This window comes from Acanthochromis polyacanthus, chromosome 1 (assembly GCF_021347895.1).
Source record: "Acanthochromis polyacanthus isolate Apoly-LR-REF ecotype Palm Island chromosome 1, KAUST_Apoly_ChrSc, whole genome shotgun sequence".
In the NCBI taxonomy this organism is placed as follows: domain Eukaryota; kingdom Metazoa; phylum Chordata; class Actinopteri; family Pomacentridae; genus Acanthochromis; species Acanthochromis polyacanthus.
Window position 1 is genome coordinate 6,296,745 of NC_067113.1, and position 53,669 is coordinate 6,350,413.

The 53,669-nt window shown below is 40.1% G+C and overlaps 2 protein-coding genes, 3 long non-coding RNA genes and 1 other non-coding gene across 6 annotated transcripts; 2 read left to right on the forward strand and 4 right to left on the reverse strand.

Annotated features, from left to right (window-relative positions):
- Window positions 1-16,101: 16,101 nt before the first annotated feature.
- kcnf1b (potassium voltage-gated channel, subfamily F, member 1b) lies at window positions 16,102-18,803 on the reverse strand. Its single transcript, XM_022216707.2, has one exon. It carries the CDS (start codon window positions 18,649-18,651, stop codon window positions 17,332-17,334), a length of 1,320 nt encoding a protein of 439 aa, XP_022072399.1. The 5' UTR covers window positions 18,652-18,803; the 3' UTR covers window positions 16,102-17,331.
- A 984-nt stretch (window positions 18,804-19,787) lies between these two features.
- LOC110967189 (V-type proton ATPase subunit C 1-B-like) lies at window positions 19,788-41,137 on the reverse strand. The gene is made up of 12 exons (XM_051957235.1): window positions 40,952-41,137; window positions 40,353-40,420; window positions 39,744-39,829; window positions 37,871-37,965; window positions 36,570-36,661; window positions 34,783-34,878; window positions 34,629-34,697; window positions 32,214-32,306; window positions 32,035-32,122; window positions 31,850-31,947; window positions 29,977-30,100; window positions 19,788-20,713 (listed from the first exon to the last, which is right to left on the reverse strand). Exons 1-12 carry the CDS (start codon window positions 41,135-41,137, stop codon window positions 20,624-20,626), a joined length of 1,185 nt encoding a protein of 394 aa, XP_051813195.1. The 3' UTR covers window positions 19,788-20,623.
- LOC127536543 (uncharacterized) lies at window positions 23,856-41,025 on the forward strand. The gene is made up of 3 exons (XR_007945573.1): window positions 23,856-24,303; window positions 32,095-32,148; window positions 40,918-41,025. It is a non-coding gene; the product is annotated as an uncharacterized LOC127536543 (long non-coding RNA).
- trnak-uuu (transfer RNA lysine (anticodon UUU)) lies at window positions 26,163-26,235 on the forward strand. The gene has a single exon. It is a non-coding gene; the product is annotated as a tRNA-Lys (tRNA).
- Window positions 41,138-46,284: 5,147 nt separating the features above from the next.
- Window positions 46,285-48,899, reverse strand: LOC127534891 (uncharacterized). The gene is made up of 7 exons (XR_007943443.1): window positions 48,746-48,899; window positions 48,209-48,397; window positions 47,846-47,932; window positions 47,500-47,753; window positions 47,299-47,424; window positions 46,554-46,694; window positions 46,285-46,399 (listed from the first exon to the last, which is right to left on the reverse strand). It is a non-coding gene; the product is annotated as an uncharacterized LOC127534891 (long non-coding RNA).
- A 142-nt stretch (window positions 48,900-49,041) lies between these two features.
- LOC127536264 (uncharacterized) lies at window positions 49,042-50,082 on the reverse strand. Its single transcript, XR_007945258.1, has 3 exons — window positions 49,690-50,082; window positions 49,234-49,472; window positions 49,042-49,134 (listed from the first exon to the last, which is right to left on the reverse strand). It is a non-coding gene; the product is annotated as an uncharacterized LOC127536264 (long non-coding RNA).
- Between the last annotated feature and the right edge of the window lie 3,587 nt (window positions 50,083-53,669).

A 53,669-nucleotide genomic window follows, 5' to 3' on the forward strand; every position in this document is an offset into this window, starting at 1 on the left:
TGAGTTAATCATGTCACTCTGGTCAAATAGTTTTCAATCTTTTATAGAGGTACCATCATTTTTGTCCAGGCCTGTTTCATTAGTTTGTTTTTTTAAATAATTATGTTAATCAACAATTCAAAAGTAATGGCTGTTTTTGATTATTTAATTTTCAATAAATTTTTATTTATTGTTACTTTTGTGAGTTTCAAGTGATTTCAGTGAGAATTGTGGGTTTTTCCTTCTTTAACTGAGGGGTACCAACAATTTTGTCCACGTGTGTAAGTTTACATGTTTGCATATTCATATACCTCACTGTTAGACTGTATAAAAATCATACTGTCACTATTATTTGGCTGGATCTAGTAATATTCCAATAACATAGAACAAAACTGTTAGTCTCAATTAAGTGTCGCTGGATTGTTAAGGAGACTCTTCAGATATGTTCACTCTCTAAATTTAGTTTGTCACCTTGAAGTGTGACCAAAACAAAATAAGAGAAAACACTCTTGTACAACCACAGTCATAAACACCCCAGCTGCCTCCTTATCTGAAACTTTCATCCATGTCACCTGCATGGATTATTAGTCCCAGCTTGATGTCTTATTACCTCATAATGATAAATGAAAGCAATGAGGACTCATGAGGGAGTGAGTGTCATCACCTTTGCAGTGGTCATTAATTATGGTAACGATGTCAGAATAGGTTTTAATATCCATTTGTGATCGAGCCTGAGAGAAAATGCTCTTCTTCCATCATGCCGTTACTTTTTAAACGTTCTCTCCTGCATCAGGTGTCAGATTTGAGCACAGACCTAACTGTCTTCATTCATTTCCTGTCACGCCTTAATGAAGCTGTTAGAAGCGTTACCTTGATAGACAAAACCACTTTAACAGATCTGTAAAGCCAATAAATTTGTATTCCATGTTTTCAAAGGGATCATAATATATAATAGAGGCATGTTTACATACAAAGCAGAGGAGAACTCCACCACACACCATACCTAAATACCGTGGTCACTTATTGAACAGCTAAGCAATGCACTAAACCTGCAATTAAAATAACAGATGACACTTTGAGTCCCATTGAAACACAATATTCTTCAGATTGCAGTCTTCCTCAGTGTATTGCTGATATATGACCAAGTGGATGGACTCTTATTACGCGTGGACTTGATCAGATTTCAAGTAATGCAACTCCTTTCCTATTTTCACGTCCAACTCAGCAATACCCGAAAATATCTGCAATGATTCATTCTTCTGACGTGCATTAGATGGAAAAAACAACAACTCGGTGTTGCTCTATTAAATCATTACAATGAACTGCAGAGTGCATTCAATGTGGGAGTCCAGTCTAAACGCAAAAGGCTTCGTTGAGGCAGAATAATGAGAGCGATACTGTTATTTAAAGACTGGAGCCATGACAACAGAGGGCCACTGCTGGCAAGGGAAATTAGTTGTGCTTTTTTTTAGAGAGAGAATTAAGAGCAGACAGGGATGTGACGCTATAATGTTCATTAAAGAAAAGGATATAAGGTTTGTGTTGAGTGCAGTGAACTTGACTGGCAGATGCTACGGAGGATATGCTACCTGGATAGACATTTGTGGCATTTTGAATTTTTGCAACGAGACAGTTTTGTCTCCTGTAAGATGTAATATATAGGGACACGTGTACAAGTCACATAATCTGAAGACTGGACTTGTGTGTACACAAAAATGGAAAACAGAAAGCCCCAGCCAGGAGTATTGAATGTTTGCACACTGGTGAGAATGTCTGGGACTTCAGATGTGAGATTTGGCTGTCTTGCATTCATTTTTGTGAACAACACAGCCAGCTCGGTGAAATTCAAAAAAACCTTAAATAAGTTTCTTTGGTTTGTGATGAGCTTGTTTTCCATGTACAAAGTTAATAACAGAGAGCTATATTTTTCACAGGCATGCAAAAGATCTCCGGTTTGTGTGGTGGCCTGGGATCTTTCTGCATGGAGTTTACATGTTCTCTCTGTGCATGTGTGGGTTTCCTCTGGTTTCTTTCCTCCCACAATCCAAAAACATGCTGAGGTTAATTTCCTGATGAGGAGAAGAGCACACACCTTTTGCTACAGATACTTTCTCGTATCACATCACTCCTTCATTCCATTTCCCACCAGGCCCGGACTGGCAATCGGGAGAGGCGGGACTTTTCCCGGTGGCCTGCCTCCTTATTGGCCTGCCTGGACAGGCCAGCCACGGACTGGCAGGCCAATGAAAAGAATTGATCGGCTTTTTGGCAGACAGGCCAGAGACAGCAGCGCTAGAAGCCTTACAGAGTACACGCCCACCCTCCTGTCACTCACACAAAGCAAGTGCTCTGAACTCTAAATCAGAAGGATAGGGATTGGTCAAAGTGACATTTTTTTTAGAAGAAACGTGGCATGATTGGTTAGTTGCTTTATGTCCCGCCCCTTCATAGCGAGAACGGAAAAGCATGCACTGCAGAGCGGTGATATGAGAGTGAGTGGAAGGAGCGAAGATTATGGAGCACCCTGAGAAAACTGGCGGCAAAAAACGAGAAAAGACGAAGAGAAAAGGTGGACATGAGATTGAGATGGAGAAGAAAATAAGGTTGCTCGAGGAGGAAGGGTCAAAGTGTTATAAAATAACACACATGTTCCAATTCTTTTAGTTTAGCCATGTTTAGCTGAAATGTGCCACCTGCTGAACGTATTTATTTGGATCACAGCAGGGGGCCTGATCTCACTAAAGTTTGTGTGATTTTGATCCACCTTGTCTGCTTCATTGGATCATTATTGCAGTGTTTTTGAAAACTGATAAATACTTAGTGCAATATTGATGACCATTAAACAATATTTGTAGAGAAATGAATCAAATAATTATCACACCTTTGTTCTTACATGGTGATGGAAATGTAATGCTAATTTTAATGCACAAAATATGGTGAGTCTGGCCCAAATAAGCTCCACAGGTGTCAGGTGGGTTGCAGGAAGCCTGAAAACGTTTGAGACCCCCTCTTCAGGTAGGATAGGCAGTTGACTTACAATTTTCAGTTATAAAATGAACATTGGTGTTTGCATATACTATTAGCTATGACCAGCTGACATCTAAATGATTTGCTGACAAAATAATATATATATTTTTTTAATTCCACACGTTATATAAATAATAGGAAAAGGACAACTTTGGAAAAATTGGTGAGAGTAGTGAAGAGATTACAGAAGAGAAAAGTACTGGACTGTATGGAGCTGTCGTTATGGTTGTGTTTAATAGACTTACTGTCTGTTTAGTAGTGTTGTAATTGCTATAACATAACTGTAAAAGGCATATTTTTGGAAGGAAAAAAAACAAAATTTTGGTGCATTATCCCACGTGACACAACCCTTGCGGTGGCGGAAGTGGCCTGACTGATTGGAAATCTCCCAGCCTGAATTTCTTTCCCAGTCCGGCCCTGTTTCCCACCATTATCTACATTTCTTTTATCTTTTGTCATTTATTGCTGTCTGTTAGACCTCTCTCTTACCTTTTGTTGCCCCACTTTTGCTATTTACATCTGTTTGCCAGACTTCTTGATTCAACCACCTTTTGTTCTTTGTTGTATTACCCTCTGTTACTTATTGGCAACCATACACAAAGTAACCACTATTCATCCTTGTGTTTACATATGTCCCACCACCCTACTCTCTGACCATTCCTATAAAATGTGTACTTTGCAAATGTTCTGAGTCAGCTTACCTTCACAGATTCATGCTCTGTGTCCGTGAGCCCGCTGTATACCAGAATACCAAAAAACACCATACTACAGCAAACTTCGAAGGACTAAGAGTGAAATTTCTTCAACAGTCCATAAGTGTGAATGTGAGTGTGACTGTTTGTTTCTATATGTAGCCCCATGATAGACTGGTGACCGGTCTAGGATCCCCTGCCTTCACCATAAGTCAGCTGGGATAGACTCCAGACCCCCAGAGGGCCTAATGAACAATTTAGCTGTGTATAGATAATGTATGGGTGGATGTATTTTTCATTCATTAGATCAGTGTTTAATTATTCTGACGGAAACTTGCGTTTGAGCTAACTGGTATAGACATCCAACTACCACGTGTGTTGTTTCTTCTCATATAATCCAAACACAGCAAAACTCTGTGTGAAAGTCAAAATAGTTCTATATGTTGTTCTTTTTTTTTCTTTTTCTTTTTGTCTGCAAGTCCGCTCAAAAATGACACCAACCACTCATGGTGCCATTGCTCAAGCTTCATGTGCAATTTTTTTCTTCTTCTCCAACACGGTCTCACGGGGATTCGTGAAACTGTCACGTCAGTTTTTGTTTCGGTTTCGTGCGCACCAACACGATGTCGTCATGTTTTTCGTGCCGCTCACCACGAGCGAAACCCGCTGTGGTAATCACATCTGAAAGTGGTTTATACCGGCGGATTCATGACGATCTAAGCTGTCCATCGGCGTTTGCGGCCGCCATTGCGGCCGCCGCTTCGGCCGCCGGCCATTCTTTAAATTCCTATGCAAATTCGGCGGATTCATGACGATCTAAGCTGTCCATCGGCGTTTGCGGCCGCCGCCGCGGCCGCCATTGCGGCCGCCATTGCGGCCGCCGCACATAGCGGCCGGATCACATCTGAAAGTGGTTTATACCGGCGGATTCATGACGATTTAAGCTGTCCATTGGCGTTTGCGGCCACCGCCGCGGCCGCTGCTGTGGCCGGATGTCTGGCGGCCACAAACGCCGATGGACAGCTTAAATCGTCATGAATCCGCCGAATTTGCATAGGAATTTAAAGAATGTCCGGCGGCCGAAGCGGTGGCCGCAAACGCCAATGGACAGCTTAAATCGTCATGAATCCACCGGTATAAACCACTTTCAGATGTGATTACCACAGCGGGTTTCGCTCGTGGTGAGTGGCACGATAAACATGACGACATCGTGTTGGTGCGCACGAAACCGAAACAAAAACTGACGTGACAGTTTCACGAATCCCCGTGAGACCGGGCTGTCTTCTCATATAATCCAAACACAGCAAAACTCTGTGTGAAAGTCAAAATAGTTCTATATGTTGTGGTAGTTTTGTTCTGTTACTGCCTCCTTTGAAAAAGAATTGACAGCGTTATATATTTCTAAATGGAGTTCTAATGTTCTGAGTGCAGGTAAGGAAATCTGCAGAGTACAACAGCCAGGGAGCAACAACATCTGGATCTGTCAGGATCCTCTCCTCACCCTATTCCTACCTGGCATCCCAAATATCCTATCTGTCTCCCTCCTTTTCTCGCCCTCTTTTATTCTCCTGTGTCTCCCTCCTTCTCTCCTCTTGCTCTCCTCTCCCTCTCTCTCTGCTCCTCCTCCTCAGTGCTTCACCTGAGTGGAGTATGGCCTCACAGCTGCTACCACTCAGGTGATTAGCTTCACCATGAGACCCGGACAGCTGAAACTCTTTGCCATGATCACACCTGCTGCAATAAAGACCGGCTGAACCTTCCACACCCTGCCTGATCGTTGAACTTGACTACCTGTCAGTACATTCTAGCCAACTCAAAGGTACGTTGCAAAATTGGAGGTTCTAACATCTCTATGTTTCTGCTCGGCCCAGATTCCAGCTGTCCGGGTTCTCTCCTGCCCAGTCCCCTTGGAACTCATCTGTAAGTCATTCGGCTCCCGTCTTTCTCCCCTGGACTCCCGGCTCCGCTTCCCCTGCGTCTGTCTCCCCACCGGCTCCCCTCCTTCGTCTGCCGCCGGCTATCAGGAACTCACCTGTCTCCACAACTCGTTCACCCAGCAATAAAAAAACTGTTTTATTCCACCCAACTCTGGTTGTGTGGCTCGCTGCTCGGGTCCAGATTCCTAGATTTTGTGACAGGATATGCACGGAGAAACACTGCAGGCATGTAGTAAGAAAGAGACATTTGGATTTAAACAGCTGTATCATAAATAAGGTGCTGGAGGATTTAACCAAAAGCATTTCATTAGGAATTAATAGCACAACTAATGTGTTCATTGGGTAGGAGAGAGCACATGTAGTGTGGACCGACAGTGACAGTGAGGCTAATTCACTAATCTGTGTTATTGGTTGTTTCTCATTTATTCTGGTGGTAGCACCTGCAGATTTATGGCTGAACACACTCTACATTTGCATCCAGCCATTAAAAAAGACATAAATACCAGCTGTAACACTTCTGTGTATTTACACATACAGTCTTTCTTGTAAACTGGTGAATGTGCCCAAAGTGCCCTCAGCAGAAAAAGCAATAATATTACTCAGTTCCATTAGTGGCCTCTGTCAGGGACCATGATAGTAAGGAGAACAAAGGTAATGTTTGCAAGTAGGAGTGATGATTGGTGAGCTGGGCTGCCCCGCTGGCCAATCATGCTAATCGTTGTTTCATCAGTGGTTCTCAACCTAAGGGTCCCATCCCCCAAGGAGGTCGCAAGGTAATTTCTGGGGATGGCCAGATGATTGTGGAAAGAAGTACAATTGTAACAGGTAGAAAATTTGCTTAAATCTTATCGAGTGTGTTTGTGAGACTTGAAATGTGCACGTACATTACACACACGTAAAGACAAACAAAAACGCTTTTATTTTGGTCTTTTTGTGCTGGTACCTTGCTAACTCTAGCAGCTCTGGTTAAACCGACATGAGGTTTCTCAAAGTGGACCACTTGAAAGTCTGACAACATCAACTGTGCAGCATCAGCATCAAGGCGCTGCTTCTAACAGAACTCTGACGTCTCAGCAAGCTTCAGAAATATCAGCTTGACTTTCATCTGGATATACGCGTAAAGCCAGAAACATTTTGAAATATTCACAGTGTTTACACATGAAAGCTTAAAACCAAAAAGACATTTGGAAAGAAAACACGCTTCTCACAGCTGTAGAGTTCTTTTAATGTAAGCAGGAAGAGCTTCAGAGCCAAAAGACAACAGTGAGTCGTACACTAGGAAGATATCATGGAACATATGAAAAACACACAGTACCACAGTGCAAGCTCTTAAGGTAAACAAAAATGTTTTGTGGTTAGATTTGTACCAAAAAATGCTCTTCAATGTTCAAATTAAGTGTAAAGATTTCTTGGCAAATTGTCTACAACAGTTTCTAACTAAAAAGTGTGTTCAGCTTACCACAGTGGTTTTGAAATTGAAACAGCGTCAAAGTAAACTTTTCTTACATGATGCTCTTCTCAGTCGTTGATATTTTGTAAAGTGTAAAACTTCAAATACTAGAGTTTTTGCAACCTCACAAATTTCAAATAAAGAATTTATTTCTTTGAAGCTTTAAGACGGATATTTTCTGTGGATGTTTTGGTACACAAAGTAATTTTACAATATTTATTCATGCTTTGTGTATTAAGTTTACAGAATGAATGACACAGAATACACAGTAAAATATGGAATAAAAGACCATTATAAATCATAAAATCACCAGCATTAGCACTCATTACAGATACGTGTAGAAATTGATATACTGTAATTTTTATGGGAGATTTTTACCTGGACCTTAATATTTGCAGTAATTTCTGAGATTTTTTTTACAAAATAAATTAGTAGTTTATAACTTAAACTGTTAATTGTCAATTAAAAAAATCCTTCATATGTCATGGCACAAACTTTATTTTATTTAGTTATTTCACTGAAATTTTCAAGTAAAAATGTTAAGGTTAAAACTTATTTTTTATGGTAAAATATTTAATGAAACATATTTTTAACAGTAAAATCAACAGTATCAATACATTTGTTTACTGTAAATGAAGAAAATGCTGTACTGTAATTTTACAGTAGTGTTCTAGCAACCACAGCTGCCTGCATTTTACCATAAAAACAACTTTTTTTTATAGTATGCCATGAGCAAACGATTTCTTATTTGCTTTTAGAAGTATTCCCCACAATCTGACCTTCCTCTCTCTGTGGGTTGCTTAAGTGAGGAAAAATTAAATTGAGCCTGAAAGTTTACAACCTTAAAAAGTAAGAAGCCAAACTAAGCGACTTGTTTCGTCTGTCTATCAATTTAATCCGCTCTGTTTCAGTACTGTTTGCAGAGCCGCAACTACAAACATACTTCCTAATTAGGCCACACTTATTTAATCATTTCACAGCACAAAGGGCCACTTCTTTAGCTGTGGGGCTTACAGTAATTATAATTCAAAATATTTAGACACTGAAAAGCATGAAGTCGCTTGCATCCCCCAATACACACGTGGACAAAATTGTTGGTACCCCTCAGTTAAAGAAGGAAAAACCCACAACTCTCACTGAAATCACTTGAAACTCACAAAAGTAACAATAAATAAAAATTTATTGAAAATTAAATAATCAAAAACAGCCATTACTTTTGAATTGTTGATTAACATAATTATTTAAAAAAACAAACTAATGAAACAGGCCTGGACAAAAATGATGGTACCTCTATAAAAGATTGAAAACTATTTGACCAGAGTGACATGATTAACTCAGGTGTGTCATTTAATTGACATCACAGGTGTTTCCAAACTCATAATCAGTCAGTCTGCCTATTTAAAGGGAGACAAGTAGTCACCCTGCTGTTTGGTGAAAAGGTGTGTACCACACTGAACATGGACAACAGAAAGCGAAGGAGAGAATTGTCCCAGGACATCCGAAAAAAAATGATAGACAAACATCTTAAAGGTAAAGGCTATAAGACCATCTCTAAACAGCTTGAAGTTCCTGTGACAACAGTGGCTCATATTATTCAGAAGTTCAAGACCCACGGGACAGCAGCCAACCTCCCTGGACGTGGCCGCAAGAGGAAAATTGATGACAAATTGAAGAGACGGATCGTTGGAATTGTATCCAAAGAGCCCAGAGCAACCTCCAAAGAAATTAAAGGTGAACTCCAAGGCCAAGGTACATCAGTGTCAGATCGCACCATTCGTCGTTGTTTGAGCCAAAGTGGACTTCATGGGAGACGACCAAGGAGGACACCACTGCTGAAAAAAACTCATAAAAAAGCGAGACTGGAATTTGCAAAAATGCATGTTGACAAGCCACAAAGCTTCTGGGAGAATGTCCTTTGGACAGATGAGACCAAACTGGAGCTTTTTGGTAAGGCACATCAACTCTATGTTCATAGACTCAAAAACCAAGCATACGAAGAAAAGAACACTGTCCCTACGGTGAAACATGGAGGAGGCTCAGTAATGTTTTGGGGCTGCTTTGCTGCATCTGGCACAGGGTGTCTTGAAAGTGTGCAAGGTACGATGAAATCTGAAGACTATCAAGGCATTCTGGAGAGAAATGTGCTGCCGAGTGTCAGAAAGCTTGGTCTCAGTCGCAGGTCATGGGTCTTCCAACAGGACAACGATCCAAAACACACAGCCAAAAACACCCAAGAATGGCTGAGAGAAAAGCGTTGGACTATTCTAAAGTGGCCTTCTATGAGCCCAGATCTGAATCCCATTGAACATATGTGGAAGGAGCTGAAACATGCCATTTGGAGAAGACACCCATCAAACCTGAGACAACTGGAGCTGTTTGCTCATGAGGAGTGGGCCAAAATACCTGTTGACAGCTGCAGAACGCTCATTGACAAATACAGAAATCGTTTAATTGCAGTGATTGCCTCAAAAGGTTGTGCAACAAAATATTAAGTTATGGGTACCATCATTTTTGTCCAGCCCTATTTCATTAGTTTGTTTTTTTTTAAATAATTATGTTAATCAACAATTCAAAAGTGATGGCTGATTTTGATTATTTAATTTTCAATAAATTTTTATTTATTGTTACTTTTGTGAGTTTCAAGTGATTTCAGTGAGAATTGTGGGTTTTTCCTTCTTTAACTGAGGGGTACCAACAATTTTGTCCACGTGTGTACATGTGGGCTAAACTTTCATTCTCAGGGAGTGATGCTGACAAAGATTTTGCTCCAGTAAAGTTGGTGTGCGATATATTCCCACAATACATTTTTTGTCTATATCCAAACACAAGAAGTGTTGTGGTCTGTTTCTTAGTAAATCAGCAGTTCTAAGCTGTTACACAACTCAATGCAACAGCAACTAAGTACTCAACCTCATGTCTGAATCTGAATATAATAGTCATCTATCGCTAATTACTCCCCCAATTAATGTGGAGTTATGTGGCGATTGGCGTACGTTTGACCGTCTGTCTGTCTGTCTGTTAGTAACATTACTCAAAAATGGACAAACAGGTTTAGATGAAATTGTCAGGGAAGGTCAGAAATGACACAAGGACCAAGTAATTAGATTTTGAATTTGGCTTATAGTCTGGATCCATGGATTTGTTAGAGATTTCTGTATCATTGTGAGGTAGTGACATGGTGTCACTGTAACTATGACAAGAAGTGAACACTACATCAGCTGACTGCTGATGATCACATGATTGCGATCTTACTGTAAATCCACCGTCGCAGACTTATTGGGACTTATCAGTCAGAATTGATACGAGGAACAATTGATTAAATTGTGGGGGTGTTCCTGAGTCCCATCAATTCCCACTGCCCGCTACATATTTAGGTCACATGATTCGGTATCCATACATAATGTACACATGCATAACATGCCTGGGCTCAGCGCAAGGTCATTTTGTTTGTAGGTACATCTATTTTAAATGACCACATTCTATGTTGCTTCTGATCATCAGTAACAAATAAACAAATTCTGCGTTCCTCACAATGCCATATGGGGGAATGAGCAGCCTTGGTGGAGCACTGCATTCTCTCAGTGCTTTTATTTTTCTATAAGTAATGCTTGGAAGCGCTTCTCAAATCAACATAACAGAAGATGGAGTCTTTAGGTTGTTAATCTGACAATATCTAAAAACTTCACTTCGTCCTTCAGCTACCTTACTGATTGTTGTTCAGGCCACCTAAACAACATGTGTGACAAAGCCTACCTGGAGTAATTATGAGGTACAAAGGAGGAAGTCTGCTAGAGCCATAAAGTTCACGTAAGGAGGAGATCAGAGTAGACAGGTGCTTTTTGCATTTTGATGCATGTTCCCACCCATAAGTTTCTTATTCTGTTCTGCTGGAACAAGAGGAACCCGGTCATTCATATCCCATCAACAGGACAGCATCTTGATTTCTGATCAGCTGTGCAGAGTTGTCTTGACTTTTCTTTTTAAGAATTTTAGGAATAAAAGAAGAATGTTCAAAAACCTGAACCAGAAGCACACCATCCAGGCTTCTGTCAGAGCACTCCCATAAACACCAGCACAGAGTCTTATCTGGTTTGTTGATGAGTTTCAGAGTGGAAGCATTTTGTTGATTCATTTAGATGAATTGCTTTTCTGATGCTTGAAGGACTAAATGATTGATTGATTGATTGATTGATTGATTGATTGATTGATTGATTGATCAGGGAAATAATAATCAAAAACTAATTATGAGTTGCACATCTTCTCTGTTGTTTTCAAGTTTGTGTGAACATTCCATTCTGTATTTGAAAACACTGCTTTAAAAAAGGCTTGTTTAAAATATTCTGGTTTTTTTTTATCAGGAGCAAAAACCGCTGAGGCTGAGGATGCGTGTTCAGATTTTAGTTTTTATCTGAGCTCTAGTTGCCACTTGAGACATATTTTGCTGCAGTGCTGCTGCATTAATGTTTAGTCTATCTGAAAAAAAATGCAAAAAGAAAAGAGTGTGGGAAACTTCAGCTACCTAAACCCAAACCTGCTGGTCCATATGACTGCACTATTACTTTACTATCACCAGTGGGAACCAATTAGAATGACCAATTATCAGCTATTTACCATCAAATCCTCTTACACACACACACACACACACACACTCATGTGCACTGTGGGTCTATTGATCGTGGGAGACCTCTCCTGTGAAGCATCAAAGCTCACAGGGGGAAGTCAGGTATCGACAGGTGTGTGTGTCTCTGATGTGTTTGTGTACAAGCTGTCATTGATCAAACACGGCAGGAGAGCCACAAAAATAACTACTTTTCTAACATGTATGATCTACCACAGCTGCACAGTTTGACTTGAGATCAGTTTGTCCTTTAAACTATCAAAGGTCACAACAGACTCCGGTCAGCAGCTCAGAGTTTCTACCTGTGTGTGTCCTCTCAGTACAGTAGGAGTGAGACTGACTCATCTGTAATGGTTGCTGATGCATAACATATGAAGTGCTATATTTGGTTGAAGTCAGTGTCAGCTAAATTATCTCAATTTCCCTTCACCCTCACACACACATTTCCTACTTGAATGTTGATGAGCAGTCAAATATTTATTCCTTCCATTTTTACCTCCGAAGTGCACATTTATGAAAAACTGAGGCAGTAGAGTTTTGCCTCTCTCAAAATATGACAGCAGTAAAGCTTTACATATCGCTGCGCCTGACCGTTCTCTCAGTCAGTGAAGCTGACAGATCATCATCTGAGACGGAGGATGAGGAGGTGGAGGCAGGATGAAGGAGGGAGAAGGAGACAGGGAGGAATGGCGGGTGGGGTGGTGCGTTTTTCAGTGTGGAGTGTGTGTGGGTGTAAGTAACCTTACTTTGAAGTGTTTTCCCTCTGGGGATGGCATTTTCTCACAGACCACTGCTTTGGATCGTGTCAAACACGATGTGCAAGCACAGATAAGCACAGAAAGTTATACGGCAGCATATGAAGACACAGACAGATAGATGTGTTCTCAGACGCATCACTCACAGGATCAACAATGCACTTAGATTACAGAGAACACTGACCCATGCCTGTGCATACCGCGGATCCACTCGTAGTCGTGGAAACTTTGTCTGACCAATCAAGCAGTTACTGCCATCTTTCCTGCGCTGTACGAGAAGTCTGTTTGCAGAAACAATAAACCGCTGGATGCAGCTTCTGTAGGCTTTTATACAATTAAAAATGAAAGCAGCTGAAAAATGGAACTTTCGAAAATTAGTCAAGGCCCATCGAGCCAACGCTGACATAAAGAGAACCCACTTTTCCACTTTAGAGTGCACTAAACCACCTCCATCAAAACACCAAATGAGGGAATACTGTCTGTGTTGGTTTTTCCTTGAATTTCTATTTTCTCCTTTATCACTCTGTTCAACAGATAGAAAATGATCAAAACAAATATTTGAAGTGGGAGCCCCTGGTTACCTTGATGTGGAATGGCTGTGTTAAATGACAGCTTGATATTCTTATGCAGCAGTTTACAGCCAGACATGCACTTATCAAAACCATGGTAACTTGGCTAATTAAAAAAGCCACATAATTTGAAGGCTGAGTTGCAAATTAGAGTGCATGGAGCTATAAAGTGAGCAAAGAAGTCAGAAGAGTTAGCCAAAATTCATGGCTAAATGGTTGAAACACCTAAAAATGAGTTGTAGAATCCAGTGGCTTGGTGCTAAGCACTTTCGCCTTGCAGCAAGAAGATACCTGGTTCATGTACTGACCGTCTCAGGATCTTTTTGTGTGGAGTTTGCAAGGTGTTAACCTAATTTAAAATGCCTCAGGTCCCAGTGCCAGACATCACAGGTCACTTCTAGAGGTTCAGTGTCCACGTTTCAACAAGTCAGACCTAGATTGGAGGCCCAAAGGAAACACAGGATTAGATGGGAGGTTATAATGTGGCGTATATCATAACATGTCAGTCACAACGGCCTCCAAAGCACTTTTGTACTTTTTCTTCAAGTTCTAGTCAGTTAAAATTTCTGTACTCGTTGACTGGACGTTGCCTGCTTTCTGGTGACATTAGCGACCACAGAAATGGTGGACCTCGCCACAAACAATTAAAACTACCTCTGTATGAAAACTGAAAGTACATACCTTGAGTGACAAGTCCTGAAAAATCTTGACAAGAAATGTTATGAAAAATAAGGAAAAGATGGAATCTGACCTTTAAATATTTACGTCCTTCAAGGCAGGACCTGCAATGTTGCATTCTAATGTTGCTACTTGTTACCGTCTGATCAAATATGAGTTGAAAAAGTTGTCTGTTCTCAGCATAATACTTTGAAAAGTGTACTGGTTGACTTTGGGCTACACAGCTAAAAGATCCTGGTTCGCCTCCTGGCCTTCCTGGGATCTCATTCTGATGGATGGATGGATGGATGGATGGATGGATGGATGGATGGATGGATGGATGGATGGATGATGTGTAGAATCATTTCCGAGGTGCATTGAAGCTGTTTTGGGTTCACATGATCGCCCAACACCTTCCCGAAACATTTTTTGTTGGTTTTCCTTTATTTCGTCACCCATCAGTATTCATTCTTTTTGCTTGCCTTAAAATGAACGCCATGTCATCCTGTAGGGATGCCACTCAGACGACACGCACAATTTCTGTCACCTCAATGAACATTCCATTTATGTCCTGGAGACTTAAGCCAGGTTCAGATGGAACAACATCATCCTGATAGCAGCCCGACCCACTTGAACCTTCCCACAAAAATAGAAGAATGTGTTTTTTCCTTCTCTCGCCTCATAAGACACCAGCCAGAGCACATCAGTGATGTTGACCAATAGGAGCACAGCGCTCTGCTGCTTCCACATAAATCTGTGTGAACAGATATGGCGGATGAATCACAGGCTAAAGGACAGACAGACCATACTGTTATTTTCTCTTTCTTTTTCTAGGCTTTTCTGAGACAGAACCGGTATCATACACACAGCTTTTGATGCCAGTCTTTGTTTACATTCTTGTTTCCAGGTTGTGTTTCCAGAAAAAGTCATAAGAATGTAGGACTCTGTAATGCCATTGAACAAACATAGTGCTCGAACCTTAAACCCAGTCTTAACTCTTTCCAGCCTGGAGTTCCCTGTCTATAAAACACAACCTGCCACTATATTTAGAAGGTTGTCAAGCGTGACCCTTACAGTGAAGGGGCCACCTGGTTTTACTGTAACTAAAAAGGCTGGAGCATCTGTTGGGATGCTTTTCTGTGGCATTATATGTGGCATTGGTGGCAGCTGAGAATTTTTAGAAATAGTTTAATAACATCAGTTTTTAATGACTTATTGCTATAAGGCTGTGGCTGTTATTTACACTCTGCATTATCTGTATTATTATTTTAGAGTTTTGGTTATCTGGTACCTATTAAGTTGTTGGGGTTTAAATGGAGATTTTCTTTCTTCCTGGAAATAAAGAAACTCAAGTAACTGCCTCCATTTTCTGTATAGTTAGTACAAAATTATATGTTTTGCTTGTAGAAAAACCTTAGTTGAATCTATAAAACAATGAAAATAAACTGGATTAAGTCGCAGTTGGAGAGAAAAATTGCAAAATTGTACCTAAGAAGTGGTGTAAGTTGTGCTACTGAAGAAAAAAGCCACAGTTTCTATGTCCTATAGGTCAATGATGGCATTTTAAAACAACCAGCTGTCGTGTCAGTCAGTGAATTTTAGTTTTATAATGCATGAAAAAGCTGCACAGTTCGGTCAGTTTCTACCAACACACACAATTTAAAGACGAAAATGAATCCTTAACAGTAGCACCTGTTTAGCAAACGTAAAATGTAAATTGTATGTTTTTTATTTAACTCTAATTACGACACAGTTCATTCTTAAACTCTCCTTAGTTTCTCTTTAACATCAAGCCCACAGGTGGTTGAGCTCTGACTGACTCTAAATGCTAGAAAACAGCCTGGAGCTTCAGGGGTTACAGGCAGCTACAGGTAGCAGCCCGTAAGTACTTCCGTTTTGCAGCTAGAAGAGCCCCGGTTCACGTTCCCGCCTTCCTGGGATGTTTCTTGCATGTTCTCCCTGTGCATGTGTGGGCTTTCTCAGGATACTCTGACTAAAAACAAGCTCAGGTTAAATGATAACTCTAAATTGTTTGTAGGTGTGAATGTGAGTGTGATTATTTGTCTCTATATGTAGACCTCTGACCTGTCCAGGGTGTCCCCTGCCTTCACTCTAACTCAGCTGGGATAGACTCCAGCACCCTGTGACCCTGATCAGGATTAAGCGGTGTATAGATAGCAGATGGATGAATTCTGTTTGTTGTTCCCCAAATTTGACTGGGTAAACACATTCATGCATCCACAGTGTAACACACTCACACAAGCAAATACTCACCCTTGACTTTTCTGAACTGTTCATCTCATACAGTGACATAAAGTCAGGTTCTGCAGACACCTGTACTGCAACAGGATATCTGTTCACATCAGGGGAGCAGTGGATGAAAGGATACAGCATCGTCAGCGACTCTTCAGCAGTCATTTGAGGTTAATGCCATCCTGGAGTTTATTAAGCTTCTCAAACAAGCACATTTTTTACAAGAATGAAGGAGCACATGATGAAAGCACTTGTTCTTGTGTCCTTTAAAGCTTGATTTCTAGTCAAACTTCCACTGTCTGTCTCACAGGAATTACCACATTGCACACATTCAATTATTACAGGCCGGTGACATCAATGAGTCAATTTTGATAGCTGTCTTCACATGAAATATTCCTCTGCAAGCACCTTTGGAGTATTCTGCTTCAGGGGATGAATTTTTTAGTCACACACCTGTTTTCTGGATGATGCATCTGATGACTCATTATTAGTCATGCATAATTTAGCTTAGTTAATTTTCCAGCAAGAGATATTTCTTAAAATAACAGAAATCCTCCACACTGTGGCTCAAGGTCCTTATGCAGCACATATGCTATCAAAGAAATATATGTCAGATTGTGACATTAAAGCAAAGCTTCTGTCGTTAGGCAGGAGTCAGGCATTAATATGCCCATCAAAATGTTTTTGTTTGCTGCAATCATTCCTCTTTCAATACCTGTAGATTGAAAGTATTTGCTTCGAATGAATTTCCAATGTAAGTGAGCATAATCCACAATGTTACAAATATCCCACAATATCCCAACCCTGAGGGTAATATGATTCAATCTTAATGTTATTATTTTGTCTCTACAACATGAAAACACAAAGAATAACGTTCCTGTTAATCACTCTAACGTGTGTTGCCAAAGTCTCTTATTCACTTCAAATAAATTTTTGCAAAGAATTGTTGCATTTTTACCACATTTTATTGACACTGAAAGTTTTTGATTGACCTTTACTTAGACTGAAGGTGATGTTATGGTTCTTTCTGCACATGTGGAAAGGTTCTTTCATGCACAAAGTTTAATTCTACAATTGTCTTAACAATAACAGAGTGGACGTGAAAACTGGATCACAGGTAGAAGCAGTACATCACATGTTGCAGAATGACAACAACAGCAGAGCAAAGACAGCAGCTGCATTACGGCGCTATGTACAGGCATCACTGTGTGCAGACCTCCCACAGCCTCAGCAGGTCCTTCCAAAGTCTTATGGAGGGGTCTTGAATGCAGTTACATTGAAATATATACAATATTTCGCTGTAGCCTGTGTTTTTAACTTTAGTCTAGTTTACTTCAGTTATTAAATCATCTTTTGTGAGAAAAGTCTTCACATGTTCAAACTGATTTCTTCTCTTAATCACTACTTTTCCTGCGCGCCTCCCTGCCAGACTTCAGCTCCATCAGCTCCACTTCGTGCTTTGCTGCAGTCTCCAGCACTTTCTGCTTATTGTAGAAGATAACAAAGTTATTAATGATGGGATGGATGGGCAAAGCGATGGCTATGACCCCGCACAGGAAGCTCACGGCTGCGTTGCATTTTCCGAGGGTGGTTTTGGGATAGATGTCTCCATAGCCCACCGTGGTCATGGTGATGATGGCCCACCAGAAAGACTGCGGGATGCTCCTGAAAAGTGTCTCCGGGTGACTTTGCTCCATGGTGTAGCCTAGTGCTGAGAACACGAAGATCCCGACGCCCATATACATGAGGAGCAGTCCCAGCTCTTTGAGGCTCCTCTTCAGCGCGTAGGTCAGAGTCTGCAGTCCGGAGGAGTGGCGGGCCAGCTTAAAAATACGCGCGATGCGCAAGATGCGGAGCGCCTGGACAGCCTGTTGCACGTTGGTCAGTTCCATCATGGATGTGGTGCCGAGGTAGGTAAGAGACAGGACTACATAGAAAGGCATGATGGCCATGAAGTCTATGATGTTCATGATGGAGAGCGCAAAGTGCAGCTTGTTCGGAGATGAGGCGAGACGCAGTAAGAACTCCGTGGTGAACCACAACATGCAGGCGGTCTCGATCGCCTCCAGGGTCGGATGCTCCACCAGTTTCCCCTCGGCGTCCGTCACCTGGAGCTCCGGGATGGTTCCCACACACATCACCACCGCCGAGACCAGGATGGAGAGGAAGGATGCGATGGCAATGATGCGCGCCGGCAGGGAGGAATCCGGCTTTTCCATCAGCTTCCACAGGAACCTCTGGCACCGCTGGGTGCGCGTAATGCACTGATCCACCTCCAGATCCTCCAGAATGACTTTCACTTTGCTTGCAATTTCTTTCAACTCTTCCTCTTTCTCGCTGAGGTAACTTTTACAGCACTCATCTAAAACACTTTGGTCTATTTTCCAGAACTCCATCTCCTTGATGAAACAGATGGGGCAGATGCCACGTTTGATGTGGATTTCATCAAAGTAGTAAACGTCGATTATGCACTTGAATGCATCAGGATCTCGGTCAAAGTAAAATTCTTTTCTGCCGGGATCAAAGTCATCACAAAGAGACGAGATCAGTTCAGAATTCTGAGTTGAGCAGTTCACCAGCTCCGCCAGTCTGCTCTCCGGGTAGCGGTTCAAAACGTCCCCGAAAAGCACCACTCTCACTCCTCCAATGTTCACAGCAATCTCCCCCTCGGCGCACAAATCACCTCTGTATTTGGGCTTCGGAATTGTCCACATTTTATTAAAGGTTTGAAAGGATAAAATTCTATCCAAAAATGTTCAAGTGAAGAACACTAACCAGAATTAAAGCCCATTATTTTGGTGCGTAAAATGTTTCGTCTCCAGACAGTTTCGTGCACTAAATGGCACTGCTTGAGCACCCAGCTTTCCCTCACACTTCCTAACACCCCCCCTTTCTCTCTCTCTCTCTCTCTCTCTCTCTCTCTCTCTCTCTCTCTCTCTCTCTCACACACACACACACACACACACACACACACACACACACACACACACACACACACACACACACACACACACACACACACACAGACTGAAGACATTTCTCTTCATGTCAAGCACCACTGTGATGCAGTGCATCTGTTTGGTTGTGAGGATCGTTCAATCACTAATTAAAAGAACACATTTAATTACAACTTGCCTATAGCAGACAGACTGTATCTAATTTTACACAATAGTTACAACCTCATTGTTCAACTCAAATGAAAATATGGCAGTGTGCTTTCTTCAATCAGTTACTGGAACTGATTCTTTCCTAAAATTCAAATAAAATCTTCAGACATCAAACATCAATTAGAACTAAGATAAATGCAGTGAAACTGGGGACAGTGCACTCTCTGGTGACCATGTGCTGTATAGCATTAACTGATGGAATGTAGCTGAATATATTTCTGTAACTTGGACTTGTTGCACTGGAGTATTTATATATTGTGATATTTTAGGTCTATTGAAAATACTATTATTTTTTTTTTACTTTACTACATTTTCTTCACTGCAGAACTGAATATTTAGCTCTGTGATTTATTTTATATAATACCAATGTGTTTGTGCTGTGACCCCTTACAAAAAAGGCAGTGCATACATGGATCTGTTGTCACGCTTTAGACATGTACATCTCAGGCGTTTTGCACATGTAAACCTCAGGTCCTGGTTTCAGAAACGTTGATCGACCCTTTCTTGGTTTTCAGGAAACTGAACATGCTGGAGTAGTCAAGAGAAAGCAGAATACAGTGTGAAGAACAAGAAATATGACAAGCAATATGATGAAAAATTAGGAAAAGATGGAATTTGAACTTTAAATAATTATATATTTCAAGTCAGGATTTGCAATGAAGCATTGCTACTTGTTACTGTCTGATCAAATATGAGCTGATAATCAACAGTCATGACATCTGTTCTCAGCATAATACTCTTAAAAGTGTACTGGTTGGTTCTGGGCTGCACAGTGGCTTGCTGGTTAGCACTTTCGCCTTGCAGCGAAAGGATCTCTAGTTCACGGCCTTCCTGGGATCTTTCTGCATGGAGTTTGCATGTTCTCCCTGAGCATGTGTGGGTTTTCTCTAGTCCGGCTTCCATAGTCCAGAAACATGCTGAGGTTAATTGGTAACTCTAAATTGTGAATGTGAGTGTGACTGGTTGTCTCTATGTAGCCCTGTGATAGACTGGTGACCTGTCCAAGGTGTCCCCTGGTGTATCGATAATGGATGGATGGTTTTGTGAATAATGTGCAGCAATGCATGAAGAAATCCTCTTTATTAGTGTGATGGCTTTAAGATTTAAAATAATAACATGCTCATTTAAAATGTTTGAAGCTGTACACTGACATTAATATTTATAGTATGTGTTCTTTTAACATAAATCCCTGAAGAACATTCTTCAGATTTTAAACACATTTAAATGTTTCCACAATTCTACATGCAGCACATCATAAAGTGTAGTCCATGTGCAGCTGGCATTGTGTTGAAGGAGATCCGAATCCATCCACTGACAGGTTTATTTACACCACCGTCTCAAAAAGTCACTTTTTTCTGGCTCAAGAGAAATGCTGAAAACCAAGATATTCAAGGATATGGTCTCTGCTAGCTGTGTTTTATTTTAGCGATGGAGCTCTGTTTCCGACTCTGACTGACTGGAACGGGACACAGCATGTGTGACAGGGCCCTCTTTGATTTGGCAGTCACATCTCTGACTGCTAGCTCGTCTCCAACACATTGGTGCTGATATGGAAACAGATGTAGGAGAAGTACTCCTGCTGAAAGAGTCCTGGGATGTCACAGCTCACCTGTTTGGCAGAAAAGACAGAAAATAGCGTCACATGTACCTTGAACCTGTGAAAGCTGAACATCGAGGAGAGTTGTGCCAGTTCAGCTCTCTGTTATAGATTATGTACTATACTAATCTCGCCCCTATTTATTATTATTCATTCTGTTAATGTGCCTGCACAACAGTGGCCCAAATTTCTCTTTTCTCTCTGTGGTCTGGCATGGCCGTGGAGGAATTTGCACGGGACAGATTTCATCTCATGTAGGCTGGCCAGCAGATGGTTGACAGTAGTTTCTTCACTCAGACTTCAACAGGAAATCTGGACAAACACTCTGCTGCACTGTGATTGGTCTTTTGCAAATAAAAAACTAAATATCCCATAAAGTGTTCACCACAAGCAGTATCTGAATCAGTTTAGTAATAAATGTATGTGTGAACTGAACATGATGTAGCCAACATGCTAATTGTTAATAATTAATAAGCTTTTATGGGGCTGGTTATGATGGTTAGCATTTACGCCTTGCAGCTAGAGGATCCTTGGTTCATATCCTGGCCTGGGATCTTTCTGCACGGAGTTTACATGTTCTCCCTGTGCATGCGTGAGTTTTCTCCGTGTTCTCCAGCTTCCTCCCACAGTCCAAAAACATCCATCCTCTATACACCGCTTTATCCTCAGTCACAGGGGGTGCTGGAACCTATCCCAGCTGACTCGGACAAAGGCAGGGGGCACCCTGGACAGGTTGCCAGTGTGGCACAGGGCTACATATACAGACAAACATTCCCACCTTAGAGTAACCAATTAACCTCAGCATATTTTTGGACTGTGGGAGGAAGCCGGAGTACCTGGAGAAAGCCCACACATGCACAGGGAGAACATGCAAACTCCATGCAGAAAGATCCCGGGCCCACTCCGGGATTTGAACTGGGGATCTTATTGCGGCAAGGCGAAAGCACTAACCACTACACCACTTTGCAGCACGCATGTACAACAATTTTAACATTAATTCAAAGCTTATCTGATTAATATGACTTATTGTTGTTGCTCTGTTTTGGTCTCCACCAACTCCTGAATAGGTAGTGAGGATTACTGGAGAGTTTTTTTTTAACCAAGACCAAAAGCTTGACATCTACTACTTTACCATTAAATGCAACTGGATCCATTTTCAACAAGATAAAACATTGATAAAAGCAGCTAAAAGAAAAGACGCATTATGTAAACAACCACTGAAAGTGCAGCATACGTGTCTTCCTTAAGTCTGGGTCCATAGGATCTTATATGTTCCTTGGACTGCAGTCTTCTGGACAGAGATCTCAGATGTTGTACCTGGAATCTGCTGCAGCTACTTTACCACTTTGAAGGGCACAACCCCTAATGTTCTCACTACCACTGGGACCACCTTGGCCTTTCCCTTCCACATCTGTTCCAGTTGTTCCTGTACAGCCCCTGATACTCCTTCTCATTCTCCGCTGCCACATCTATCACTACTGCCCTCTGCTGCTCCTGATCAGCCATCACTACGTCAGGTTAGTTAGCCAGCAGCTGTACTAAGTGTGGGTCTCAAGGTCTTACAAGGTGTTTGCTCTTATGTTCTCTTTCACTCTGGTCAATACTCAGCACAGATATTCTCATACACAATCACAGTGTACACTGTCCCAGCTTAAATCTTTATATTACTATGGGCTGGACTGTCTCGGGGGCCACTTTGGACAGGGCCTGTTTTTGTACTGATATGATCAAAGCCTCTGTGCAGATCAGCCCTTTTCAGCCACTTCATCATGTCAGCCACCTCCTCTATCTGCCAGTGATCACACACTATCAGACAAAAGTTTGGACACACCTTCTCATTCAGTGGTTTTTATTGAATTAATCTATACACTGCAGATTAATACTGAAGACATCAAAACTATAAAAGACTACATATGGAATTATGTTGTAAACAAAAACGTGTTAATCTTCAGTATTAATCTACAATGTAGAAAATAATACAAATAAATAAAAAGCACTGAATGCGAAGGCCTTGTTACATCCCATGGAGGAGCTTGGTCTTCCACAATATTCTTCAATAACGTACCATTAGATTTCTGTAATTATTTAAAAGCTGAAATATTAAATAATATGCTGATAATAATGCTAATAAGTTTTAACAGTTTAATATCTACTGGTCAATATTTATGAACTGAAAGTCATAACAAAGGCGACATATATTTTGGATAAAGATTATTTGGACAGGCTGCACAGTGGTGTCGTGGTTAGCGCTTTTGCCTTGCAGCAAGAAGATCCCTGGTTCAAATCCCAGCCTGGGATCTTTCTGCAGGGAGTTTGCATGTTCTCCCTGTGCATGAGTGGGTTTTCTCCAGGTTCCTCCCACTGTCCATCCATTATCTATACACCGCTTCATCCTCATTAGGGTTGCGGGGGTGCTGGAGCCTATCTCAGCTGACTCGGGTGAAGGCAGGGGACACCCTGGACAGGTCACCAGTCTGTCGCAGGGTTACATATACAGACAGACAATCACACACACATTCACACCCACTCATGCATGTCCCTAATAGGTAAAGGTTCACACAGTTTAATTTGTTTTTCTGGCATAAAAGTCGTGGATAATATCGCCAAAGCTTCCATGAAAATACAACAAATAAATCACAGTAAAACAACGCAATAAAAACAAAATAAAAATATCTGTGAATCCAATCACCTTGCTTTGCACCACCTCAACGTGTTTCTAGACACTGTTTATACATTTTCTTGTTCTGTGTTTTATTATGCATTTCATTCTGTTCTAACTCAGGGAGCAGCACCATAATCTCATTTTGTTGTTGTCTGCAGCTGTACAATGACAACATGAATCAATAAATAATTACAAACAGGAAACAAAGCTGAATAAATCTAAAATATATTATAAATAAATAACTTACTTAAAAACAACATAACATCTAATGTGTAATAAATTTCTTTTTTTGAGTAATAACTCCAACACTGGTGATGATTTAGAAGATAAATGTTTCTGTGCCACTTGTGCAACCAGCTTTTATTCTATTACTGCTTTAAATTTAACCACATCAGCGTAGGAGTGTCTTTTTTCTGAATATCATCAGTCGGCTGTTGTTTGGAATTTCTTTGCACATTTATCGATATAAACGACCGCAGGTGCTGCAGTCAGAGATAATGCTCCTCATTGATTTATGTCCCGTCTGTTTATAGAATGTGAGGCATCTGCTCTTTTGTAGGATTAGTTTCAGCTCTTATTAGGTTTGGACAAGTTTATTTGTTTTACAGCTGAGTAGAGCCAAAGGACTCTGTAAAGATCTGTAAAGGTGTGGTCAGATTTAGTCTTATTTTTTGAAAATCTACTCAGAGAAAAGCTCCTGTTGATCTAATTGTGATGGATAAGAAGAGGTTAACAGCAAATTTAAAGTGTGTGTGCGTTTGTGTGTGTTTGTTTGTGTCCAGGTTGCTTTTCGAAGAACCCTCAGTTCTACTTCATTCTGTCGGAGGTGGACCGCTGTCCGGACAGATCTAAGAAGACCTGCTCCTTTGTCCTGGCTCTGATGCAGAAACACCAGAGATGTCGAGGCATCGACCTGGCCATCGCCCTGCCCATTTACCCGGTACTCACTCACACACACACACACACACACACACACACACACACACACACACACACACACACACACACACACACACACACACACACACACACACACACACACACACACACACAACGTCAGTTAGGAATTAACTAAATGACGTATTGGAAACCAAACAAGATTCAACAATCACAGAATCACCTTTTAAATGTCAGTATTAGGGCTGGACTTTAACACGTTAATTTTGAATAATTAATCACAGACTGCATTGAGCTTGTTGGGTGGAAATAAAACTTCCAAATGTCAGTATAAAAACGTGGTTGTGTGGAGGTCCCCAGGTAACTCAGCCGGTTGAACGGGTGACCCATAAAAGGGTTATAGTCCTGGACGGGTTAAAACGCTTGGGTTCAGGTCCAGCTTACGGGGCTTTACTGCAGGTTTTGCCTCCATTCTTCTCCCCTACTTTCCTGTCTGACTCTTGAATTAGCTTGGATTAAAGTGTGGTACTGTGCAACAAAGAATTTTCTAATCACCTCAATGCAAAACATGTAGCTGTTAGCACCAGAGCTAATGTTAGCTATGACAGTCCTGCTACTGGCAAACGGTGGAGCCATCCCATAATAGACCACTTTAGAAGACACTGATAAAAGACGTGTTTTAATTTAAGGACTGATAAATATCAGCAGCCTAAATAATATCAGGCCGTCAGGTGTAGTCTTTAATGACTTCTATTAGTGTGAAATATCAAGTACAAAGGTTCCTCATAAATGGAGACTATTATAGATGTGATTTTTTATAAGATGATGCTGATAGGGACAAATGTAGGCGATAATATGAGTCCACTTATGGGTGAACTGTTTGAACAGAATGTTGTTTTAACAAATGTATAGTTAGTTTCTTTCATTTCCATACAGAGCAGCCTCTTTGATGTGTAATTTTTTGTCTTGAATGTTGACATACATAGTGACTGACTCTCCTGCATAACTTTCATTTGATATTCTTCTTGGCTGAACAGGGACTTGAACCCTGGACCCTCAGATTAAAAGTCTGATGCTCTACTGACTGAGCTATCCAGGCCATGTTCCTGCAATCTAAACATTCAGTTCTCTGGATAATATCTACTATAGAGGTCAGCATTTTGTGCTCAATTTTGGTTACATATAAAGTATTTGTCAGAGCCTGGATAGCTCAGTCGGTAGCTTGAAGCTTTCAGGTCAAAGATGTTGAATCAATCTCTCTATCCATCTATCTGCAAATACAATGAATGTGATTGTGTTTGTCAGACAGGATTTCAAAGAAAGTACAGTAAAGTGTATTGCAGATATTAGTACAAGATTTGAGCATGCAGGTCTAACACACAGAGCCTGGATAACTCAGTTGGTAGAGCATCAGACTTTTAATCTGAGGGTCCAAGGTTCAAGTAGAACTGCTGTAGCTACTCCATTGAGTTCATGGTGCAAATGTGGAGATAACTTTGAGTTTCAGAGCACTGTGTAAGGTAAGTTTGTAGTGTTAATGATCTGAAAACTTGTTTCATTTGAACAGTGGACCTCCAGATTAAAAGTCTTCAAACAGTGTCAATGTGCACAGCATCTACAATAAATAAGTCTCAAATAATATGTGATAGACAGAGATCAAGCAGATAGACACAAGTCACTGTGTTCTTTAGCACATTTTTTTCTATCATCAGTTTAAAACTTGGGTCACCTGAACACTGACTGAGCTATCCAGCTTCTGTATGTGAAATCTATAGGTCTCTCTTGGGAATGAGACTTAGTGTCTCAATGAGACTACCTGTTTAAATAAAAGTTAAATAAAAACTATATATATCAGTGTAGTATTTCATGCTTGATTTTGGTTGATATAAAGTGTTTGTCAGAGCCAGGATAGCTCAGTCGGTAGAGCATCAGACTTTTAATCTGAGGGTCCAGGGTTCAAGTCCCTGTTCAGGCAAAATGAGTTTCCAGTCTGAACTCCAAGACAAAAATGTTGGATTAAAAACATGTGTAAGTACCACATAACAGAGAAACTGCATCTGATCAACAGGAAACAAGTGGATCTCTGGATTAGTGTTGATAAGCAATGGCTTATTTCAGGTAAACTATTGATGTTTGGAGTAGAAACAAGACTGGAGTGAACTCCTTGGTCTAAAAGTCAAATGCAGAGACTTAGTCTACGTTCACACTGCAGGGTTTAATACTCAATTCAGATTTTCTTATGAAATCCGATTTTTTTGCGAGTTCGTTCACATTTCCAATTAAATACGACTTGTATTTGATCTCGTGTGAACCTCACACGACCACGAACAACAACACGCAGAGAGCATGTTCAGTGTTTACAGAAGTAAACATGGATGCTAACAGTAGAGCATGTCTGGCCATTTAAAAGTTGTTGTCCAGCCGGAGACAGCATATTTATAACTTAATCGTTTTAAGGAGAAGGCCAAGAAGGAAGAGAGCCAGGATTTTGGCCCTGGTGTTTTGTGGGGCAGTGGCAGCAACGTCTGTCCAGAGACGGTCCTGCTCCGTGGACAGCAGTCGGCGGAACATGCGCAGGGCCTGTTCGGTGAAGTGCCTCCACTGCGACGGCACCGTGTTCGTTCTCCTCGCTTTCCCTCCATTGATTGGACTCCACAGTATCGTCCGCCATGGTTCTTGTTTTGCTTGAATGCAGAATAGTGACGTTTGTCGTGTACCAATGACGGATAGGTCAGATAAATGTCACCTGGCCATTCAGACTAAAGTCGCATGGCAAAAGATCCGATAACTATCGGAATTAGAACCACATATCCAAGTGGCCTGTGTCACATTTGAAAAAATCGGATCTGTGTCATTCAGACTGTCATGAAAAGATCAGATACAGGTCGCATAGGGACAAAAAAAATCGGATTTGGGTCACTTTAGCCTACAGTGTGAACGTAGCCTTAGTTTCACATACTGAAGATCTTTCCTTTTTCTTGAAGCTTTAAGGTCAAAGATGTTGAATCAATCTCTCTATCCATCTATCTATCTATCTGCAAATACAATGAATGTTATTGTCTTAGTCAGACAGGATTTTGAAGGAAATTTAAATAAACCTCTTTAATAAAGGTGCTGCACAGTGAGTAGTGGTTAGCACTTTCACCTTGCAGCAAGAAGATCCCTGGTTCAAATCCCGGGATGGGCCTGGGATCTTTCTGCATGGAGTTTGCATGTTCTCCCTGTGCATGCGTGGGTTTTCTCCGGGTTCCTCCCATCCATCCATCCTCTACACACCGCTTTATCCTCATTAGGGTCGCGGGGGGTGCTGGAGCCTATCCCAGCTGACTCGGGCGAAGGCAGGGGACACTCTGGACAGGTCACCAGTCTGTCACAGGGCTACATATACAGACAAACAATCACACTTGCATTCACAGTCCAAAAATATGCTGAGGTTTTATTGATTACTCTAAATTGTCCGTAGGTATGAATGTGAGTGTGATTGTTTGTCTGTATATGTAGCCCTGCGACGGACTGGTGACCTGTCCAGGGTGTCCCCTGCCTTGGCCCGAGTCAGCTGGGATAGACTCCTGCGACCCTAGTGAGGATAAAGCGGTGTATAGAGAATGGCTGGATTATTTGGACACATAACAGGGGTGAAAATGTACTGAGTGGGCATTTTCAGATGAAAACTTGTAGGCGCTCTCTCGTGGATGATGCATGTAATGGCAACGTTGTTTTGAAAATCGTTCAAATGGATTTGATCTATTAAGTCTGCCAATAGAGGTATACACACGTGGACAAAATTGTTGGTACCCCTCAGTTAAAGAAGGAAAAACCCACAATTCTCACTGAAATCACTTGAAACTCACAAAAGTAACAATAAATAAAAATTTATTGAAAATTAAATAATCAAAAACAGCCATTACTTTTGAATTGTTGATTAACATAATTATTTAAAAAAACAAACTAATGAAACAGGCCTGGACAAAAATGATGGTACCTCTATAAAAGATTGAAAACTATTTGACCAGAGTGACATGATTAACTCAGGTGTGTCATTTAATTGACATCACAGGTGTTTCCAAACTCATAATCAGTCAGTCTGCCTATTTAAAGGGAGACAAGTAGTCACCCTGCTGTTTGGTGAAAAGGTGTGTACCACACTGAACATGGACAACAGAAAGCGAAGGAGAGAATTGTCCCAGGACATCCGAAAAAAAATGATAGACAAACATCTTAAAGGTAAAGGCTATAAGACCATCTCTAAACAGCTTGAAGTTCCTGTGACAACAGTGGCTCATATTATTCAGAAGTTCAAGACCCACGGGACAGTAGCCAACCTCCCTGGACGTGGCCGCAAGAGGAAAATTGATAACAAAGTGAAGAGACGGATCGTTGGAATTGTATCCAAAGAGCCCAGAGCAACCTCCAAAGAAATTAAAGGTGAACTCCAAGGCCAAGGTACATCAGTGTCAGATCGCACCATTCGTCGTTGTTTGAGCCAAAGTGGACTTCATGGGAGACGACCAAGGAGGACACCACTGCTGAAAAAAACTCATAAAAAAGCCAGACTGGAATTTGCAAAAATGCATGTTGACAAGCCACAAAGCTTCTGGGAGAATGTCCTTTGGACAGATGAGACCAAACTGGAGCTTTTTGGTAAGGCACATCAACTCTATGTTCATAGACTCAAAAACCAAGCATACGAAGAAAAGAACACTGTCCCTACGGTGAAACATGGAGGAGGCTCAGTAATGTTTTGGGGCTGCTTTGCTGCATCTGGCACAGGGTGTCTTGAAAGTGTGCAAGGTACGATGAAATCTGAAGACTATCAAGGCATTCTGGAGAGAAATGTGCTGCCTAGTGTCAGAAAGCTTGGTCTCAGTCGCAGGTCACGGGTCTTCCAACAGGACAACGATCCAAAACACACAGCCAAAAACACCCAAGAATGGCTGAGAGAAAAGCGTTGGACTATTCTAAAGTGGCCTTCTATGAGCCCAGATCTGAATCCCATTGAACATATGTGGAAGGAGCTGAAACATGCCATTTGGAGAAGACACCCATCAAACCTGAGACAACTGGAGCTGTTTGCTCATGAGGAGTGGGCCAAAATACCTGTTGACAGCTGCAGAACGCTCATTGACAAATACAGAAATCGTTTAATTGCAGTGATTGCCTCAAAAGGTTGTGCAACAAAATATTAAGTTATGGGTACCATCATTTTTGTCCAGCCCTATTTCATTAGTTTGTTTTTTTAAATAATTATGTTAATCAACAATTCAAAAGTGATGGCTGATTTTGATTATTTAATTTTCAATAAATTTTTATTTATTGTTACTTTTGTGAGTTTCAAGTGATTTCAGTGAGAATTGTGGGTTTTTCCTTCTTTAACTGAGGGGTACCAACAATTTTGTCCACGTGTGTATGTGTCAGTCTGTAATGTATGCTTCATAATGCAAAGTCTTGACTCTAAAATAGTGTAAAGTAAGTGCATAAAGTAGTACCAAGTGGAAAGGAAAGGCTCTGAGTCAGTTCTATTCCCTAATAAAATGTTATAGTTTGAAGCGTTAAAGTAGTTAATCGATGATAAGCTGAAATTATTTCATCATTCCTTCTTGTCTGTGACTTTGGATGTTTATGTCTTTTCTTCTGTCCTTTATAGCCTAATAAACTGGTGTAATGATGACATAATAATGATCATCATAAATCAATGAAGGTCAGTTTGGCCTCTTACGTCTGTCATACTGGCAGTGGGGTCCAGATGCTTGAACAGCGAGGAAAGTTCTTCTCTCAGCTTCTTTGAGTGCTTCGTGTCAGTCTGCAGTAGAAGAGCCTGATAGTTCACAGGTAGCCCATACCTGACAGGAGACATTATTATGAGTCAGCTCACACTCGGACGTCTTACATATCATTTTTCATGTAAGAAAATGGACTGAAAGAGTTTAAAATGAGACACAAAAGAGAAACAAAACAACCACAATGAGACAGAAAAGAGACGTAAAATGACCACTAAGAGATAAAACAGAGACAAACGTTTGGAAATGAGGCACAAAATGTCCCAAATGTGACTCATCAGAGGCACAAAACAACCAAAATGAGACACAAAATAGATGTAAAATGACCAAAGCAGACAAAATGGCAAAAAATATTAAAAACGAGACACAAAATGTTGCAAATGTGACAAAAAAGACACAAAACAACCAAAATGAGACACATAATAGATGCGAAATGACCATAAGAGACAAAATGGAACAAAAGAGTGAAAAATGAGACACAAAATGTCTGAAATGAGACACTAAATAGGCAAAAAACACCAAATTGAGGCACGAAAAAGGTGGACAATTATGGAGAGAATTTTTTTCTTTACTATTCAATCAATCAAAAAAGGTTTTGCAACCAAAAAAGAGAGTTGAGACCAAAAAACATAAAGCTGCAATCAAAAAATAAAAGATCAATCAAATAGACCAAAAAAACAAAATAAATTTTGAGATCAAAACAGAACAGGTTGCAAATGAAAATATAACAATTTGAGAACATATTGATTTAACTTCAATCAAAACTAATATTTTTTGCTTGCAAGTTCAAAAGTTTTGGTTGTGAATTCTAAAGTTTTGCTTGCAAGCTCAAAAGTTTTGCTTGCGAGCTCAAAAGTTTTGCTTGCGAATCTGACTGAACCAAATGGGCGGGGCCAACGCTGATGGAAGAGACAAGAGTTCCTATTGGTTGGTTTGACCTTGCTCCACTGCCAGTCATCGCCGCTCCCCTCTGTGCTGTTGCTGGCTGCTTCCGCGCTAGGTAAGTTGGTAGCCGGTTGCGCACAAATTAATTATGCTAAATATTTTAGGCTACAACCGCCCGTACATTCGTAACCACAAAAATTATAAGGCCCGGATAATGCATGCACACTGATTAGCATTGTTGTCTCGGCGTGTCCCAACTTGAGCAGGGTAGCCGGTGACATGTCTATGGTCGGCCATAGACATAGGAACTCTTGTCTCTTCCACCAGCGTTGGCCCCGCCCATTTGGTTCAGTCATATTCACAAGCAAAACTTTAGAATTCACAACCAAAACTTTTGAACTTGCAAGCAAAACTTCTGAACTTGCAAGCAAAAAATATTAGTTTTGATTGAAGTTAAGTCAATATGTTCTCAAATTATTATATTTTCATTTGCAACCTGTTCTGTTTTGATCTCAATTTTTTTTTTGTTTTTTTTGGTCTCAGATCTATTCTATTTGATTGATCTTTTATTTTTTGATTGCAACTTTATGTTTTTTGGTCTCAACTCTCTTTTTTGGTTGCAAAATCTTTTTTGATTGATTGAATAATAAAGAAACAAAATTCTCTGTGTAGACAATGACCGCAAAAAGCTAAAATGACAAAAAAAATTCCAAATGAGACAAAAATTGTCCCAAATATGACTAAAAAGAGACACAAAACCTCCAAACTGAAGGTCAAATAAACAAATAAAATTACCATAAAGAGACAAAATGGAATAAAAGATTTCAAATGAGACACAAAACAATCAAAATGAGTCAAAAAATAGATGTACAATGACAGGAGAGTCAGAAAAATCATAAAAAAAACACAAAAATGATCATCACTGACCTGAGGACTGATTCCACAAACACCCTCAGTGCTTTTAAGTGAACCCAGGCAATAAACACCTCGCTGAAATTCACCTTCAGCCAGCTTACAAAGATTCCCTATTGAGGAGACATGCACATTTATAATACATTACAACACACATATCAGAAAAGCTCTAGAGACAGCATACATAATGTTTGACTCACATACTGCTCCTTTTTGTGAACGCTAAGCTGCTTAATCTCCTGTTTCTTCTTCTCCTCCAGATCGAAGATGTACTCGCGCACGATGAACCTGTGTGGATCATAGACTACACTATGGTAATTGACACAGACAACACAGCTTTGGCTTTACTGTGTGGTTTCTGACAAGCCATCCTGCTTACTTGCTCTCCTGTGCTTTGGCTTTGAATTTATACACGGCTCTTTTGAACAGTGTCACTGAGAAGATTCCTCCCTCCCTGTCCTCGAACAGCTTCCTGATGGTCACAAAACAGAGTGACAAAAGTTTGGAGCGACACATGTCAACCTGCAGCAACAAGAGAAGCTGAAAATTCAAATAGAGTCAACTAATGACAAGGAGCCAAATCTAAAAAAACTTCTGTCTGTATTTTATGCAATCTATGTATCAGAAGCATACATTTCATATACATTATACACACTACAATTCAAATGTTTGGGTTCACCCAGACAATTTCATGTTTTCCATAAATAAGAAGTCACCAGCTTTACAAAGCAGTGAAGTATGAAAAGCTTTTATCAGACATGCTCTAGTTTCCGTTGTTCTGACGGCATCTAAATGTGTCAGCTTCATGTTTAAATGAACTCACTGGTAGCCTTTCTACAAGAGTGGTAACGGCAGTCTTACTAGGTTGGTTATAGCTCAAAAACATTCAACATGTCTTCTTGTTGATATTATGGTTTCTGACTGCCAGCTGTCAAAATCTGCCAGCTGACATGTCACACGCTGTCAGTGAGACGCTTCTGAGGAAGGCGAGAGGTTTCGCCGAAACTGTCAAACAAGGTATTTAACATCTATCTAGATGTTTACCTTGCTGACAAGTTTCAAACGTAATCACACGTCAGATGACGCTCTGAGGAAGACCAGAGACAGGGTTGAAACCTGTCAGCAAGGTAAAAACCATCTTTTCCTTACTGAGTTCTCAGTTTAAAAAAATAACACTACTTCAAAATAACAAACGACAAAATGAACATAATCCAGTTATTAATACTGGTAAGGGCTTTTTGTTGCTGCTGGTTGCAGCATACTTATTTAGTGACATTTATTTTCCCAAGGATGTACAGAAAAACTAGCCTAGCCGCACTAGACAACCCACGGCAACGAATTTAATTCTCTGCCAGGGTCGGTCTAGTTACCCTCAGTAAGCCTCAAGGTTGGATGCTTCTAAAACTGGCCGACGAATCACCATGAAGTGTAGAGTCAGAAGGCGGGCGTAACTAAGTGACAACAGAGGCACAACGATTCTGACAGAAACAACCGGAAACAACTAGCCTAGCCGCGCTAGACAACCCACGGCAACGAATTGAAATTCTTAACGACAACAGTCGTTGAGCTCCATTAGCACGGACTCTGAATAATCTTTCTGTTAACATGTCTGTAATATACTTGAGCTTCACCCATTGACTGTATAAATAAGGCTTCACCGAACTACCGCATCCTCTGATTTCCGGCGCTCTAGGAACTACGTCAGCCTTTTCGTTGCGCTGATTGGTTGTATACCTACCCAATTGCTGCAGAGTGATTTGAAAGACAACCTTTTAGCCCGCCTCCTTCCCTGTCGAGAGTTCCTAGACCGTTGCGTCTTCAGACCTGGGTCTAGCGCAGCTAGGCTACAGAAAAACTGGTAATCCCTGACTTTTATGTATGTGTGTTTACAGATTAAATTTGTTTGATTCTATGACTAAATATTTACAGAACTAATGACACCCTTGAGGCTGCATAGCGTTTGCTGGTTAGCACTTCATGTCCCGGCCTTCCTGGCATCTTTCTGCATGGAGTTTGCATGTTCTCCCTGTGCATGCATGAGCTTTCTCTGGGTTTTCCAGCTTCCTCCCACAGTCTAACAACATGCTGAGATTAATTGGTAACTCTAAATTGTCCGTGGGTGTGAATGTGAGTTTGATTGTTTGTCTCTCTGTGTAGCTCTGTGATGGACTGGTGACCTGTCCAGGTGTCCCCTGCCTTCACTCTAAGTCAGCTGGATAGACTCCAGCCCCCTCTGACCCTAATGAGGATGAAGCGGTGTATAGATATGGATGACATCCTCACCTTCTTTAGTTGTACTTTGTATTTAAATATTGCTATCCTAAGACAGTAAACATGGTAAACAGAGTATTGGATAAGAACAGTCAGGACTTGATGTGTTGCTAAAAGCTGTAGGGTTCGCTCACTAGCATCTGCAGGCTTTGTTTACCTTATTTACATTTTAAAATACCCTGTGTTAACACGATAGGTCTTGTTCTGTTTTAGTTGTCAGTTGACGAAGTGCTTAATTTTTTATGTAAAATATCCAAAAATATTCTGGCATGATGCCATAAGACATTCAAGTAATCAAAAGTTCAACTGACTACATTTTGACCTCTGGAAACACAATGTCCTTCCCTGCTGCTGATCCAAGCCACACAGACTTTTACTTTCTGCCGGTAATGGGACACCTGTGGTTACTTAGCTCGACCTATTGGACGCTGGGAGCAGGTACTCAGAGCTTCGCCGGTGCACTTGTACATGGATCAAGTGGTATGGCTTGTTTCATGGCCAAGAGTACAGAAAGACAGCTCACCTGCTCGACCGTGGAACCACAAACTCTGACAAGGATTCATAGGTCCTCTCCCACTGCAAGTAACTCCCTCTGTGGTCAGAAACATGAGCAAAACACATTTACATACTAAGAACATCACAAGTCTATGCACACACAAGCATGCTATGTAACTGACCTGGTCACCACTACCAGGAGAGTGGTGAGGTACTCTGACACCACCAGGTCCTCTTTCCTCACAATGCCATTCAGACTGCGAGTTTGCAAATTCCCTCTAGAAACACAATTAATCTATTTCAGTATATATACACTACCAGTCAGAAATTGTAGAACACCCCAGTTTTTCCATTTTTTTTAAAATTGGAAATCACACATGCTTATGTCTCATTGTTCTCTGAAGTGTAAGCATAGAACAAATAAAGAAATAAAGTTTTAAAAAATCTATTTAGAAACCAAAATGTATTCTGAACGTTTGACTCATCAAAGTATCACCTTTGGCAGGTATAACAGCTGAACACATTCATGGCATTCTTTCCACAATGGAAATCAAATATTCTTCAGAAAGTTCTTCCAACTCTGCTGCAGAAGTTCCCATAAATGTGTGGTTCTTGTAGGTTCTCTGCTTTCACTCTTCTGTCCAGTTCATCCCAAACCAGCTCCATATGGTTTAAGTCTGGAGACTGTGCTGCCACTCCATGTTTTCAAGCTCACCATCTTGTTGGTTTTTCCTCTGGTAGTTCTGGCATAGTTTTGACTGATGTTTTGGGTCATTATCTACTGTAGGATGAACCCCTGACCAACTAGGACCATTCCAGAGGGTTCTGCATGGCGCTGCAGAATATTGTGGTAGCTGTTTTGGTTCAGGTTCCTCTCACTCTCACACATACAAGTCACCCTGGATCCAGAAAAACAGCCCAGACCATCATGGTTCCTCCTCCATGTTTGACAGTTGATGTCACACACTGAGGAACAATCCTTTGTCCTATTTGACAGCATACAAAAATCCTGCACGATGAACCAAAGATTTCAGATTTTGTTCCATCAGTCTATAATATCTTCTTCCAGTCTTAAGTAGTCCACTGGTGGTGTTTCATGGACCAGGCAAGCCTCTTTTTCTTGTTCTGAAGCCTAGCAATGGCTTTCTTGTTGCAACTCCACCTGTCAAACCTGCAGCTCCAAATCTTCTCTTCACAGTTAAACTGAGACTTCTTACTACGACCACTATGAAGCTGTGATTGAAGCTGTTGTCTTGTGAGCTCCTTTCACCAAGCTGCTGACTCAGAAACTGGTCTTCTGATTCTGTTGTGGCTTTGGGTCTTCCAGACTTCTTCCTGTCAGACTTTACTCCAGTTTCTGAGCCTTTTGGTGGTGAAGAAAATTGTACTCACTGACACCTTGACTTTCTTCACAATTTCTCTGCAGGAAAGATCTACATTATTAAGTATTATGATGGTCTGTCACTCTTCTATTGTTGCGTTTTCCTCTTCATTTTCATACCAACACAGTACTTTCTGCAGTACAATACTGTTCAGATAATGCTCTGCAGGGTTTGGTACCACGGTGTGTTCCAACACTACTTTTATCCAGACAGAGGGGGTTGTAAGGAATCAAGAAAAGTTGGGACACCTGTAGGATTTGGTAGCACCAACTTTCAAGGCTTGATCAACCACCACTGCTGCAGAACAGCTTTAAGTTGTTAACCCATTTCTTGTTCCTTGAAAAAAAGGCTTTTTGTATAATTCTGAAATGTATGTTACTTTTCAGATTTGGGTAAACTTACCTTTTTTTTTAACCTCTGGCAATTCACCACTTACCTTTGTACCATTTAAAGTTATTCATTGGATTTGAGTTACTTGAATTCCAATAAAAATTGGACAAACTGTGGCATTCTAAAACTTTGGACTGGTAGTAAATATAGTGAATACAATGTTGTATTTTGTCAGATATGTAATCGGTGGTACTCACTCTAGTTTGTGCTCAAGGCTTTGCAGGCTCACTTTCACGCTGTTGTACGCTGCAGCGCGGGATTTTAATTCTGTCTCCACCTGGGAAACTTCCTGACACACATGCAGGTATCAACAGCACAGATAAGCATTAATACATGATGTAAGCTTTGAAGTAGAATTTAAAACTACCAGCAGAAGTCTGGGTGCATCAAAAGCTTAATTTCCTGTAGTTTTTATGCACTACTTTTTTTTTCTGCATCAGTCTATAGTAGAACTGGTTTTAGTTTTATAAAGGAAAACACTAAATCGAGACCAAACGGGCCAATGTGTTTGCTTCTTTCATCCCTTCTTCCCCTGAAATCTATGCCTGTTCATACCTGTAGTGGAATTTGGTAATTCTATATTCATGCTGCTTAGATACACAGATGCATCATTATTTTGTTTCCAATGAAAAATATTTCTGTTAGATCTCGTGAAAACTCCTTGACAGCATCAGCTTTACTGATTCGTGGACATTAGAGAGGTTTCATATGTTCCAGAAGTATACTGTACAAATCAAATTTAGTTTCCTATGACATTAGGACTACTTTTATAAAGCATTGCGAAAGGAATTATATAATGTCTTTCTGTGGCACCAGTCTGAAAAATAACTCTGATAAAGTCAACGTGGGCTTGAGGTTCAGGGAACCAAAGTTTATAATGTAGAACAAAAGGTGCTGGAGTTGAATTATTGTAGATATTAGTTGCCAGTGAAGGTCTGACAACAGATGCTATGAAGTTGTAGTATAAGAAATATTGGAACTCTGCTGTAATTTAGTCTAGTTAACCCATCCTACTCATCATGTAAAATTTCATGTGACTGTTCACTAATAGTTCACCAATAGGCAAGAGTTGGTGAGAGTTCTTTGGACTAGAATGTTTTGGTGTATATATCAGATGAGGTCTGATTTATTTAATTAATCTTTCCTCATCTTAGCCTGATTTAATGTGGATGAAGATGAAGAGTTCAGTTCAGCTCTATATCTTGCTGCAGCTCCATATTGTGCATTGTTTGTGAAGCCACATTTACATTGGACAAGTCCAGTCACATCTGATGGACTATGTTTAAATCCCTCTTGTAAATAAATTATTCAGAAGTGTGCTACATTAATAAAGCTATAAAAATTTTCCTAGGACTTTTACTGTTTCTTCTGTTTCACAATTTGGCAGAAGTGCAATAGGAAGTTGCTGGAAAACTTCTTCATGGCAATAACAATCAGTCTTAACTATATTTACACGTCATTTATATACTTATTACTCCCAGCCTCATAGGTTTTGTACCTTGTTGATGATGTCTGCCAGGCTGGAGAGAGGCAGAGCTGTGGGATACTTGGCTTTGTCCCACTGAAACTTGGTTACATAGCTCATCAGGTCCACTGAGAAAAGCACATACAGAATGTCATACATTGAAATGTTATAGCTACACTACCGTTCAAAGCTTTGGGGTCACTTAGAAATGTCCTTATTTTTTGAAAGGAAAGCAGCTTTTTTTCAATGAAGATAACATTAAAGCTGCTGTCCGGAGTTTGAATCGCAGCGTCTCCCAAAACACTGTTGGTCCCACCCTCCCTCTGATTTCGCCCCTTTATTTGTGCACGCGCGCAGTACCTGAGAGGAGTGCCCGGAGTGCTGCAGCATCTCGCCTGTTTTGCTGTTTTCCACTCCTCTACATTTAGTACATTTAGTAAATAATAAAGGAATTACGTTAGAATGCTGTATTGAGTCTAACTTGTCCTAATACCAAAATAACATGAATCTGCTAGGACGAACGAGTAAAGTTTCAATATGTGATTACACTCGTGTATCGCTCTCGATGACGTTGTTTATCAAACTTAGTGCATTTACGCGTGTATATGTGTTACATTGTTTATTTATTTCTATCTAGAGTTCAGAATTGCATGACTCCTCTGACGAAGAGTATGTCCCAGACGCCCCAACATCTTCCTCCAGAGGTCGGGCATCTAAACGAAGCCGTCAGGCGGGCTATGGAGGCCGTGGTCGGGGAGCGAGCGAGCACCCCGAGCCAAAAAACGTCCTGCAGTCTCTTGGCCTGACAAGCCGTGGGATTGGTAACTTTTCTGGAAGTTGCTGATCCCTGATGCTCTCTCCTCCACAAGCAAAACAAATGTGCGCGCGGTTGCGTAGTGCGTAGCTCGCCCACCTCTGCATGGGCTTGCTTGCTGTGCGCGTAACCGTTGATTGACAGCATGACAAAGCTGAAGCTTGAACTTAATTGGTCGGCAGCGATCGGCGCTTTTTGGAATAACATGGGGGTCTATGAGAGGAAGGAGGAGCTCATGAATAAATTTTCATATCGCGTTATACTAACTTTATATTATAGTATCGAACTAGACTAACACATTTAAGCTTTGTTAAAAAATGATACATAAATTGAAAACAAACGGAAACTCCGGACAGCAGCTTTAAATGAATCAGAAATCCAGTCTAAACATTGCTAATGTGGTGAATGACCATTCTAGCAGGAAACGGCTGATTTTTAATGGAATATCTCCATAGGGGTACAGAGGAACATTTCCAGCAACCATCACTCCTGTGTTCTAATGCTACATTGTGTTAGCTAATGGTGTTGAAAGGCTAACTGATGATCAGCAGACCCTTGTGCAGTTATGTTAGGACATGGATAAAAGTGGGAGTTTTCATGGAAAACGTGAAATTGTCTGGGTGACCCTTAACTGTTGAATGGTAGTGTATGTAACACAGAGAGGCACAGAATTAGGAAAACAACAGGACAGGAGCACCCCAAAGATGTGACGATGCATTCTTTCACACAGCACAGCACTGCAACTCATAGGGCAAACTGGCAGCAGATAAAATACCCCTCAGAGACTTGAGGTAAGCTTTCAGGGGTGACAGGGCAGCTCTCTGATTCGTGCTGCGGCCTGATGGAGGAGAGTGATCACAGATGCTGGTTAGACTGGTTTGTGTTGTGCAGCTGTTGTCTTACTGTTTGCATGCCTGAGACAAGTAGAGAAAGTGAAGGGATCCGTGTGGGCTGTGTTATGCATGTGGATCTCAATAGTAGCTCTTAGTCTCAGTTGCAATGTGCACGTGGGCTGTGGCTTCTTTGCGCTTACTGAATGAGTTTCTATTCTATGTAATTAACACCCTCAGCATGTATGAGTGTGTGACTCACCTCCATTGGCTAAGGAGTTTTCCAACACTTTGTCATTTGACTGCTCCATCACGTCCCTCATACACTGACATGTTTTTTTGATCACACTGACAAAGCCACAGGAAAAATGCAATTACTACGGAGGGTTTTATGTCATTCACACAGATTCTTCTTTCCTATGAATCTCTCTTCCCCAAGTTCTTTTATGAATGACACTGAGACACACAATGAACCAATAATGCGGACTCAGAGTTTTATTCATCCATGTAAAGCCCTGGACTGAAAGCAGGTTTCAGAAGGCAAGAAATCAAACTAAGTTTAAGCTTTTGGACTGAACTCTAAAAGAAATATGTCCGTTTTGATGTTTTAAAGAGCTAGTAAAATCTCCACTTACATGTGAGCTCAGATGCACCAAGAATGAATTTAAAATTAAGAGGAAAAAGTAACTGTCAGCTACCCCTGACAATCAATTAATCATGACACAGACCGTATACAGGCTCAGAGTTACTGGTCTGAAGGAGAGACAAAGCTACAAACATGCAATGACCTTTGAGACAAACTGACTCCATGCACACGACCAGAGTGAGGACAGCATATTGCTTGGTCTATGTTTGATCGGACTATTATTACCTTTCCGTCAGCGTGTCGAGCTTGGAGAGGTCATCTGACACGCTGAGCAGACTGTCCAGTATTCCCACCTGAGGTCACAGCATAGACAGCACAGTTAATGTTACCGTGTGATGATACCGATGCATCATCCATCTGATATCACACAGAAGTCCAATAATTAAACGTGAGCAACAGTCCTGTATGTACTGTCACTGGGAGGTTACTGGATTTTAGGATTCAGTCCACAGATCACATTCAATGCCACATTTTACCACAAATTTTTCACGTTTCTTGGAGTTAAACTGCAGTGGTTAAAATGCACTTCCTGTCAGGCAGGGTGAACATTGATCCCGTTGAGTGAAATGGGTCAGATGGAAATTTTGCCTCAAACTGTAGAGAGCAACCTGAGCCTTTATCCCTTCACCAGAGAAGGACACCAAACACCATCACTCTCCTCAACTACACTCTACTGTAATGGTATAAACACAGAACTAACAATTCTCACGCTATTTTTTTAACAACAAGAGAGGCGCCTTCTTGTCCTCACATGTATATTCACTCAGTTTTATGTATTTTTCTCCCTCAGGCTCTTCACCAGGACAGACGATACTCCACCTCACCTTGAGATTTGGAATGGAGAACTTGCAGCAGGAGGCCAGGTTGGTTTTGGCAGCGGTGCGCTTGAGTTTCTCTACACTGGTTAAACTGGTCTTGTCCAGTGGGACAGAAATCAACCAAAAGTCTGTCATGACTCCAGGAGCTTCACATAGAGACCACCACTCAAAAATCCTTCCCACCTTTGACATCAAATAGACTGCGATCCAGAGCAAACAAACACGAAATAACATTAATTCTATTCTTAATAACATACAGCTTTTAATACTAAGCTTTAGGACTTTAAGAAAGAACATGAAGATTTTTTTAACTGTTTAACAGTATTTTACTTTTCTTTCCACTGTTATCATATTCCAGTTTTCCTAAATATTGAATAAACAAAATTAGGTATCAGAAGCTTTTAAAGAAAAGTAAACAACCTTTCAGAGTAAGGCTTACCTTCAAGTTATCTTCATGACCGTCCACTGGCAGTCCCTGTGAGTGTAGCAGAGTCTGAGCTCAGCTCCACCTGACACTGACTGACAGCCAACCTGCCGTCCTCTGCTGTCTGCCACTGGGAGCTGTTACATCACTGCAAATATACCCAAACTGCAGTTCGTAACATTGCTATCACTCAGCATGTTCCTCCGAGTTACAGATTGTTTTGCTTTGTTTTCATTTGATATTTCAGTTTGTCTATCCTTTTGAACATATTTGCATTAATTTATGAAAACTATTTTGAAATTGTAAAACTTTAACATAGATGCATCACGCCTATTCACATTAAAGTTAGCATTGTTTGTTTACTCTGATTTTTTTTGCCATTCCCTGTATTTAAAATTGTGAAAACCTAATTCTTTGACTTTAGTACATCGTGTTACATCTTTACTGTCAATTAGTGAAGTTAGCTAATACAAAGCAGTGCTAGTAACATTAAACTGAATTTTTTGTAGCATTCTGAGTAAATTTCATCAGTATGGTAAACCAAACAGTCTGTGGATTAACTGGAATAAAACCCTCCTCTGGAATTTTCATTTGAAATCTTTTCTTGCATTACAGTGGATTATAGCGGCCTTGATCATCTTTCAGCAGCACTGAAGTTATTTTTTCTGGTCTGAAAAATATGGAGGACTAAAAGTGCCAAAATTCAATAAATAAATACATCATTAAATAATTAATTAAATGTGTCATTAATTAATTAAATCTGTCATTAATTAATTAAAATTGGAATGTGTCAAAATTCAATAAATAAATACATAATTAAATAATTAATTAAATGTGTCATTAATTAATTAAATGTATCATTAATTAATTAAATGTGTCATTAAATGTGTCATGAATTCATTAAAATACCAATTCATTTCAGGTAAAAAAACATATATTATTATTTCACTATTTAATTAATTTTTTCATGGTCCTGTGTTGCACTGCTTCATGAATTTATTTTATCTGTCAACCTCACCCATCAAAGTCAGTGGGCGGGGCTAACGCGAATCTATGCTAATCCACTGCTTTGGTCTGCCTTGAAACCTGAATTAGAAGAAGTAGTCAATAATAAACATGGCGTCCGTGTTGATGGAGGATCTCCATGAACTTTCTAGAGAGTTGGTGAGAGATATTTTACACCTTGCTGAGTATGTGGAAGCAGGACCTGCTGACCCTGAGCATGTAGCGTGCAAAGCAGAGGAATTTATTGAAGTTGTTGGAGTTATTTCCGCACTTTCCGACCAAGATATTGACCGTAGAGTGACTGCAAATTTAGAAGAAGTACTCCGCCGCTTTTCTGGTACCAGGGCGCAACAGGAGCACACACAGGGACCAGGGCGTTTGGCCTTTGACATACCGAATGCACTTCTGGAACATCTCGTTCTTTGTGGATCACCAGCCAGTCAAATTGCAGCGATGTTCGGAGTGTCAAAGAGGACCATCAGGAGGCGCATGAAACAATACGGTTTAAGGTATTTACACTAAATTCACAAGTTTTCAATTTATGAATTGCCAGTCTCATCCACTCAGAAAGGATATTACATTTAGTGTATTACTCGATGTTAATGTTTTTTGTTTGTGCAGAAAGACAGACCTGTATTCAGCTGTGAATGACAAGGAATTGGACCGTATTATAAGTGAAGTCCACAGAAGACATCCAAACACCGGCTACAAGCTCATGCGAGGCCATCTGAATGCAAGAGGTGTGCGAGTTCCAAGTGAGTATAATATGGGCAATATTTAACGATATACAGTAGCCTACAACGTTACTACCTCTCGTTTGATATTGCTTTTATATAAACATTCAACCACAGGTTTTAGGAATGCTGAGTAAGGAAATGTTAACGGAAGATGATGAAATAAATTATTTAAGTAGGCTATGTTAGGCTATATAGCTCCACGGAAAAAAAAAGTTCCCTTAGTCTGTTGCTAGGCAACACAGCACGCACGTTAGGCAGTCACAACGCTACTTTGTAGCCTGATTGATCTGCAACTGTAACTTTGTCCAGTTTGGTTGATGAAACGTTGGCAAACCTGGATGTCAGCACGGCTGGATTCAGCTTCCACTCTCCCTCATCCTCATCAGTACCTCAACAAATGACCATTGATAATTCAGTTCAAACCATATCACAGCTTTGCTTTGCTTTTATAGCCTACAACAGCTCTACAAACGTCATCATATCCATCCTCTCAGCGTGAACGTCAGTTTGCAACAACATAGCGAGTGTAATAGTTGGCTAATTAAGGGTTATATTTAGAAAACCTGTGAGAGAAGTGATTTTACTGTTACATGTCCCAGTGATGATGTAGCCTACTTTATCGGGACTCATGGAATGTCTCTTGTCCAATCAAATCACCTGGTCGGAACTAACTGTTGTATAATTGGATTTATTTTTTAATGTATTTATTATTTAAATATGAACTGCAAAGTAAATTAGTGAGCCTAGCTAATTTTAAGATGATGTTCATGTATCCATTTGCAATCAATCAGTAATTTTATTTGCAGTTTACTTGAAGCCAATAGCCATGCATATCCTATCCCGAAGTATGGTTTTGCAACTTGTTTATTCTCTTTCAGCAAATTAAGTGAACTCTGATTATTTTTGAGTCTGTGGTGGCTCTGTACTGTAGTAGTTTTGCACACATCTACACACATAGTGTCTTTTATTATGAAACAACCATTTCCTCAAAATAAGTGCCTCCAAGTATTTTTGTTCCAGTACTGGTCAAGTATATTGAACAGGTGTTTCTGAAGATGGCATTGAGTTTATGGTCATTTATTTATTTTCCTCCCCTCAGTCTCAAGACTGCAAGAGTCTTTACGCAGAGTTGATGCAGAGGGAGTGTACATGAGACGTCTAAGACTGCGTGTATTAAGACGACGGCAGTATTCTGTTCCTGGCCCAAACTCTTTATGGCATATAGATGGCAATCATAAGCTCATCAGGTCAGTGATACTGGCAGATAAACAATGCCTCTTTCTATAGATGTCATAATTGTTTTACAATAAAGTTGTGCCTTTTTGTGTTCACAATTGCATGATAGGCGGAGATTTGTTGTCCATGGTGGGGTGGATGGATTCAGTCGTTTAATCGTCTACCTGACTGTGGCTGGCAATAACAGAGCTAGTACGGTCTTACAGAGCTTTATCGCTGCTGTTGAGCAGTATGGGCTGCCATCAAGGGTACGGTCTGATAAAGGGGGCAAGAATGCAGATGTAGCAGAATTTATGATCAGGAGCAGAGGTACAGACAGGAATTCGCACATCACAGGCAGAAGTGTCCACAATCAACGGTAAATAAATATGTTTGGCAACTAGGCTCACACAAGCAGCATACCAGTTGACTGTACTTCTTTAGCATGTCACACATAAATTAACTTCTCAATTTTATCCTACACACAGAATAGAAAGGATGTGGAGAGATGTGTATGAACATACGCTGGACCTCTTCTATCAAATCTTCACTTCATTGGAAGACCAGGGAACACTGAACCCAGACAATGAAGTCCATCTTTTTGCACTGCACCGGAGCTTCCTTCCACTAATCCAGCAAAGCCTTGACTCTTTCAAGGATGCTTGGAACTTTCATGGTCTTAGAACTGAAAGGAATCAGTCACCACAGCAACTCTGGAGAAGATACAGAGAGCAAGGCCCTATGGAGGATCTTACTGAGGTTAAAGATCAACTTTTAACACTTTTTAAATGTGTTTCTCCAAAGGAATTATGGGTGAAAATATTTTACTTGAAACAGAAGTTATGGCATCTTCAAGTCTGTTTTCAAAGATCAACCTATGAGCTGTAGTTTCTATTGTGTATTCTATGCATAACTGTACTATTGTACAAAACTGGATAGGCAACATTTCTCACCAACTTGCTGACCAAAAATAATCTTAAGTATTTTGTGTAATGATGTGTCAGACTAGTTTTAAGTACAAGGTTGATCATACTTGTCCTCCATTCAGGTTTATGAAGACTATGGGATCGACTGGAACGGACCTCACACTCTTCATGGAGGCACTGTGTCAGTCCCTGCGGTTCAGCTGGCCCGTGAGCTCTCGGAGGAAGAGGTTGCCATTTTGCCAGCTCCAGGAGTTTCTGTAACTGATGCACTTACATCATATGTAGAGGCTGTGGAAGTTTTATCAAGAATCATAGCAGACTGATGTCCAACTCATGCTTTTATTTCGCATCTTAGAACATGCAAGCATAAACTGAAAAAGTTTGCTTTCCTTTATAAAAAAGAAAAAGGCCAAATCATGGTTAAGAGATTGTAAATGTACTTTATGCACAGCTCCACTCCTTTTCTTCCTGTCTCATTATTGGCCCAGAATGAACAACATGAATGCTGTTCTGTTAACACTGAAAGCTGAAGATGCACAACTGCTTTGTTTCAGTAAGTGGAAAAAATATATATGTATATGAAAAATGAAACCACTGTCAACTACTGTACAGTATATTAAATGTTTTCAAAGACACTGAACTTGTGTCAATTGACCTGACCTCCTGAACAGTGTATTCAGTGACATCTGTCTGAAAACTTAAACAAGTCCAAATCCAGTCTGTGCACTACGTATGGCAGAGACAAGTGCTTCCTTGAAGTCCACATAGGTTTTGAAATGAGCTGGCAGCTTTAGTGTTTCAAAGCACGTGGAGGACATAGGAAGGGTTCCCCCAGAGATCTCCACTTTCAGTTCAGGAGGAAGCATCTCCCAGCCAACCCAGAATGTCAGCAGCTGGGCCAGTGTGCCTGATGAAGCTAAAAGTCATAAAATGGATTGAAGACTACATTTAGTTAATCTTTAATTGATCATATCTATTCATGAGACAGAAACATTTTTTAAAAGAGAGCAATACATTTGCCAAATAAGGTGTTAATACCCGTTTCAATGAACATCCTCAGAAAGCCAGTGATGCGGCACGTGGACTCTATATCAAAGTCTTAATCATCACTGTCCTCAGCTGGCCATGTGATTTTTTCTAGGAGCATCTTAAAACACAATGTAATTATTTTAAAGGGAGAACTTATTTTGGTGCAGGAATATGCAGATCACATTCTTGGTAAATGGAAAAATAACCAGCTCAGTCATTGAAAAAGAATGTAAATTCATTACGCAAAGTCACAAATGTAACTACTGACATACCTGGGGTGTGAACTGCATTTCAGCCATTTTAGGGAAAAGAAGTGAGACAACATCTGGCCTCGATGTCAGCAGGGGCCATACCATCACATCTTTCAGTCCCTTTCTCAGCTGTTTAATTTGGCGCATGGTCCTCCCAATAACCTAAGAGACAGGCCCAACCCATATTAAAGACCAAATCCTCAACCCAACTCTTACAAAAGTTGGCACAGTAGGGAAAATGTTCATAAAAGCATAATGAAGCGCTTTATAAAATCCATTCAGACTAGTACAGAATATATCAACCCTTAAGACATTAACACATTTTAGAATATTCCATTTTATACATTTCAGCAACTGGTGTCTTTAGTACTCAAATGCAGTGGTGAACACTTGACTGTATCGCCTTTTTAAAGTATATTATCAAAAGGCAAATTCACAAAACCAAATTTGTGTTGTTGAGCTGCTCTCAATGTACTGTAGTGTGATTTCTTGTAAAGGATTACCTTTTTTGGTATAATCATTTTTCCTACTGTCATCATTTGTGAAATTAGTTAGCCACTGTTCTATCAACATTTGCAGAAGTGAGAAATATTGTAGTTAAACTGTATATGAATTAAACGCTGTTTTTCAAGAACTTTAACATGACTATGGATTATATTAAATGTTTCCATCTCTGCCAGTGTCGACATAGCCAGGGTTCACAACACTTTCTATAATTTCAACAACTACAGCAATGAATTCTGTCACTTAACCATCAGGAACTCACTGCATGCAGTAGAAGTTTGTTATGCAGCCATCTCCGATTTGTTTTGTTGACTGCCGGGAGATCCCAAGACAGGGAAAGAGCTGAAACCGTGTCCTTCTGTTCCGGTGTAAGTTCTTCATGTTCAAGCTAAAAATCAAGACCATACAAGTTATTACATTTGCCCAAACAATTTTGCAAGACAAACTTTTCTATGATGCATACCAGTTCTATGACACTCCTGATGTCCAGATCAGGACAGTCTTCTGTAACAACAGTTGCCGTTTCAGGGTCCTCGTTGAACAGTACATGAACTACAGCAGGACTTAATCCTCTGACATGGGGGCCATCATGCAGAAAGCTGTGGGCCAACATCCTTCCTGCAACCCGGAAGAGGTCGCTTTCAATAAGCACCTCTGATGCTGCTGGAACAAGATGGTCAGGTTCACCCTCAAATAGCAGTGTTCGGCCCATTCCTCCTGTAAAGTACCAAGAGAGCAGAGGATAAAGTCACAACAATTAACGAATGATATACATTTAAAAATTGCTTTCAAAATATTAAGAGACTTACCAAGATCTAGACTGAATCCAAACTGCAGTTTGGATATTATTTTTGTCATAAAGTACCGCATCACTCCCTCTCCGACAGCAACATCACCTGAAACAAAATACTGATAATACAGTGGAAAAACAGTGGCTGACTGATGCAGGTAACTGGATAAGGTAACTTAAGTATTGGCTGTAATTCTAGAATAGCATCCTTAATAATGACTATTCCAGATAACAGGAGAATATTGTGCTTTTCATAAGTAGTCATCAAGTTCTATATATTTTTGGATCCCATTTTTCCATGTAACAATTCCATATAAGTATCTTATATGGAATTGTATAAACTTTACAGTATCTTTTATATTACAAACTTTATATTACCTACCAAGAAGAGTACAGTGAAGTGGACATGCCCATTCTTGCGGCTGTTTATAGAAAGAGAGAAGTTCCCGTTCCTCTTCAGAGTCCCTCATATCCATCTTCATTCTCAGTGGTTTCCCAGATGCATGTTCACTTAGCAGATTCTCTTTGAAAACTTTGGCAGCTTGAGCTGGTTCTTTAATCAGCTTCCATTCTAAACAATAATAAAGTTATCCATTTCAGAGAGGCATGTTGTAAGTTGGCATGTCACCTGCCGATACAGATACCCTCTCATTCTACAGAAAAGAAGGAAAGTTCTGTCCATGTCACTGAAACATGTGAGGCCTAACATCTTCAGAATTTGTTACAAAGCTGAGTTGACATGAAAACAGCATTCTGAACAAAAACTAAACATTTTAACAGTTAGAATATATAACCCAGTTGAGTGTTATTGTGTGCAACTGTATTCTCTTATCTAATTATATCTTGCAGGTGTCATTTTCTATGGACTGAGTGCAAGTTGCACACAATCTTATAGCAACCCTATTGTGATGACACAAACCATTGTCTGTTTCCTTGTCATTCAAGTCCTCGATGTAAATCACTGCTGGTACAACTGCACTCTCAGCTGATGTTCCAGGCCTCACTGGAACACTGTCACTGACTGGGGCTGTCTATCATTTTCTTCACTTCGTCCTCCCTCTTGTTCTCTCTCTGATTCCTGCATGGATGTCCTTGAAGTTAACAAAATTGAAATTATGGTCATACTTTGTGTGCACAACACTAACAGATGCATTTTCCAAAAGAAAAGTGAATATGCTACCCTCGCATTTCTTTAGGAATTACGTACCCATTGCAGCTCAATCTGTGCAGCTTCATCTCTGAAAAGGGAACTTCCTTCTGACAAGTGATACAGGGGATGACTGGACCAGAGGCAGTTTGTGAGCTCTCCTAACAACAATAACAAATGGTGTTTAACTAATGATTAAGAGTCACCAGTGAGCTTTGTTTTGATTATGTATTAAACTGAGTCTCTGTAAATCTATGTACACAATCTATGGGTAGATCCTGTTGAAGTGGACGTATGTAGAGTGTAGCCTGTCCAATCATCGTCGCTGGATCTTTCAGATAGGCAAGGGTGTATCCAGTGCTGGGACATGGAAGCAACACAAGATTTCGGCTACGAGTAGGTCCTACAATTTTTAGGAATTCAAAGCCTCCCCCTTCTTTGAGCTTGGGAAACACTTCCATCAGTTTATTTGTTATAATCATGGGATCGTTGTCATTCCCTGTTAAAAAAGAAAAAGAAAAAGACATAACTCACATTGACTCACCTAAAGCCTGTGACAACCATTATTCACACTATGAAAAGTTTGAGTCGAATATGAACATATGGAAATACTTAAAACTACAAAGAAATGCCAAGTTAAAATGCAAATAATTTCAACGAGCCACAGACAGTACAAACTTTTTTTGGTTTGGGTAAATTCCTAATTTCATACTGACCTGAAAATGTCACTTTTTGCTCTCCAAGTCCTGAAGTAAGGAGGTCTGCTTTAAGCAGCACGCTTGGAACTTTATCCGCGTTGTGGTCAGCCAAACAACAGACAGTATGTGTGTAGCTTCTTTGACTAACTTGGACTTGTGCCCGTCTTCTCGTCATTTTCCTTCTGGCTCCACCGTTATACGGCGCAAAGAGCCTTGCTACCTCGGCTGCAACACAGAAAAATGTCACAGCTCAATAGTCACCAGTCAGCTAAAACAGCCTCAACTTCTATCCTAGCATGTTGCTACTAACTATCACTATTCTGCCGATTAGCGAACTAGTTTTAAGCGCCCATCATTTACACTGAACATGTAGCCTACACACGAAGCACGCAGTAGGCTAATGAGTCTACCGCAAATACATTTTCGATCCAACTCCAAATAGTTATATAATTTAACCAACACATGTGTCCCGAATCACTGATTAGCGGCACACCTGGCTAACATTAAGTTAATTAGCTTACCTTGGACAGGTGTACGTGATTGAGCAGCTGGTATCTGCTGTGACTGAGCCGCCAGAGCCGGAGGAGTTCTGCTCAGAGCTTCCTCAATCAAATTCGCTGCTTCTCTCAGCAGCTCTGGGCAGGTTTTTGACATTTTGTCGTGCACTTCGCATGCCACATCAATATTTGGCATAGAGGACCGAGTCTGGATTTGTAGCGATTGCCAATAAAGTTTTGTTTACTCTCGTTTCCAAACCAATGCACAGCAGAACAGCGCCACCTAGTGTATTGGAATATGTTCACAAGCTCTGCGTCAATCCATTATCTGGAATCGATTTGCCTTGACTTGATGTACAAGGTAACCAATCAGGTGTTAGGATCCGCCCACTGACTTTGATGGGTGAGGTTGACAGATAAAATAAATTCATGAAGCAGTGCAACACAGGACCATGAAATAATTAATTAAATAGTGAAATAATAATATATGTTTTTTTACCTGAAATTAATTGGTATTTTAATGAATTAATGACACATTTAATGATACATTTAATGAATTAATGGCACATTTAATTAATTAATGACATATTTAATTAATTATTTAATTATGTATTTATTTATTGAATTTTGGCACATTCCAATTTTAATTAATTAATGACAGATTTAATTAATTAATGACACATTTAATTAATTATTTAATGATGTATTTATTCATTGAATTTTGGCACTTTTACTCCTCCATAGCAATGCCTTCAATGGTCTTTCTTTCTCTCTCTCTCTCTTTCCATATATACCCACATATATAGATAGATAGATAGATAGATAGATAGATAGATAGATAGATAGATAGATAGATAGATAGATTTGGGTAATCCATTAGTTTTAGCATTAAAAATAATATAATCTAGCCCAGGGGTCGGCAACCCGCGGCTCCGGAGCCGCATGCGGCTCTTTCAGCCCTCTGTTGTGGCTCCCTGTAACTTTGGAAAATAAATTGTTCTGCCTTTCAGGCGCGTTTCAATGCATTTTAATATAGAGAGTTTTATTGTGAAATTACCGCTCTTATTTTGACGTGTCACTTCACCGGATGTCCTGCTGGGGTTTTCCCCTGGCTGGGAGAAGTGTATGTCTGCAGCCGGATGCTGCACGAATACGACCCGCACGAATTTTTTTTTTTTTTTTTTTTTTTTATTATTATTATTGTACAAACTCTCGTAGAGACAAAATATCGAAGCACAGGCACAAGATCAAGTTACACAAGCAGGCAACAGTAAATACAATGATTTACAGGATCAACAAATCTTCCACAGTTTGACAAATCTTATCTGCCAACAGGTTAGAGTTTCTTATAAGATTAATGGAGGACAAATATATTTTGAATTCGTTTTTGAAACACTCCAAATTAGGTAGTTGTTTTTTCCATTTGCATTTATGTAAATGATATTTACCCATAATAATGACAAGGTTAATCAAAAGTGAAGTTTCTTTTTTAAGTTTAGATTTGTATAGTAGAACATCTTCAATTGTAAATTGTTCAAGATCACTGAGTTTGTTACTCAACCATGTGTGTATATTTTGCCAAAATTTTCCACTAATTGGACAAAGAAAAAATAGATGTTCCGTTTTTTCTGGGTCATTTTGACAAAATCCACAACATTCAACTTCAAAACCAAATCTACCCCTCAAGGTTTCTGCCGATGGATAATAATTATTGAGAATTTTAAATTGCATTTCTTTAATTCTAGGGGCAATGGGCCATTTTAAAAACTTCAAGTGTTTTTCACATATTGTTTGATTATCTAGTATTTTGAGTTTGACTTTTTTATTATAATCATGATACATCCGGCCTTTAAAAACTCTATTTAAATATTTATTATCACATTTTTTGTCTATAATTTTCATCTCTCCTATCTTTAGAGTTGGAAGTTTAATTTGAACATTTGAAAAAGTAATTGTGTTTTTTATCATCTGTAGCAAAACTGGAGGGATAGCTTTACAGATTTTTGTATATTCTTTTTTAGAGCTGTGTAGGTTAAATTTGGTTTTCAATTCTTGCAGTTGTAGAATGTCACCATTTGTATCTAAAATATCATGTACAAAGAAAATGCCATGATCAAACCAATGTTGGTTGAACAATGACTCTTTGTTGGAAAGAATTACTCTGTTATTCCACAAGGTGGCACAATGAGGGGTAAAATTATGGGTAAATGTCATTTTCCAATAGTGTAAAACTTGTTTATGGAACTCAGATAGTTTGAAAGGCAGTTTTGATATTTCAAATTCACATTTTAGTAAAAACATTAACCCGCCAAACCTCTTAAAAATATTATTGGGAATGTGATACCATATTGCATTTGGGTTCAAAATGAACTCTTTTAACCATTTCAATTTAAAAGTCCCTATCATTGCCTCAAAGTCAATTGTTTTGATACCTCCCATATTAAATTCTTTTACTAACTGTGCTTTCTTTACATAATGTGTTTTGTTTCTCCAAATAAATTTATATATGATTGAATTAATTTTTTTAATGTTTTTGGAGTAGTATAAAGTGATTGGCATGGATATATCATTTTAGATATACCCTCGGCTTTAGATAACAAGTTTCGACCGAAAATAGAAAGGTCTCTACTGAGCCAGTGGTTTAATGATGCTTGCATTTGATCAATTTTTTCCTTCATGTTCACCTCTTCTCTTTGTTTTTCATCTTTAATCAACTTAATTCCTAAATATTTGACTTCTTTTTTGACAGGGATTGACATTATATCCGTGTCAGTACATTCATATAACGCCAGCAATTCACACTTTTTTATATTTAAATGCAGACCAGAGGCTTTTGAAAACCCTGAGATAATATTCAAAACAGTGCCTACCATGGATTTCTCTTTTAAAAAAAAGACAGTGTCATCAGCAAACTGGCTAAGACGAAATTCATAATCAAAAAAAGTTATACCCTGGAAATTTGGATGACTTGTTATAAGATAAGCTAGAAGCTGCGTGCATAAAATGAATAACTTTGGGCTGATCGGACACCCTTGGCGTATCCCACGTGTCACCTTAATTCTGGGGGTCAACCCAGGGTTGAGTAACACGACCCGCACGAATACGACCGGCATGAATACGGCCCTACACTTCCGGTAAGTTTAGAACACTTTTTAAATAGAGCACCACTTACCGGAGGCTGCACGAATACGCCCACACGAATACGGCCCTACCGCAATTTACGTTTTAAATTAGTGATTTCACTCAAAATATACTTCCAACACAAAAGGATTATTCAAGGAGAATTCCCCGTTCATTTTAACCCCTGTAAGTTTTTCTACAGAGCCGCAGGCTGCTCTTTCTGGACCACACCGATAAGACGGCAATTTAAGTGCCCGCCTCCTTCATCTCGGGCCCCGTTGTTTGTGTTGCCCATTGTGTTGATGCTAAAGGAAGCATTAGCAGCATTTATCACCATGATGGACAACGGTAAAGACGTGAGTACTAACTGTGAATCGTTTT

Excerpts from the sequence above, each read along its gene's own strand:
- kcnf1b (XM_022216707.2), bottom strand. The coding sequence starts at position 18,651 with ATGTGGACAATTCCGAAGCCCAAATACAGAGGTGATTTGTGCGCCGAG.
- LOC110967189 (XM_051957235.1), bottom strand. The coding sequence starts at position 41,137 with ATGTCAAAGGTGGGAAGGATTTTTGAGTGGTGGTCTCTATGTGAAGCT. Across the intron at positions 34,879-36,569 it reads AGCCTTGAGCACAAACTAGA|AGGGAATTTGCAAACTCGCA; the intron begins GTGAGTACCACC and ends TTGTGTTTCTAG. Across the intron at positions 20,714-29,976 it reads CCACTGCCAGTATGACAGAC|GTGAGCTGTGACATCCCAGG; the intron begins GTAAGAGGCCAA and ends TCTGCCAAACAG.